Source organism: Lonchura striata, chromosome 1 (assembly GCF_046129695.1).
Source record: "Lonchura striata isolate bLonStr1 chromosome 1, bLonStr1.mat, whole genome shotgun sequence".
Lineage (NCBI taxonomy): Eukaryota > Metazoa > Chordata > Aves > Passeriformes > Estrildidae > Lonchura > Lonchura striata.
Genome location: NC_134603.1, coordinates 1294709 through 1348887, shown reverse-complemented (window position 1 = coordinate 1348887; position 54179 = coordinate 1294709). Strand labels below are relative to the sequence as shown.

The 54179-nt window shown below is 43.7% G+C and overlaps 2 protein-coding genes across 2 annotated transcripts; one reads left to right on the top strand and one right to left on the bottom strand.

The window, feature by feature from the left end:
* The first annotated feature begins 22262 nt into the window (after positions 1 to 22262).
* On the top strand, positions 22263 to 32512 carry TONSL (tonsoku like, DNA repair protein). The gene is made up of 5 exons (XM_077781512.1): positions 22263 to 22266; positions 23035 to 23279; positions 25439 to 25512; positions 28854 to 28960; positions 32311 to 32512. Exons 1-5 carry the CDS (start codon positions 22263 to 22265, stop codon positions 32379 to 32381), a joined length of 501 nt encoding a protein of 166 aa, XP_077637638.1. The 3' UTR covers positions 32382 to 32512.
* A 1827-nt stretch (positions 32513 to 34339) lies between these two features.
* Positions 34340 to 53812, bottom strand: VPS28 (VPS28 subunit of ESCRT-I). Its single transcript, XM_021550016.2, has 9 exons — positions 53638 to 53812; positions 51527 to 51555; positions 50346 to 50383; positions 48233 to 48322; positions 47974 to 48079; positions 42306 to 42407; positions 40489 to 40542; positions 38767 to 38858; positions 34340 to 34569 (listed from the first exon to the last, which is right to left on the bottom strand). The coding sequence occupies exons 1-9, from the start codon at positions 53672 to 53674 to the stop codon at positions 34452 to 34454; spliced, it is 666 nt and encodes a 221-aa protein (XP_021405691.1). The 5' UTR covers positions 53675 to 53812; the 3' UTR covers positions 34340 to 34451.
* Positions 53813 to 54179: the final 367 nt, after the last annotated feature.

Here is a 54179-nt window from a genome sequence, read left to right as displayed (position 1 = left end):
TTAGGCATTTTTCCCCCTTTTTTCAGGAATTTTTGTTTCTTTTTCCCTCATTTTTTCCTGGTTTATTCCACAATGGTTTTTTTAAAATTTTTTTGGATTATTTACACATTTTTTCCTGATTTTTTGGGGATTTTTTCCCCCCTTTTTTTCAGGCATTTCTTTTTCTTTTCCCCTCATTTTTCCCTGATTTTTTCCACTTTTTTTTTTTTTTTTGTAATTATTTCTGGATTTTTTCCTGGGTTTTTTAGGATTTTTATTAGTATTTTCTTTGGATTTTTTAGGCATTTTCCCCCCATTTTTTCAGGCTTTTTTTTGTCTTTTTCCCTCATTTTTTCCTGATTTTTTCCGTAAGTTTTTAGGATATTTTTTGGGATTATTTACGGATTTTTTCCTGATTTTTTTAGGATTTTTCCCCCCCTTTTTTTGGGATTTTTTAGGAATTTTTCCCCTTTTTTCAGGAATTTTTGTTTCTTTTTCCCTCATTTTTTCCTGGTTTATTCCACGATGGTTTTTTTTAAAATTTTTTCGGATTATTTACAGATTTTTTCCTGATTTTTTCCTGATTTTCTTTGGATTTTTTTAGGCATTTTTCCCCCTTTTTTTGCGCGATTTTTTTTGTTTTTCCCGTGATTTTCCCCTGATTTTTCCCGTGATGTTTTTGGCGATTTTTTGGGGATATTTCGGGATTTTTTGGGCTTTTCCGTGGCAGGGCCGGACGCCGCTGCAGACGCTGCAGGAGTGGCTGCGCAGCTTCGGGCCCGAGCTCGACGCCGAGACCCGCCAGGACGCCCGGGAAACGCTGCGGCTGCTCCGCGAAAAAGGTGCGAAAATAGCGGGAAAATAGCGGGAAAATATCGGGAATTTATTGGGAAAATAGCGGGAAAATATCGGGAATTTATTGGGAAAATACCGGGAAAATACCGGGAAAATATCGGGAAAATATCGGGACTTTATTGGGACAATATCGGGAATTTATTGGGATTTTATTGGGAAAATATTGGGAATTTATTGGGAAAATATTGGGCTTTTATTGGGATTTTATTGGGAAAATATCGGGAATTTATTGGGAAAATATTGGGAAAAGATCGGGAAAATATCGGGAATTTATTGGGATTTTATTGGGAATTTATTGGGATTTTATTGGGAATTTATTGGGAAAATATCGGGAATTTATTGGGATTTTATTGGGAATTTATAGGGAATTTATTGGGAAAATATTGGGAAAAGATCGGGAAAATATCGGGAATTTATTGGGAAAATATCGAGAATTTTTTGTGAATTTATTGGGAAAATATTGGGAAAAGATCGGGAAAATATCGGGAATTTATTGGGAAAATATCGGGAATTTATTGGGATTTTATCGGGAAAATATCGGGAATTTATTGGGAAAATACCGGGAAAATATCCGGAATTTATTGGGAAAATATTGGGAAAATATTGAGAATTTTTTGTGACTTTATTGGGAAAAGATCGGGAAAATATCGGGAATTTATTGGGAAAATATCGGGAATTTATTGGGATTTTATTGGGAAAATATCGGGAATTTATTGGGAAAATATCCGGAAAATACCGGGAAAATATCGGGAATTTATTGGGAAAATATTGGGAAAATATTGGGAAAATATTGGGAATTTATTGGGACAATACCGGGAAAATAGCGGGAATTTATTGGGAAAATATTGGGAATTTATTGGGATTTTATTGGGAAAATATCGGGAATTTATTGGGAAAATACCGGGAAAATATCCGGAAAATACCGGGAAAATATCGGGAATTTATTGGGAAAATACCGGGAAAATATCCAGAAATTACTGGGAAAATATTGGTAATTTATTAGGAAAATATCGGGAAAATATCGGGAATTTATTGGGAAAATACTGGAAAAATATTGGGAATTTATTGGGAAAATATCGGGAAAATATTTGGAATTTACTGGGAATTTATTGGGAATTTATAGGGAAAATATCAGGAAAATATCGGAAATTTATAGGGAAAATATCAGGAATTTATTGGGAAAATACTGGGAAAATATCGGGGAAAATATTTGGAATTTATTGGGAATTTATTGGGAATTTATTGGGAAAATACCGGGAAAATATTGGGAAAATACTGGAAAAATATCGGGAATTTATTGGAAAAATATCGGGAAAATATCGGGAAAACATTTGGAATTTATTGGGATTTTATTGGGAATTTATTGGGAATTTATTGGGAATTTATTGGGATTTTATTGGGAATTTATTGGGAAAATATGGGGAAGATATTGGGAAGATATTGGGAAAATAATGTGAATTTATTGGGAATTTAATGGGGATTTATTGGTGATTTATTGGGAAAATACTGGGATTTTGTTGGGAATTTATTGTAAAAATATGGGGGAAATATTGGGGAAAATATCGGGAAAATATCAGGAATTGATTGGGAATTTATTGGGGATTTATAGGGAAAATATTGGAAAATATCAGAAAATATTGGGAATTTTTTGGGAAAATACTGGGATTTTATTGGGGAATTTTAGGGGAATTTATTGGGAAAATACTGGGAAAATATTGGGAAAAAATCAGGAATTTATTGGGGAAATATCAGGAAAATGTTGGGAATTTATTGAGAATTGGGAAAATATTGGGAATTTATGGGGAGTTTTTGAGAAAATATTGGGATTTTTATTGGGATTTTTATTGGGAAAATATCGGGAAAATAATGTGAATTTATTGGGAAAGTATTGGGAAAAAATCGGGACCTTATTGGGGATTTATTGGGATTTTATTGGGAAAATGTTGGGATTTTATTGGGAAAATGTCGGGAAAAAATTGGGAAAATATTGGGAATTTTTTGGGAAAACATGGGGAAAATATTGGGAAAGAATAGGTCATCTATTGGGAAAATATCGGGAAAATATTGAAAAAAATCAGATATTGATTGGGAAAATATTGGGAATTTATTGGGAAAATATTGGGAAAATATTGAGAATTTTTTGTGAATTTATTGGGAAAATATAGGGCCAAAAATTCCAAATTTTCCACCCCAAAAATCCCAAATTTTTCCCGTTTTTTCCCTAAATTTTCCCCCCCAAAAATCCCAAATTTTTCCCGTTTTTTCCCCAAATTTTCCCCCCCAAAAATCCCAAATTTTTCCCCTTTTTTCCCCAAATTTCCCCCAAAAATCCCAAATTTTTCCCGTTTTTTTCCCAAATTTTCCCCCCCAAAAATCCCAAATTTTTCCTGTTTTTTCCCCAAATTTCCCCCAAAAATCCCAAATTTTTCCCCTTTTTTCCCAAATTTCCCCCCAAAAATCCCAAATTCTTCCCGTTTTTCCCCAAATTTCCCCCAAATCCCAAATTTTTCCCCTTTTTTCCCTAATTTTCCCCAAAAATCCCAAATTTTTCCCGTTTTTCCCCAAATTTCCCCCGAATCCCCATTTTTCTCTTTTCCAGCCGCTCCCGAGGATCCCCAAATCCCAAATTCCGCCTCCAGCCCCGCCCGGAAGCGCCAACGGATCCCGGAGGCCGAAAACGAGGGAAAAAACCCAAATTTGGGGAAACCCGCCGCCGAAAATCCCCAAATCCCGACGGAAAATCCCCAAATCCCGACGGAAAATCCCGACATTTTCCTGGAAAATCCCCAAATCCCGACGGAAAATCCCAAATTCCCACCAAAAAACCCCCAAATTCCACCAAAAAACCCCCCAGTTTTGGCGGGAAATCCCAATATTTTGGCGGGAAACCCCCAAATTTTGGCGGGAAACCCCCAAAATCCGTCGGGAATTCCCAAAATTCCCAAATTTTCGGGCGAGGGGGCGCGGCCGGCGCTGATCCCGCTGGAGGAATTCCTGGCGCAGGAGGATTGGCTGGAGGACGATTTGGCGCCGTCCCGGAAAAAAAGCCGCCGGAAATTCCGGGAATTCCGGGAATTCCGGGATGCCAAAATTCCCAAGGCCGGAAGTTCCCGGGATTTGGGGGATTTGGGGGATTTGGGGCATTCAGAGCCGCGGGAATTCCCTGATTTGGGCTCAGATTGTTCGGAAAATTCCGGGGGTTCGGGGGAAATGCCGGAATTTTCCGGGAATTTGGCGGAAATTCAGGAAAATTCCGGGAATTTGGCGGAAATTCCGCAATTTTCTGGGGATTCGGCAGAAATTCCAGAATTTTCCAGGGATTCGGGGGAAATTCCGGAATTTTCTGGAGATTCGGCGGAAATTCCGGAATTTTCTGGAGATTCGGCAGAAATTCCAGAATTTTCCGGGGATTCGGGAGAAATTCGGGAATTTTCCGGGAATTCCGCTCCGCTTGTGGCCCTGAGGATCCGGATCCGAATCCAGGACGAGCTTTTCCTCATCCCGGTGGCGCCCAGGTGAGAATTCCCCCAAAAAATTCCCAAAATTCCACAAAGTACCCCAAAAAAATCCCCCAAAAATTCCCAAAAATCCCAGAGAATTCCCCAAAAAAATCCACAAAATATTCCCCAAAAGTATCCAAAAAATAATCCCAAAAAATCCCAAGGAAATCCCAAAAAATTCCTCAAAAAGTCACCAAAAAATTCACCAAAAGATCCCAAAAAAAGTCCCAAAAATTCACCCAAAATTCCCTAAAAATCCCATTGAATCCCCAAAAAAATCACAAAATATTCCCCAAAAATCCACAAATAATCCCAAAAAAATCCCCAAAAAATCCCCAAAAATTCCATAAAATCCCCCTAAAAAATTCCCCCAAAATTCCAGAGAATCCCCCCTAAAATCCACAAAAAATTCCCCCAAAATTTTCAAAAGTTCAATAAAATCCCCCCAAAAAATCCCCCAAAAATCCCCCAAAAAATTCCTCAAAAATCGCCAAAAAAATTCCCAAAAAAATCCCCAAAAATTCCCAAAAAAATCAAAAGAAAAAAGGAAAAATTCCGAAAAAATGCTGAAAAAATTCCCTCAAAAATTCTTAAAAAAAACCCAAAAAATTCACCCAAATCATCCCAAAAAATTCCAAATATTCCCCAAAAATTCACCCAAAAATTCACCCAAAATCCCCAAAACTTGAGGAAAAAATCTGGAAAAAATCAGAAAAAAAACTTTAAAAATCGCCCCAAAAACTCTGAAGAAATTACCAAAAAATTCCCAAAAATTGACAAAAAAATCTTGGAAAATTCCCAAAAAAATTCCCAAAAAATGCCCTACAAATGGAGAAAAAACCTGAAAAAAATCAGAAAAAAAATCACAAAAATATTGCCAAAAAAATCACAAAAAAATTGCAAAAAATTCAGTAAAAAGTCAGAAAAAAATCGCAAAAAAAAACCCCAAAAAATTCCCAAAAATTGACAAAAAATTCTCAAAAGTTCACAAAAAATCCCTTAAAACTTCCCAAAAACATTCCCCAAAAATTGCAACAAAACCTGAAAAAATTCACCAAAAAAATCTGAAAAAAATTGCAAAAAATTCAGGAAAAATCAGCAAAAAATCACAAAAAATCCCTCCAAAAAAAATTCCAAAAATTAACAAAAAATGCACCAAAAAAATCACAAAAAAATCCCTAAAAATTTTTCAAAAATCTCCAAAAATTCCTCAAAAAAATCCCCAAAATTTCCTCAAAAAATCAGAAAAAAATCACAGAAAATCCCTCAAAAAATCACAAAAATTCACAAAAAATTCACAAAAGATGCCCCAAAAAAACCCAAAATTGCATAAAATTCCCCCAAAAATACCAAAAACTTCATCCAAAAATCCCAAAAAATCCTGAAAATTTTACCCAGAAATTCCCAAAAAATGGAGAAAAATGCTGAAAAAAAACCTGAAAAAATCACAAAAAAAATCACAAAAAAATCCTGGAAAATTCACCCAAAAAATCCCAAAAATCGACAAAAAAAATCCATAAAAATTCACCAAAAATTCACAAAAAAATTCCCTACAAATGGAGAAAATAGATGAAAAAAATCTGAAAGAAAATGCAAAAAATTCTGAAAAAATCTTAAAAATTTCAGAAAAAATCAGAAAAAAATCACCAAAAAAATCTCAAAAAATTGCAAAAAATTCAATTAAAAAAATCGCAAAAAATCCCCAAAAAATCGCCTAAAAATCAGAAAAAAATTCTAAAAAAATTCCCAAAAAATTCCCAAAAAATCCCCCAAAATTTCCCAAAAATTGACAAAAAAATCCCGAAAAATCACCAAAAAATCCCAAAAAAATCCCCTACAAATGGATGAAAAAAACCCAAAAAAATCCGATAAAATTCACCAAAAAAAATTGGAAAAAAAAAAGAAAAAATCGAAAAAAGTGCCCCAAAAATTCCCGAAAAATTCACCAAAAAATTCCCGAAAAAACCTGAAAAAAATCTGAAAAAAATTCACAAAAAATCCTTAAAAAATTTGCAAAAAATCAGAAAAAAACCCAAAAAAATCCCCAAAAAATCGGAAAAAATCCCCAAAAATTCCGGACTAAATTTCCCAATTTTTTCCCTAAAACCGGATTAATTTCCCTCCCCGGGGCCCTGCTGGAGTCCGGAACATTCCCAAAAAATCCCAATTTTGCCCCAAAAATTCACCCAAAAATTCACCCCAAATCCCCAAAAATTGGGGAAAAAAAATCCCCAAAAAATGGGGAAAAAATCTGGAAAAAAATCAGAAAAAATTCAGCAAAAATCAGAAAAAAAATCATAAAAAATTCCCGAAGAATTCTGAAAAAATTCCCAAAAATTGACCAAAAAATCCCGAAAAAGTCACAAAAAAATCCCAAAAAAATTTCCCAAAATTGACAAAAATATCCCAAAAAAATCCCAAAAAATTCCAAAAAAATCCCCTACAAATGGAGGATAAAACCCCAAAAAAATTCACTAAAAAGTTGGGAAAAATCGCAAAAATTCACCCCAAATCCCCAAAAATTGGGGGAAAAAATCCCCAAAAAATGGAGAAAAAAATCTGGAAAAAAATCAGAAAAAATTCATCAAAAATCAGAAAAAAAATCGCAAAAAAACACCAAAAAAATCCCAAAAAAATTCCCCAAAATTGACCAAAATTCCTGGAAAATTCACCAACAGGTTGGCGCTGCTGGAGCCCAACGGATCAATACCATCACGTGACACCAAATCAATATCCAAGTGGGATTATTGATGATTGATTTGGGATTATTGATTGGATTTTGGATGCTATTGATTATGGATTTTGGATGCTATTGATTATGGATTTGGGATGCTATTGATTTGGGATTATTGATTGGATTTTGGATGCTATTGATTATGGATTTTGGATGCCATTGATTATGGATTTTGGATTGGATTTTGGATGCTATTGATTTGGGATTTTGGATGCCATTGATTATTGATTTTGGATTGGATTTTGGATGCCATTGATTTTGGATTTTGGATGCCATTGATTATTGATTTTGGATTGGATTTTGAAGGCCATTGATGATTGATTTTGGATGCCATTGATTATGGATTTATGATTGGATTTTGGCTGCTATTGATGATGGATTTCTGATTGATTTCCAGCCAATCCCCGTCGGTGGCTATTGATTATGGATTTTGGATGCTATTGATTATGGATTTTGGATGCCATTGACTATTGATTTATGATTGGATTGTGGCTGCTATTGACGATCGATTTCTGATTGATTTCCCAGCCAATCCCCGTCGGTGGCTATTGATTTGGGATTTTGGATGCTATTGATGTGGGATTTTGGATGCCATTGACTATTGATTTATGATTGGATTTTGGGCGCTATTGACGATGGATTTCTGATTGATTTCCAGCCAGTCCCCGTCGGTGGCTATTGATTTGGGATTTTGATGCCATTGATTATGGATTTTGAATGCTATTGATGTGGTATTTCGGATGCCATTGATTATTGATTTATGATTGGATTTTGGCTGCTATTGACGATGGATTTCTGATTGATTTCCCAGCCAATCCCCGTCGGTGGCTATTGATTTGGGATTTTGAATGCCATTGATGATTGATTTTGGATTGGATTTTGGATGCTATTGATGTGGGATTTTGGATGCCATTGATTATTGATTTATGATTGGATTGTGGCTGCTATTGACGATCGATTTCTGATTGATTTCCAGCCAATCCCCGTCGGTGGCTATTGATTTGGGATTTTGGATGCCATTCATTATTGATTTTGGATTGGATTTTGGATGCTATTGATGTGGGATTTTGGATGCCATTGATTTGGGATTTATTATTGGATTTTGGCTGCTATTGACGATGGATTTCTGATTGATTTCCCAGCCAATCCCCGTCGGTGGCTATTGATGTGGGATTTTGGATGCCATTGATTATTGATTTATGATTGGATTTTGGGCGCTATTGACGATGGATTTCGGATTGATTTCCCAGCCAATCCCCGTCGGTGGCTATTGATTATGGATTTTGAATGCCATTGATGTGGGATTTTGGATTGGATTTTGGGCGCTATTGATGATGGATTTTTGATTGATTTCCAGCCAGTCCCCGTCGGTGGCTATTGATTTGGGATTTTGAATGCCATTGATTATGGATTTTGAATGCCATTGATTATGGATTTTGAATGCTATTGATGTGGGATTTTGGATGCCATTGATTATGGATTTATGATTGGATTTTGGGGACTATTGAGGATTGATTTTTCATTGATTTCCCAGCCGGTCCCCCATGGTGGCTATTGATGTGGGATTTTGGATGCTATTGATGTGGGATTTTGGATGCCATTGATTCTGGATTTATGATTGGATTTTCGGTGCTATTGACGATGGATTTTGGATTGATTTCCCAGCCAGTCCCCGTCAGTGGCTATTGATTTGGGATTTTGGATGCCATTGATTATGGATTTTGGATTGGATTGTGGGTGCTATTGATGATTGATTTTTGATTGATTTCCCAGCCAGTCCCCGTCGGTGGCTATTGATTTGGGATTTTGGATGCCATTGACTATTGATTTATGATTGGATTGTGGCTGCTATTGACGATCGATTTCTGATTGATTTCCCAGCCAGTCCCCGTCGGTGGCTATTGATTTGGGATTTTGGATGCCATTGATTATGGATTTTGGATGCCATTGACTATTGATTTATGATTGGATTGTGGCTGCTATTGACGATGGATTTCTGATTGATTTCCAGCCAATCCCCGTCGGTGGCTATTGATTTGGGATTTTGAATGCTATTGATTATGGATTTTGGATGCCACTGATTATTGATTTATGATTGGATTTTGGGTGCTATTGATTATCGATTTCTGATTGATTCCCAGCCAATCCCCATCGGTGGCGTGGCTGAGCGCGGCGGCGGCCGAGCGCTTCGCCGGCGGCGCCGGGCGCGTGCCGAGGCTGCGGCTGCGCCGCGCCGGGGCCCGGCTGGAGCCGCGCGACCGCCTGCGCCACGTCCTGGCCGACGGAGAGCAGGTGAGACCCATTCCAGGGAATTTCGGGAATTTCCGGAATTCTCCCGGCGATTTCGGGGAGTTTGGGGCATTTTTGGGGATTTTTTGGGGATTTTTGGGGATTTTTTGGGACTTTTTTGGGACTTTTTTGGCTTTTTCTTGGATTTTTTTGGGTTTTTTCCCGGGATTATTGGGGCCGATTGGGAATTTCGGGATTTTTGGGGATTTTTTGATCATTTTTTGGGATTTTTTTGGCTTTTTCTTGGATTTTTTTTGGTTTTTTTCCGGGATTATTGGGGCCAATTGGGAATTTTGGGATTTTTGGGGATTTTTTGATCATTTTTTGGGATTTTTTTGGCTTTTTCTTGGATTTTTTTTGGTTTTTTTCCGGGATTCTTGGGGCCGATTGGGAATTTTGGGATTTTTGGGGATTTTTTGATCATTTTTTGGGATTTTTTTGGCTTTTTCTTGGATTTTTTTTGGTTTTTTTCCGGGATTCTTGGGGCCGATTGGGAATTTCGGGATTTTTGGGGATTTTTTGATCATTTTTTGGGATTTTTTTGGCTTTTTCTAGCATTTTTTTGGGTTTTTTTCTGGGATTCTTGGGGCCGATTGGGAATTTCGGGAATTTTGGGAAATTTAGGGATTTTTGGGGATTTTTTGGGATTTTTTTGGGATTTTTTTTGATTTTTCGGATTTTTTCGGGTTTTTTTCTGAGATTATTGGGGCTGATTGGGGAATTTTGGGAAATTTGGGAAATTGTTTGGGAAATGTGGGAAATTGAGGGATTTTTGGGGATTTTTCGGGGATTTTTGGGGATTTTTCCGGGATTTTTGGGGATTTTTGGGGATTTTTTTGGCTTTTTCTTGGATTTTTTTTGGGTTTTTTTCCGGGATTATTGGGGCCAATTGGGAATTTTGGGATTTTTGGGGATTTTTTTGGGATTTTTTTTGGGATTTTTCGGGATTTTTTTGGCTTTTTCTTGGATTTTTTTGGGTTTTTTTCCGGGATTCTTGGGGCCAATTGGGGATTTCGGGAATTTTGGGAAATGTAGGGATTTTTGGGGATTTTTCGGGGATTTTTGGGGATTTTTTGGGGATTTTTTGAGCATTTTTTGGTATTTTTTTGGCTTTTTCTTGGATTTTTTTGGGCTTTTTTCCGGGATTATTGGGGTCGATTGGGGATTTCGGGAATTTTGGGAAATTTAGGGATTTTTGGGGATTTTTTTGGGATTTTTTTGGGATTTTTTTGGTTTTTTTTCTGGGATTTTTGGGGCTGATTGAGGAATTTTGGGAATTTTGGGAAATTTTTAGGGAAATTTGGGAAATTTAGGGATTTTTTGGGATTTTTTCCAGGATTTTTGGGGATTTTTTGGGCATTTTTGGGGATTTTTTGAGCATTTTTGGGGATTTTTTTGGCTTTTTCTTGGATTTTTTGGGGTTTTTTTCCGGGATTATTGGGGCCGATTGGGGATTTCGGGAATTTTGGGAAATTTAGGGATTTTTGGGGATTTTTTGGGGATTTTTTGGGGATTTTTTGGGGATTTTTTTGGTTTTTTTTCTGGGATTTTTGGGGCCGATTGGGGAATTTTGGGAATTTTGGGAAATTTTTAGGGAAATTTGGGAAATTTAGGGATTTTTTGGGGATTTTTCCGGGATTTTGGGGGATTTTTCGGGGATTTTTTGGGGATTTTTCCAGCATTTTGGGGGATTTTTTTGGCTTTTTCTTGGATTTTTTTGGTTTTTTTTCTGGGATTATTGGGGCCGATTGGGAATTTCGGGAATTTTGGGAAATTTAGGGATTTTTGGGGATTTTTTTGGGATTTTTTTGGGATTTTTTTTTTTTTTTTCTGGGATTATTGGGGCCGATTGAGGAATTTTGGGAATTTTGGGAAATTTTTAGGGAAATTTGGGAAATTTAGGGATTTTTTGGGGATTTTTCGGGGATTTTTGGGGATTTTTCGGGGATTTTTTGGGGATTTTTCCAGCATTTTGGGGGATTTTTTTGGCTTTTTCTTGGATTTTTTCGGTTTTTTTTTTGGGATTATTGGGGCCGATTGAGGAATTTTGGGAAATTTTTAGGGAAATTTGGGAAATTTAGGGATTTTTCGGGGATTTTTGGGGATTTTTTTGGGATTTTTTCGGGTGTTTTTCTGGGATTTTTGGGGCGGATTGGGGAATTTCGGGAATGTTGGGAAATTTTTAGGGAAATTTGGGAAATTTAGGGATTTTTTGGGGATTTTTGGGGATTTTTCGGGGATTTTTTGGGGATTTTTCCAGCATTTTGGGGGATTTTTTTGGCTTTTTCTTGGATTTTTTCGGGTTTTTTTCTGGGATTATTGGGGCTGATTGGGAATTTCGGGAATTTTGGGAAATTTTGGGATTTTTGGGGATTTTTTGGGGATTTTTTTGGGATTTTTTCGGGTTTTTTTCTGGGATTTTCAGGGACGATTGGGGAATTTTGGGAAATTTTTTGGGAGTTTTGGGGAAATTTAGGGATTTTTGGGGATTTTTCCGGGATTTTTGGGGATTTTTCCAGCATTTTGGGGGATTTTTTTGGTTTTTTCTTGGATTTTTTCGGGTTTTTTTCTGGGATTGTTTGGGCCGATTGAGGAATTTTGGGAAATTTTTAGGGAAATTTGGGAAATTTAGGGATTTTTCCGGGATTTTTGGGGATTTTTTTGGGATTTTTTTGGGTGTTTTTCTGGGATTTTTGGGGCCGATTGGGGAATTTCGGGAATTTTGGAAAATTTTAAGGGAAATTTGGGAAATTTAGGGATTTTTGGGGGATTTTTCGGGGATTTTTGGGGATTTTTCGGGGATTTTTGGATATTTTTCCAGCATTTTGGGGATTTTTTTGGGTTTTTCTTGGATTTTTTTTTGGTTTTTTTCTGGGATTATTGGGGCCGATTGGGAATTTCGGGAATTTTGGGAAATTTAGGGATTTTTGGGGATTTTTTGGGGATTTTTTGAGGATTTTTGGGTGTTTATTGTGGATATTTGGGGATTTTTCCGGGATTTTTGGGGATTTTTTGGCATTTTTGGGGATTTTTTGAGCATTTTTTGGTATTTTTTTGGCTTTTTCTTGGATTTTTTTTGGTTTTTTTTCTGGGATTATTGGGGCCGATTGGGAATTTCGGGAATTTTGGGAAATTTAGGGATTTTTCGGGGATTTTTTGGGGATTTATGGGGATTTTTTCGTTTTTTTTCTGGGATTATTGGGGCCGATTGGGAATTTCGGGAATTTTGGGAAATTTAAGGATTTTTAGGGATTTTTTGGGGATTTTTTGGGGATTTTTTTGGGTTTTTTTCGGGGATTTTCAGGGACGATTGAGGAATTTCGGGAATTTTGGGAAATTTTTAGGGAAATTTGGGAAATTTAGGGATTTTTTGGGGATTTTTCCAGGATTTTGGGGGATTTTTTGGGCATTTTTGGGGATTTCTTGAGCATTTTTGGGGATTTTTTTGGCTTTTTCTTGGATTTTTTTCTGGGATTTTCAGGGACGATTGAGGAATTTCGGGAATTTTGGGAAATTTTTAGGGAAATTTGGAAAATTTAGGGATTTTTTGGGATTTTTTTGGCATTTTTTGGGATTTTTTGAGCATTTTTTGGGATTTTTTTGGCTTTTTCTTGGATTTTTTTGGGTTTTTTTCTGGGATTATTGGGGCCGATTGGGAATTTCGGGAATTTTGGGAAATTTAGGGATTTTTGGGGATTTTTTTGGGATTTTTTCGGGTTTTTTTATGGGATTTTTGGGGCCGATTGGGGAATTTTGGGAATTTGGGGAAATTTTAAGGGAAATTTGGGAAATTTAGGGATTTTTGGGGATTTTTCGGGGATTTTTGGGGATTTTTTTGGGTTTTTTTATGGGATTTTAGGGGCCGATTGGGGAATTTTGGGAAATTTGGGAAATTGTTTGGGAAATGTGGGAAATTGAGGGATTTTTGGGGATTTTTCGGGGATTTATGGGGATTTTGTTGAGGATTTTTGGGTGTTTTTTGGGGATTTTTATCGGATTTTTGGGTGTTTATTGTGGATATTTGGGGATTTTTCCGGGATTTTTTTGGGATTTTTTTGGCTTTTTCTTGGATTTTTTTGGGTTTTTTTCCGGGATTATTGGGGCCAATTGGGAATTTTGGGAAATTTAGGGATTTTTAAGGATTTTTTGGGGATTTTTTTGGGTTTTTTTCGGGGATTATTGGGGCTGATTGAGGAATTTCGGGAATTTTGGGAAATTTTTAGGGAAATTTGGGAAATTTAGGGATTTTTGGGGATTTTTCGGGGATTTTTGGGGATTTATGGGGATTTTTTGAGGATTTTTGGGTGTTTTTTGGGAATTTTTCAGGAATTTTTGGGGATTTTTTGGGGATATTTGGGGATTTTTTTGAGGATTTTTGGTTGTTTTTTCGGGATATTTGGGTATTTTTTGTGGATTTTGGGGGATTTTTTGAGGTTTTTTGGGGATTTTTCAGGGATTTTTTGGAGGGATTTTTCAGGGATATTTTGTTTTTTTGATTTTTTGTTCCAGAGAATTCTTGGACGTTTTTCAGGATATTTTTTAGGGAATTCTCAGGGGTTCTGAGAAATTTTTTTTGGGAGATTTTTTTAGGGTTTTTTTTTTTTGGGAATTCGGGGGATTTCGGGGGGGTTCTTTGGGGTTTTATGGATTTTTTGGGGGTTTTTTGGGAATTTTTTAGGGATTTTTTGGCAATTATTTTGGGGGAGTATTTTGGCCAAGTTTGTGAAATATATTTCTGAATTTTTGGGTTTTTCTGGGGTTTTTCTTGGGAATTTGGGGGAGTTTTGAGGGATTTGGGGGGATTTTGGGGATTTTTGGGCTGATTTTTGGGGATTTTTGGGAACTTTTCCAGGTGGAGGCCGAGATCCTGGGCTGGGATTTGCCGCCGCTCCCAGAGCGCTACCGGAGAATCTGCGCCAGCCTGGGCCTGGGTGAGCCCCAAAATCCCCCAAAAACCCCCCAAAAATCCCCAAAATCCCCCCAAAAATCCCCTCCAAAAACTCCCCAAAATTCCCCAAAAATCCCCTCCAAAACCTGTCCAAAATTCCCCTCCAAAAACTCCCCGAAATCCCCCCGAAATTCCATTAAAATCTTCCCAAAATCCCCCAAAAATTCCCCAAAATCCCCCCAAAAATGCCCAAAAATCCCCTCCAAAAACTCCCCGAAATCCCCCCAAAATCCCCCAAAAAATCCCCTCCAAAAAATCCCTAAAATTCCCCAAAAATCCCCTCCAAAAACTCCCCAAAATTCCCCAAAATTCCCTTCCAAAAACTCCCCGAAATCCCCTCGAAATTCCATTAAAATCTTCCCAAAATCCCCCAAAAATTCCCCAAAATCCCCCCAAAAATCCCCCAAAAAATCCCCTCCAAAAACTCCCTGAAATTCACAAAAATCCCCCAAAAAATCCCCTCCAAAAACTCCCCAAAATTCCCAAAAATCCCCCAAAAAATCCCCTCCAAAAACTTCCCGAAATCCCCCCAAAATCCCCCCAAAAATCCCCTCCAAAAACTCCCCAAAATCCCCTCGAAATTCCATTAAAATCTTCCCAAAATCCCCCAAAAATTCCCCAAAATCCCCCCAAAAATGCCCCAAAAATCCCCTCCAAAAACTCCCCAAAATTCCCAAAAATGCCCCAAAAATCCCCCCAAAAACACCCCAAAATTCCTCAAAAATTCCATTAAAATCTTCCCAAAATTCCCCAAAAATCCCCCAAAATCCCCCCAAAACCCCATTTTTCCTCCCAAAACCCCATTTTTCCCCACAAAACCCCATTTTTTTCCCCAAAAATCGCAATTTTTCCTCCCAAAACTACATTTTTTCCCCCAGAACCCCAATTTTTCCTCCCAAAACCCCATTTTTCCTCCCCAAAATCCCATTTTTTTTCCACAAAAATCCCAATTTTTCCTCCCAAAACCCCATTTTTCTCCCAAAATCCCTTTTTTTCCCCCCAAAACCTCATTTTTCCCCCCAAAATCCCTTTTTTTCCCCCCAAAACCTCAATTTTTCCCCCAAAAATCCCAATTTTTCCTCCCAAACCCCCATTTTTTCCCCCCAAAACCCCAATTTTTCCTCCCAAACCCCACTTTTTCTCCCCAAAATCCCATTTTTTTCCCCCAAAATCCCATTTTTTCTACAAAAATCCCAATTTTTCCTCCCAAACCCCCAATTTTTCCTCCCAAACCCCCATTTCTTCCCCAAAATTCCATTTTTTCCCCCCAAAATCCCATTTTTTCCTCCCAAAATCCCATTTGTCTCCCCAAAATCCCATTTTTTTCCCCCAAAACCCCATTTTTCCCTCAAAACCCCAATTTTTCCTCCCAAAACCCCATTTTTTCTCCCCAAAATCCCATTTTTTCCTCCCAAAATCCCATTTTTTCTACAAGAATCCCAATTTTTCCTCCCAAACCCCCATTTTTTCCCCAAAACCCCATTTTTTCTTCCCAAAACCCCATTTTTCTCCCAAAATCCCATTTTTTTCCCCCAAAACCCCATTTTTTCCCCGAAAATCCCAATTTTTCCTCCCAAAACTACATTTTCTCCCCCAAAACCCCCATTTTTTCCTCCTAAAACTCCATTTTTTCCTCCCAAAACTCCATTTTTTCCCCCAAAACCCCATTTTCCCCGAAAAAATCCCAATTTTTCCTCCTAAAATCCCATTTTTCTCCCCAAAATTCCCATTTTCCCGTTTCCCCGCAGCGCCGTGCCCGCTCTGGCGCAGCTGCTGCGGCTGCAGGTGCCGGGCTGGGGGCTGGAAATTCCCAAATTTCCCTATAATTCCCCCAAAATTCCCATTTTTTCCCCTCTCCCGCAGCGCCGTGCCCGCGGCTGGCGCAGCTGCTGCGGCTGCAGGCGCCGGGCTGGGTGCTGGAAATTCCCAAATTTCCCCCAAAATCCCATTTTTCCCCAAAATTCCCATTTTTTCCCGTTTCCCCGCAGCGCCGTGCCCGCGGCTGGCGCAGCTGCTGCGGCTGCAGGCGGCGGGCGCGGCGCTGGAGGTGCCGGCGGCGCTGGCGCTGCGGCGGGCGCAGCTGCGGGCGCTGCTGCGGGCGCTGCGGGCGCAGGAGGAGCTGCGGGAGCTGCGGCTGCCCCAGCGCCGCCTCGGCGACGCCGCCGGCCCCGAGCTGGGCCGGGCGCTGCGCGCGCTGCCGCGCCTCGCCCGCCTGCGGCTGCACGGGAGCTGCATCGGCGCCGCCGGCGTCCGCGGCATGGCCGCCAACGCCGGGACCCTGCAGGTGAGCGGGCAGGAAATGACAAAAAATGGGAAAAATCGCCCCAAAAAATGGGAAAAATATCGCCAAAAAATGGCTCCAAAAATGGGAACAATACCCCAAAAAAATGGGAAAAATATCGCCAAAAATGGGGAAAATATCACCTAAAAAATGGCTCCAAAAAATGGGAAAAATACAGCCAAAAATGGGAAAAATATCGCCAAAGAATGGCTCCAAAAATGGGAAAAATATCATCCAAAAAATGGCTCCAAAAATGGGAACAATACCCCCAAAAAATGGGAAAAATATTGCCAAAAATGGGGAAAATATCACCTAAAACATGGCTCAAAAAATGGGAAAAATACCCACAAAAAATGGGAAAAATATTGCCAAAAATGGCTCAAAAAATGGGAAAAATATCACCCAAAAAATGGCTCCAAAAATGGGAAAATTACAGCCAAAAATGGGAAAAATAGCGCCAAAAAATGGGAAAAATATCACCAAAAAATGGGAAAAATACCCCCAAAAAATGGGAAAAATATTGCCAAAAAATGGGAAAAATACCCCCAAAAAATGGGAAAAATATCGCCAAAAAATGGCTCAAAAAATGGCAAAATAACGCCAAAAAATGGGAAAAATACCCCCAAAAATGGCTCAAAAAATGGGAACAATACCCCCAAAAAATGGGAAAATATCGCCAAAAAATGGGAAAAATACCGCCAGAAAATGGGGAAAATATCGCCAAAAAGTGGCTCCAAAAATGGGAAAAATATCGCCAGAAAATGGGAAAAATATCACCAAAAATGGTTCAAAAAATGGGAAAAATACCCCCAAAAATGGCTCAAAAAATGGGAACAATACCCCCAAAAAATGGGAAAAATATCGCCAAAAATGGCTCCAAAAATGGGAAAAATACCCCCCAAAAATGGGGAAAATATCGCCAAAAATGGCTCAAAAAATGGGAAAATATCGCCAAAAAATGAGGAAAATATCACCAAAAAATGGGAAAAATCCCCTCAAAAATGGGGAAAATATCGCCAATAAATGGCTCAAAAAATGGGAAAAATCCCACAAAAAATTGGAAAAATTCCCAAAAAAATGGGAAAAATTCCCCAAAAAATGGCTCAAAAAATGGGAAAAATGAAATGGTCACTCAGGGTCACTCAGGGTCACTCAGGGGTCACTCAGGGGTCACTCAGGGGTCACTGGTCACTCAGTGCTCAGTGGTCACTCAGTGGTCAGTGGTCACTCAGTGGTCACTGGTCACTCAGTGGTCACTCTGGTCACTCAGTGGTCACTCAGTGGTCACTCTGGTCACTCAGTGGTCACTCTGGTCACTCAGTGGTCAGTGGTCACTCAGTGGTCACTCTGGTCACACAGTGGTCACTCAGTGGTCACTGGTCACTCAGTGGTCACTCTGGTCACTCAGTGGTCACTCAGTGGTCACTCAGTGGTCACTCTGGTCACTCAGTGGTCACTGGTCACTCAGTGGTCACTCAGTGGTCACTGGTCACTCAGTGGTCACTCAGGGTGACTCAGTGGTCACTCAGGGTCACTCAGTGGTCACTCAGTGGTCACTCTGGTCACTCAGTGGTCACTCTGGTCACTCAGTGGTCAGTGGTCACTCAGTGGTCACTCTGGTCACACAGTGGTCACTCAGTGGTCACTCTGGTCACTCAGGCCCTGCAGGAGCTGGACCTCAGCCTGGCCCCTCTGTCCACTCCTGACCCCATTGGTCACTCAGTGCTCAGTGCTCAGTGGTCACTCACTGGTCACTCACTGGTCACTCTGGTCACTCAGTGGTCACTCACTGGTCACTCTGGTCACTCAGTGGTCACTCAGTGGTCAGTGGTCACTCAGTGGTCACTCTCTGGTCACTCAGGCCCTGCAGGAGCTGGACCTCAGCCTGGCCCCGCTGGGCGACGCCGGCGGCCGCGCCCTGGCCGAGCTGCTGGGCCAGTGTCCGGCACTGGTCACTCTGCGTGTCCGGAGCTGCGGCCTGAGCCGGCCCTTCCCCCTGCCAGGTGGGTCATGGTCACTCAGTGGTCACTCAGGGGTCACTCAGGGTCACTCAGGGTCACTCAGGGGTCACTCAGGGTCACTGGTCACTCACTGGTCACTCTGCGTGTCCGGAGCTGCGGCCTGAGCCGGCCCTTCCCCCTGCCAGGTGGGTCATGGGCACTCAGGGGTCACTCAGGGGTCACTCGGGGTCACTCAGGGTCACTCAGGGGTCACTCAGGGTCACTGGTCACTCACTGGTCACTCTGCGTGTTCGGAGCTGCGGCCTGAGCCGGCCCTTCCCCCTGCCAGGTGGGTCATGGTCACTCATTGGTCACTCAGGGTCACTCAGGGTCACTCAGGGTCACTGGTCACTCACTGGTCACTCTGCGTGTCCGGAGCTGCGGCCTGAGCCGGCCCTTCCCCCTGCCAGGTGGGTCATGGTCACTCATTGGTCACTCAGGGGTCACTCAGGGGTCACTCGGGGTCACTCACTGGTCACTCAGGGGTCACTCGGGTCACTCAGGGTCACTGATCACTCATTGGTCACTCAGGGGTCACTCATTGGTCACTCAGTGGTCACTCTGGGTCACTCAGGGGTCACTCAGGGTCACTGATCACTCATTGGTCACTCAGGGGTCACTCATTGGTCACTCAGTGGTCACTCTGGGTCACTCAGGGGTCACTCAGGGTCACTCATTGGTCACTCAGGGTCACTCAGGTCACCCATTGGTCACTCAGTGGTCACTCAGGGTCACTCATTGGTCACTCACTCAGGGTCACTCAGTGGTCACTCAGGGTCACTCATTGGTCACTCAGTGGTCACTCATTGGTCACTCAGGGTCACTCAGGGTCACTCATTGGTCACTCAGTGGTCACTCATTGGTCACTCAGGGTCACTCAGTGGTCACTCAGGGTCACTCATTGGTCACTCAGTGGTCACTCATTGGTCACTCAGGGTCACTCAGGGTCACTCATTGGTCACTCAGGGTCACTCATTGGTCACTCAGGGTCACTCAGTGGTCACTCAGGGTCACTCATTGGTCACTCAGTGGTCACTCATTGGTCACTCAGGGTCACTCAGTGGTCACTCAGGGTCACTCATTGGTCACTCAGGGTCACTCAGTGGTCACTCAGGGTCACTCATTGGTCACTCAGTGGTCACTCATTGGTCACTCAGTGGTCACTCATTGGTCACTCAGGGTCACTCAGGGTCACTCATTGGTCACTCAGGGTCACTCAGGGTCACTCACTGGTCACTCAGGGTCACTCATTGGTCACTCTGGTCACTCAGTGGTCACTCAGGGTCACTCAGGGTCACTCAATGGTCACTCTGGTCACTCATTGGTCACTCAGGGTCACTCAGGGTCACTCAGTGGTCACTCTGGTCACTCAGTGGTCACTCAGGGTCACTCGGGGTCACTCAGGGGTCACTCAGGGTCACTCAGGGTCACTCGGGGTCACTCAGGGTCACTCAGGGTCACTGGTCACTCACTGGTCACTCTGCGTGTCCGGAGCTGCGGCCTGAGCCGGCCCTTCCCCCTGCCAGGTGGGTCATGGGCACTCAGGGTCACTCATTGGTCACTCAGGGTCACTCAGGGGTCACTCAGGGTCACTGGTCACTCACTGGTCACTCAGGGTCACTGGTCACTCACTGGTCACTCTGCGTGTCCGGAGCTGCGGCCTGAGCCGGCCCTTCCCCCTGCCAGGTGGGTCATGGGCACTCAGGGTCACTCATTGGTCACTCACTGGTCACTCACTGGTCACTCATTGGTGACTCAGGGTCACTGAGGGTCACTCGGGGTCACTCACTGGTCACTCAGGGGTCACTCATTGGTCACTCATTGGTCACTCAGGGTCACTCAGGGGTCACTCAGGGTCACTCAGGGTCACTCAGGGTCACTCATTGGTCACTCAGGGGTCACTCAGGGTCACTCAGGGTCACTCATTGGTCACTCAGGGGTCACTCAGGGTCACTCAGGGGTCACTCATTGGTCACTCATTGGTCACTCAGGGGTCACTCATTGGTCACTCAGGGTCACTCAGGGTCACTCAGGGTCACTCATTGGTCACTCAGGGGTCACTCAGGGTCACTCAGGGTCACTGATCACTCAGTGGTCACTCAGGGTCATTGGTCACTCAGGGTCACTCAGGGTCACTCACTGGTCACTCAGGGTCACTCATTGGTCACTCAGGGGTCACTCAGGGTCACTCAGGGGTCACTCAGGGTCACTCAGGGTCACTGGTCACTCATTGGTCACTCAGGGGTCACTCAGGGTCATTGGTCACTCAGGGTCACTCAGGGTCACTCATGGGTCACTCAGGGTCACTCATTGGTCACTCAGGGTCACTTGAGACAACATTTTGGGGGAAAAATTGGAATTTTATGGGGAAAATTTGGGAATTTTGGTGGAAAAACAGAATTTTTGGGGAAAATTTTGGGGAAAATCGGAGTTTTGGGAAGAAGAAATCAGAATTTTTAGGGAAAAAATCTGGGAATTTCAGGAATAAAATATGGAAATGTTGGGGGGAAAAACATGGGAATTTTGGGGAAATTTGGGAATTTTTGGGAATATTGAATTTTTGGAAAAAATCAAAGTTTGGAGGGTAAAGTGCTGGAAATTTTAGGGAAAAAATGAGAATTTTATGGGAAAAACATGGGAATTTTGGGGGGAAAATGGGAATTTTGGGAAAAATTGAATTTTGGGGGAAAATACTAGTATTTTGGGGGGGAAAAAGTTTAAATTTTGGAGGAAAAAAATGTGACTTTTATGGGAAAACAACGGGAATTTTGGGGATAAAATGGGAATTTTGGGGGAAAATTTTGGAATTTTGGGGAAATCCTGGGTATGTTGGGAAAATTAAATTTTTGGGAAGAAAAATCAAAATTTTGAGGGGAAATGCTGGAAATTTTGGGGAAAAATGCAAATTTCATGGGAAAACTGTGGGATTTTTTGGGGGAAATTTGGGAATTTCGGGGAAATCCTGGGAATGTTGGGAAAATTGAATTTTTTGAGGAAAAAAATCAGAATTTTGGGGGGAAAATGAGAATTTTATGGGAAAAAATAAGAATTGTGGGGGTAAAATGGGATTTTTTTGGGGGGAAAATTTGGAATTTTGGAAATTTGGGAATTTTTGGGGAATTTTGGGAATAATTCCCAATTGGCACTGTCCTACAACACCTGGGGGGAAATGGGGAAAATTGGGGAAAAAGGAGAATTTTATGGGAAAAATATGGGATTTTTTGGGGGAAATTTGGGGAAATCCTGGGAATGTTGGGAAAATTGAATTTTTGGAGGAAAAAAATCAGAATTTTTGGGGGAAAAATGCTGGAAATTTTGGGGAAAAAATGTGAATTTCATGGGAAAAAATGGGAATTTTGGGGGTAAAATGGGATTTTTTTGGGGAATTATGGGGGGAAATTTGTGAATTTTGGAATTTTGGGGAATTTTGGGAATAATTCCCAAATTTCCCTGCAGAGACGACGGCGCTGCAGAGCCTGGCCCTGTCCTACAACACTTGGGGGGGGGGAATCGGGGAAAAATTGGGGAAAAATGGGAATTTTATGGGAAAAATATGGGATTTTTGGGGAAAATGTGGGAAATTTAGGGAAATTAAATATTTGGGAAGAAAAATCGAAATTTTGAGGGAAAATGCTGGAAATTTTGGGGGAAAAAATGAGAATTTTATGGGGGAAGAATGGGTATTTTATGGTTAAATGGGATTTTTTTGGGGGGGAATATTTGGAATCTTGGAAATTTGGGAATTTTTGTGGAATTTTGGGAATAATTCCCAAATTTTTTCGCAGAGGCGACGGCGCTGCAGAGCCTGGCCCTGTCCTACAACCGGCTGGGGGGGAATTGGGGAAATTGATGGGAAAAATAAGAATTTTATGGGAAAAATATGGGATTTTTTGGGGAAAATTTGGGAAATTTGGGGAAGTCCTGGGAATGTTGGGAAAATTGAATTTTTGGAGGAAAAAAATCAGAATTTTTTGGGGAAAAATGCTGGAAATTTTGGGGAAAAAATGGGAATTTCATGGGAAAAAATGGGAATTTTGGGGGGAAAATGGGGTTTTTTTGGGGGGAAAACTTGGAATCTTGGAAATTTGGGAATTTTTGGGGAATTTTGGGAAAAATTCCCAATTGGCACTGTCCTACAACACCTGGGGGGAAATGGGGAAAATTGGGGAAAAAGGAGAATTTTATGGGAAAAATATGGGATTTTTTGGGGGAAATTTGGGAAATTTGGGGAAGTCCTGGGAATGTTGGGAAAATTAAAATTTTTGGGAAGAAAAATCGAAATTTTGAGGGAAAATGCTAGAACTTTTGGGGGAAAAAATGAGAATTTTATGTGGAAAAAATGAGAATTTTGGGGGTAAAATGGGATTTTTTTGGGGGGAAAATTTGGAATATTGGAAATTTGGGAATTTTTGGGGAATTTCGGGAATAATTCCCAATTTTCCCCGCAGAGACGACGGCGCTGCAGAGCCTGGCCCTGTCCTACAACCGGCTGGGCCGGGCGGGGCTGCGGCAGCTCCTGAGGACGATCCCGGCCCGGAGCCTCCGGAGCCTCCGGAGCCTCGAGCTCGACTCCGTCCTCGGGGACACCCACGGGGACATTGGGGACACCCATGGGGACACCGGGGACATCGGAGGGGACATTGGGGACATCGGAGGGGACATCGGAGGGGAGCTGGCCCGGTACCTGCAGCAGGTCTGGGGACATTGGGGACATTGGGGACATTGGGGACATTGGGGACATTGGGGACATTGGGGACATTGGGGACATTGGGGGACATTGGGGACATTGGGGGGACATTGGGGGGACATTGGGGACATTGGGGGGACATTGGGGGGACATTGGGGACATTGGGGACATTGGGGACATTGGGGACATTGGGGGACATTGGGGACATTGGGGACATTGGGGACATTGGGGACATTGGGGGGACATTGGGGGGACATTGGGGACATTGGGGACATTGGGGACATTGGGGACATTGGGGGACATTGGGGACATTGGGGACATTGGGGACATTGGGGACATTGGGGGGACATTGGGGACATTGGGGGGACATTGGGGGGACATTGGGGACATTGGGGACATTGGGGACATTGGGGACATTGGGGACATTGGGGGACATTGGGGGACATTGGGGGGACATTGGGGACATTGGGGACATTGGGGGGACATTGGGGGGACATTGGGGACATTGGGGACATTGGGGACATTTGGGGGGACATTGGGGACATTGGGGGGACATTGGGGACATTGGGGACATTGGGGACATTGGGGGGACATTGGGGGACATTGGGGGACATTGGGGGACATTGGGGGACATTGGGGACATTGGGGACATTGGGGACATTGGGGGACATTGGGGGACATTGGGGACATTGGGGACATTGGGGGACATTGGGGGGACACTGGGGACATTGGGGACATTGGGGGACATTGGGGACATTGGGGACACTGGGGACATTGGGGACATTGGGGACATTGGGGACATTGGGGGGACATTGGGGACATTGGGGACATTGGGGACACTGGGGGACATTGGGGGGACATTGGGGACATTGGGGACATTGGGGGGACATTGGGGACATTGGGGGACATTGGGGACATTGGGGACATTGGGGGGACATTGGGGACATTGGGGACATTGGGGACATTGGGGGGACATTGGGGGACATTGGGGGACATTGGGGACATTGGGGACATTGGGGACATTGGGGGGACATTGGGGACATTGGGGACATTGGGGGGACATTGGGGACATTGGGGACATTGGGGGACATTGGGGACATTGGGGGGACATTGGGGGGACATTGGGGACATTGGGGGGACATTGGGGACATTGGGGACATTGGGGGGACATTGGGGGGACATTGGGGGGACATTGGGGACATTGGGGACATTGGGGACATTGGGGACATTGGGGGACATTGGGGGGACATTGGGGACATTGGGGACATTGGGGACATTGGGGGGACATTGGGGGGACATTGGGGACATTGGGGACATTGGGGACATTTGGGGGGACATTGGGGACATTGGGGGGACATTGGGGACATTGGGGACATTGGGGACATTGGGGACATTGGGGACATTGGGGGGACATTGGGGGACATTGGGGGACATTGGGGGACATTGGGGGACATTGGGGACATTGGGGGGACACTGGGGACATTGGGGACATTGGGGGGACATTGGGGGACATTGGGGACATTGGGGACACTGGGGACATTGGGGACATTGGGGACATTGGGGACATTGGGGGGACATTGGGGACATTGGGGACATTGGGGACACTGGGGGACATTGGGGGGACATTGGGGACATTGGGGACATTGGGGGGACATTGGGGACATTGGGGGACATTGGGGACATTGGGGACATTGGGGGGACATTGGGGACATTGGGGACATTGGGGACATTGGGGGGACATTGGGGGACATTGGGGGGACATTGGGGACATTGGGGACATTGGGGACATTGGGGGGACATTGGGGGGACATTGGGGACATTGGGGACATTGGGGACATTTGGGGGGACATTGGGGACATTGGGGGGACATTGGGGACATTGGGGACATTGGGGACATTGGGGACATTGGGGACATTGGGGACATTGGGGGGACATTGGGGGACATTGGGGACATTGAGGACATTGGGGACATTGGGGGGACATTGGGGATTTTTGAGGACATCGGGGACTTTTGGGAGTCTGGGGACCTTGGTGGCCTTGGGGACACTTTTGGTGATCTTGGTGGCCCTGGGGACACCTTTGGTGGCCTCGGTGACCTTGGGGACACGTTTGGTGGCCCTGGGGACACCTCTGGTGGCCTCGGTGACGTCCCCACTGTCCCCCAGGCCGGCTGTGCCCTCTGCCACCTCTCGCTGGCCGGGAACCACCTGAGGGACGGGGACATCGACGAGCTGGCACGGTCAGGGGACACCAGGGACATCTGGGGACATTGGGGACACCTTGGGGACACCTTGGGGACATCTGGGAACATCTGGGGACACCTTGGGACACCTTGGGACACCTTGGGACACCTTGGGGACACCTTGGGGACATCTGGGGACACCCTGGGGACACCTTGGGGACATTGGGGACACCTTGGGGACACCTGGGGACACCTTGGGGACATCTGGGAACATCTGGGAACATCTGGGGACATTGGGGACACCTTGGGGACATTTGGGGACACCTTGGGGACACCTTGGGGACACCTTGGGGACATCTGGGGACATTGGGGACACCTTGGGGACATTTGGGGACACCTTGGGACACCCTGGGGACACCTTGGGACAGCTTGGGACACCTTGGGACACCTTGGGGACACCCTGGGGACATTTGGGGGCACCTTGGGGACACTTTGGTGCCATTTCGGGACATCTGGGGACACCTTGGGGACACTTTGGTGCCATTTTGGGGCCATTTGGGGCCATTTGGTGCCATCTGGCCCTTTTTTTTGCCAATTTTCTGCCATTTTTATCCCATTTTTTACCCATTTTTTTGCCATTTTTGCCCCGGTTTTTTCCCATTTTTTTCCCATTTTTTGCCATTTTTGTCCCGTTTTTTTACCCTTTTTTTGCCATTTTTGTCCTATTTTTTGCCCCATTTTTTGCCATTTTTGTCCCATTTTTGTCCCTTTTTTTGCCAATTTTTTTGCCATTTTTGTCCCTTTTTTTGCCAATTTTTTTGCCATTTTGGCCCTGTTTTTGTTCCATTTTTTGCCCCATTTTTTGTCAATTTTTTTGCTTCTTTTGCCCTGTTTTTTGCCAATTTTTTTGCCTTTTTTGTCCCTTTTTTGCCAATTTTTTTGCCATTTTGGCCACATTTTGGTCTCATTTTTGCTCCATTTTTTGCCTTTTTTTTGCTATTTTTGTCCCGTTTTTTACCAATTTTTTGCCATTTTGGTCACATTTTGGTCCCACGTTTTGCCAATTTTTTGCCATTTTTTCCCTTTTTTTTTCCCTTTTTTTTTGCCATTTCTGCCCCATTTTTGTCCCATTTTTTGCTAATTTTATTGCCACTTTTGCCCCGTTTTTGCCCAATTTTTTGCCAATTTTTTTTGCCTCTTTTGCCCCATTTTTTCCAATTTTTTTTGCCATTTTTGTCCCATTTTTGCCAATTTTTTGCCATTTCTGCCCCATTTTTGTCCTATTTTTCCCATTTCTGCCCATTTCAGTGATTTTTACCCGATTTTGCCAATATTTTTGCTTTTTTGTCCCTTTTTTTGCCATTTTGTCCCATTTTTGCCAATTTTTTTCCCATTTTTGTGCCATTTTTGGCCAATTTTTTTGCCATTTTTACCCCATTTTTGCCCATTTTTTGCCTTTTTTGCCCTGCCCCCTTTTTTCTCATTTTTTTACTTTTTTTTACTTTTTTTTCGCCATTTTTGCCCCTTTTTTACCCATTTTTTAATCATTTTTTTCCTTTTTTTGCCCATTTTTTGCCAATATTTTTGCCAATTTTGCCCCATTTTTTGCCTTTTTTTGCCATTTCTGTGCCCTTTTTTTCCATTTCTGCCCCATTTTTGTCCCAATTCTTGTCCCTTTTTTGCCCGTTTTTTGCCATTTTTTCCTCCATTTTTTTGCCATTTTTGCCCTATTTTTTGCCCGTTTTTTGCCAATTTTGTTGCCATTTTTGTCCCGTTTTTTGCCATTTTTGCCCTGTTCTTCCCCCGTTTTTTGTCCCTTTTTTTTGCCCATTTTTTTACCATTTTTCCCTCATTTTTTCCCTCATTTTTTTCCCATTTTTTGCCAATTTTTTTGCCATTTTTGCCAATTTTTTTGCTCTATTTTTTTGCCACATTTGCCCTGATTTTTTCCCTTTTTTTTCCCATTTTTTGCCGTTTCTGTCCCATTTTCCCCCCATTTTTTGCCATTTTTGCCCTGTTCTTCCCCCGTTTTTTGTCCCTTTTTTTTTGCCCATTTTTTTACCATTTTTCCCTCATTTTTTTCCCATTTTTTGCCCATGTTTTGCCAATTTTTTTGCCATTTTTGTCTTTTTTTGCTCTATTTTTTTGCCATATTTGCCCTGATTTTTTCCCATTTTTTTCCCATTTTTTGCCGTTCCTGTCCCATTTTTTTCCTATTTTTTGCCATTTTTGCCCTGTTTTTCCCCCATTTTTTGTCCCTTTTTTTTGCCCATTTTTTTACCATTTTACCCTCATTTTTTTCCCATTTTTTGCCCATGTTTTGCCAATTTTTTTGCCATTTTTGTCTTTTTTTTGCTCTCTTTTTTTACCACATTTGCCCTGATTTTTTCCCTTTTTTTTTCCATTTTTTGCTGTTTCTGTCCCATTTTTTTCCTATTTTTTGCCATTTTTGCCCTGTTCTTCCCCCATTTTTTGTCCATTTTTTTTGCCCATTTTTTGTCCTTTTTCCCCATTTTTTTCCCATTTTTCCCATTTTTTGCCATTTCTGTCCCATTTTTTCCCTATTTTTTGCCATTTTTGCCCTGTTCCTCCCCCGTTTTTTGTCCCTTTTTTTTTGCCCATTTTTCCCACATTTTCCCCCATTTTTTTCCCATTTTTTGCCCATTTTTTCCCTCATTTTCCCCCATTTTTTACCCATTTTTTTCCCATTTTTCCCCATTTTTTTCCCATTTTTTGCCCATTTTTTCCCTCATTTTCCCCCATTTTTTTCCCATTTTTTACCCATTTTTTTACCATTTTCCCCCATTTTTTTCCCATTTTTTGCCCATTTTTCCCTCATTTTCCCCCATTTTTTTCCCATTTTTTACCCATTTTTTCCCTCATTTTCCCCCATTTTTTTCCCATTTTTTACCCATTTTTTTACCATTTTCCCCCATTTTTTTCCCATTTTTTGCCCATTTTTCCCTCATTTTCCCCCATTTTTTTCCCATTTTTTACCCATTTTTTTACCATTTTCCCCCATTTTTTTCCCATTTTTTGCCCATTTTTTCCCTCATTTTCCCCCATTTTTTTCCCATTTTTTGCCCATTTTTTTACCATTTTCCCCCATTTTTTTCCCATTTTTTGCCCATTTTTCCCTCATTTTCCCCCATTTTTTTCCCATTTTTTGCCCATTTTTCCCTCATTTTCCCCCATTTTTTACCCATTTTTTTACCATTTTCCCCCATTTTTTTCCCATTTTTTGCCCATTTTTTCCCTCATTTTCCCCCATTTTTTGCCCATTTTTTGCCCATTTTTTCCCTCATTTTCCCCCATTTTTCCCCCATTTTTTCCCCATTTTTGCCCACTTCCCCCCGTTTTTCCCGATTTCCCGGTTTTTCACCCCGATTTCCCCGCAGGTGCCTCCCGGGCTCCCTTCGCTCCCTGGAGCTCTCGGCCAATCCCGGCCTCGGGCCCGGAACCTTCCGGAAGCTGCGGCCGGGCCTGGGCAGCCTCCGCATGCACGGTGCGGCTTTGGGGCAAAAAACGGCGATTTTGGGCAAAATGGGGAAATTCGGGACCGAACGAGAGAAAAATACAGGAATTTCGGGGGAAATTTGGGGGGGAAATTAGGAATTTTTAGGGGAAAACATTGGGAATTTTGGGGGGAAACTGGGGGGAAAATGGGAATTTTGGGGGAAAAAGGGAATTTTGGGGCAAAAAACGGCGATTTCGGGCAAAATGGGGAAATTCGGGACTGAACGAGAGAAAAATTCAGGAATTTCGGGGGGAAATTTGAGGGGGAATTGGGAATTTTTGGGGGAAACATCGGGAATTTTGGGGGGAAACTGGGGGAAAAAGGGAATTTTGGGGCAAAAAACGGCGATTTTGGGCAAAATGGGGAAATTCGGGACTGAACGAGAGAAAAATACAGGAATTTCGGGGGGAAATTTGGGGGGAAATTGGGAATTTTTAGGGGAAAACATTGGGAATTTTGGGGGGAAACTGGGGGGGAAAGGGAATTTTGGGGCAAAAAACGGCGATTTCGGGCAAAACGGGGAAATTCGGGACTGAACGAGAGAAAAATTCAGGAATTTCACGGGGAAATTTGGGGGGAAATTGTGAATTTTTAAGGGAAAACATTGGGAATTTTTTGGGGAAACTGGGGGGGAAAAGGGAATTTTGGGGCAAAAAACGGCGATTTTGGGCAAAACGGGGAAATTCGGGACTGAACGAGAGAAAAATACAGGAATTTCGGGGGGAAATTTGGGGGGAAATTGGGAATTTTTAGGGGAAAACATCGGGAATTTTGGGGGGAAACTGGGGGAAAAAGGGAATTTTGGGGCAAAAAACGGCGATTTTGGGCAAAACGGGGAAATTCGGGACTGAACGAGAGAAAAATTCAGGAATTTCGGGGGGAAATTTGGGGGGAAATTGGGAATTTTTAGGGGAAAACATCGGGAATTTTGGGGGGAAACTGGGGGAAAAAGGGAATTTTGGGGGAAAAAGGGAATTTTGGGGCAAAAAACAGCAATTTCGGGCAAAATGGGGAAATTCGGGACTGAACGAGAGAAAAATACAGGAATTTCGCGGGGAAATTTGAGGGGGAAATTGGGAATTTTTAGGGGAAAATTTGGGGGGAAACATCGGGAATTTTGGGGGGGAAAATTGGGGGGAAAATTGGGAATTTTGGGGCAAAAAATTGTGATTTTGGGACAAAATAAGTGAAAAATTCAGGAATTTCGGGGGAAAAAAATGGGAAAAATTTGGGGGGAAGAATGGGAATTTTTAGGGAAAAATTGGGGGAAACATTGGGAATTTTGGGGGAAAATTGGGAATTTTGGAGAAAATTGGGTTTAAAAAGGGAATTTTGGGGAAAAATCGGAAATTTCGAGAAAAATTGGGAAATTTGGGACAAAACGAGAAAAATTCAGGAATTTCGGGGAAAATTTTGGGGGGAAAATTGGGGGAAAACATTGGGAATTTTGGCGGGAAATTGGGGGGAAAAAAGGGAATTTTGGGGAAAAATCGGGGGGAAATGGGGATTTTGGGGAAAAAATGGGAATTTTGGAAAAATTGGGGAAAAATTGGGGAATTGAGGGGAAAAAGGGATTTTGGAGAAAACTGGGGGGGAAATTGGGGAAAAAAATGGGAATTTGGGGGAAAAAAGGGAATTTTGGAAGGAAAATTGGGGGGAATGAGAATTATAGAAAAAATGGGAATTTTGCACAAAATTGGGAATTTTGGGAAAAAATTGGGAATTTTGGAGAAAAATTGCGGGGAAAATCGGGAATTTTGGGGGGAAATTGGGGATTTTTGGAAAAAATGGGAATTTGGGGAGAAAAGCCAGGATTTGGGAGGAAAATCGGGAAAAAAAAGGAATTTGGGGGAAAATTGGGGGTTTTGGGGGAGAATTTTGGGGTTTGGGAAAAATTGGGGATTTGGGGGGAAAATCAGGAATTTTGGGAAAAAAATGGGGGGAAAATGGGAATTTGATGGAAAATTGGGGAAAAAAATTCAGAATTGGGGGGGAAAGGGAATTTCGGTGGAAAATTGGGGGAAAAATGGGAGTTTTGGAAAAAAAATGAATTCTGAAAAAAATTGGGAATTTTGGGAAAAATGGGGATTTGGGGGGAAAAAATGGGAATGTGGGTGGAAAATTTGGAGATTTTGGGGGGAAATTGGGGAGTTTGGGGAAAAAATGGGAATTTTGGGGATAAGAATTGGAAATTTAGGGGAAAATCAGGGAAAAAATGGGAATTTTGGGAAATATCGGGGAAAATGGGGAAAAAAGGAATTTTGGGGAAAACTGGGGGGAAATGGGACATTGGGGAAAAAATGGGAATTTTGGGGGGAAATTGGGAATTTTTATGGAAATTGGGAATTCTGGGGGGAAATGGGGGAAAAAATGGGGATTTTGGGGCAAAAATTGGGGATTTGGAGAAAATTGGGGGTTTTGGGTGAAAAATGGGGGAAAATTGGGAATTTTGGGGGAAAGTTTGGGGATTTTTGGGAAAACTAGGATTTTGAAGAAAAATTTTGGAAAAAACCGCAGGATTTTGGGAAAAAACTTGGGAATTTTTGGGGAGAATTTGGAATTTGGGGGGAATTCCAGGGAATTTGGAAAGAAAAATTGAAAATCAGGTGGAAAAAATCTGGAATTACAGGGGGGAAAAAAATCAGAATTTTGGGGGAAATGTGAGAAAATCTGGGGGGGGAAATTGGGGAAAAAAAATGGCAATTTTGGGAAAGAAATGGGAATTTGGGGGGTAAATTGGAGATTTTGGGGGAAAATTGGGAATTCTGGGAGTAAAATTGGGGGAAAATTGGGAATTAAAAAAATGGGAATTATGGGGGAAAATTGGAGATTTTGGGGATAAATTGGGGAGTTTGGGGGGAAATTGAGAATTTTGGGGAAAATTTGGAAGTTTGAGGGGATATTGGGGAAAAAACAGGAATTTTGGGCGAAAATTGGGGATTTGGAGGGGAAATTTGGGAATTTTTAGGGAAAAATGGGAATTTTGGGGAGAAATCGAGAAAAAATTTGGGAATTTTAGAGGAAAAATGGGAATTTTGGGGGGGAAAATCAGGAATTTGGGAGGAAATCGGGGAAAAATTGGGAATTTTAGGGAAAAATGAGAATTTTGGGGGGAAAAAATGGGAATTTTTGGGACAATGGGAATTTTGGGGGGGGGAATGGGAATTTTTGGGACAATGGGAATTTTGGGGGCGGGAAATGGGAATTTTGGGGGAAATGTTGGGAATTTGGGGAATAACGCCCCCAAATTTTGGGGAATGACGTCATCAATGTCCCCTCTCCCACCCTGTGGGTTCCCGACCTTCCCAAAATTCCCGAAATTCCCAAATTTTTGTCAGGATGCGGCGTCGGGGACCTGGACGGAACCACCCGGAGCCGGAGCCGGGAGAAAATTCAGGAATTGCCCTGAGCCAAACTGGTCTGGACTGGTTTGGACTGGTTTGGACTGCTTTGGACTGGTTTTTACCGGTTTGGACTGGTTTAAACTGGTCTGGACTGGGAGGTTCCCAGTTGGATCCAATAAATCCCAGTTTGATCCCGGATTTTGCTGATTTTTGGGATTTGGGGACTGGTTTGGACTGGTTTTTACTGGTCTGGACTGGTTTAGACTGGTCTGGACTGGTTTGGACTGGTTTAGACTGGTTTAGACTGGTCTGGACTGGTTTGGACTGGTTTTTACTGGTCTGGACTGGTTTAGACTGGTCTGGACTGGTTTAGACTGGTCTGGACTGGTTTAGACTGGTCTGAACTGGTTTTTACTGATCTGGACTGGGAATGGCTCCCATTAACAAGAGAAAAAAAATGGAATTTTTCCCAGATTCTGGGGATTTTTGGGATTTTGGTCCCGTTTATTATCCCAAACTCCTGGTGGATCCAGTTTGGACTGGTTTGAACTGGTTTGAACTGGTCTGGACCGGTCTGAACTGGTTTTTCCTGGGACAGGCTCCCAGTTTGTTGCACAAATGAGGAGAAAAAAACAGAATTTTTCCCGGATTTTGGGATTTTTCTTCTCCTGTTTATTATCCCAAACTCCTGGGGGCTCCAGTTTGGACCGGTCTGAACCGGTTTGGACTGGTCCGAACTGGTTTTTACTGGTCTGGACTGGGAACGGCTCCCATTAACAAGAGAAAAAAACGGAATTTTTCCCGGATTTTGGGATTTTTCTCCTCCCCTTTATTATCCCAAACTCCTGGTTGGACCGGTTCGGGCCGGTTTGGACCGGTTTGGACTGGTCTGAACTGGTTTGGACTGGTCTGAACTGGTTTTTCCTGGGACAGGCTCCCAGTTTGATGCACAAATGACGAGAAAAGAGCGGAATTCCTCCCGGATTTTGGGGATTTTGGGATTTGGCTCCTCCCGTTTATTATCCCAAACTCCTGGTTGGACCGGTCCGGGCCGGTTTGAACCGGTCTGGACCGGTCTGAACTGGTTTTTACTGGGACAGGCTCCCAGTTTGATGCACAAATTATGAGAAAAAACCGGAATTTTTCCCGGATTTTGGGATTTTTCTTCTCCCGTTTATTATCCCAAACTCCTGGTTGGACCGGTTCGAACCGGTTTGGACTGGTCTGGACTGGTCTGAACTGGTTTGGACTGGATTTTCCTGGGACAGGCTCCCAGTTTGATGCACAAATGAGGAGAAAAAAAAGGAATTTTTCCCGGATTTTGGGGATTTTTGGGATTTTCCTCCTCCCGTTTATTATCCCAAACTCCTGACTGGACCGGTTCGGACCGGTTTGAACTGGTCTGGACCGGTCTGAACTGGTTTTTACTGGGACAGGCTCCCAGTTTGATGCACAAATTATGAGAAAAAACCGGAATTTTTCCCGGATTTTGGGATTTTTCTTCTCCCGTTTATTATCCCAAACTCCTGGTTGGACCGGTTCGGGCCGGTTTGAACTGGTTTGGACCGGTCTGAACTGGTCTGGACTGGTCTGAACTGGTTTTTCCTGGGACAGGCTCCCAGTTTGATGCACAAATGAGGAGAAAAAAACGGAATTTTTCCCAGATTTTGGGATTTTTGGGATTTGGCTCCTCCCGTTTATTATCCCAAACTCCTGGTTGGACCGGTTCGGGCCGGTTTGGACCGGTCTGAACTGGTTTGGACTGGTCTGAACTGGTTTTTCCTGGGACAGGCTCCCAGTTTGATGCACAAATGACGAGAAAAGAACGGAATTCCTCCCGGATTTTGGGGATTTTTGGGATTTTCTTCCTCCCGTTTATTATCCCAAACTCCTGGTTGGACCGGTTCGGGCCGGTTTGAACCGGTTTGGACCGGTCTGAACTGGTTTGAACTGGTTTGGACTGGTTTTTCCTGGGACAGGCTCCCAGTTTGATGCACAAATGAGGAGAAAAAAATGGAATTCCTCCCGGATTTTGGGGATTTTTCTCCTCCCGTTTATTATCCCAAACTCCTGGTCGGGCCGGTTGGGGCCGGTCTGGGCCGGTCCGGACTGGTCTGGGCCGGTTTGGGCCGGTCTCAGGCGTGCAGGAAGCGGTTGAAGGCGTTGTAGGCGGACTCGAGGTCGAAGAGCATCTGCCGGACCTGGGCATCGTCCAGCTCGTCCGCGGCCGACATCGCGCTCAGCGTCTGCAGCCTGGAGCCAAAAATATTCCCAAAATATTCCCAAAATGTTCCCGAAATTCCCAAAAAAATCCCCAAAAAAATCCCCAAAAAAATCCCCGAGAAATTCCCAAAATTCTGCTCCCGAATCCCCCAATTCCAAAATCCCAAACTGCTCCTAGGCTGACATCGCGCTCAGCGTCTGCAGCCTGGAGCCAAAAATATTCCCAAAATATTCCCAAAATGTTCCCGAAATTCCCAAAAAAATCCCCAAAAAAATCCCCCCAAAAAATCCCCAAGAAATTCCCAAAATTCCGCTCCCAAATCTCCCAATTCCAGAATCCCAAACTCGTCCGCGGCCGACGTCACGCTCAGCGTCTGCAGCCTGGGGCAACAAAAATATTCCCAAAATATTCCCAAAATGTTCCCGAAATTCCCAAAAAAATCCCCCAAAAAATCCCCGAGAAATTCCCAAAATTCCGCTCCCAAATCCCCCAATCCCGGAATCCCAAACTCGTCCGCGGCCGACGTCGCGCTCGGCATCTACAGCCTAAGGGATTCCCCAAAAATTCCCAAAATATCCCAAAATGTTCCCAAAATATTCTCGAAATATTCCCAAAAAAAATCCCCCAAAAAATCCCTGAGAAATTCCCAAAATTCTGCTCCCAAATCCTCCAATTCCAAAATCCCAAACTGCTCCGAGGCCGACGTCGCGCTCAGCGTCTGCAGCCTGGGGCAACAAAAATATTCCCAAAATATTCCCAAAATGTTCCCGAAATTCCCAAAAAAATCCCCCAAAAAATCCCCGAGAAATTCCCAAAATTCCGCTCCCAAATCCCCCAATTCCAGAATCCCAAACTCGTCTGAGGCCAACGTCACGCTGGGCATCTACAGCCTAAGGGATTCCCCAAAAAAATTCCCAAAATGTTCCCAAAATGTTCCCAAAATATTCCCCAAAAATCCCCAAAATATTCCCAAAAAAAACCCCAAAAAAATCCCCGAGAAATTCCCAAAATTCCGCTCCCAAATCCCCCAATTCCAGAATCCCAAACTGCTCCGAGGCCGACATCGCGCTCAGCGTCTGCAGCCTAAGGGATTCCCCAAAAATTCCCAAAATGTTCCCAAAATATTCCTGAAAATTTCCCGAAATATTCCCGAAATATTCCTAAAAAAAATCCCCCAAAAAATCCCTGAGAAATTCCCAAAATTCTGCTCCCAAATCCCCCAATCCCAAAATTCCAAACTGCTCCTAGGCCGACATCGCGCTCAGCGTCTGCAGCCTAAGGGATTCCCCAAAAATTCCCAAAATGTTCCCAAAATATTCCTGAAAATTTCCCGAAATATTCCCAAAAAAAATCCCCCAAAAAATCCCCGAGAAATTCCCAAAATTCCGCTCCCAAATCCCCCAATCCCAAAATCCCAAACTGCTCCGAGGCCGACATCGCGCTCAGCGTCTGCAGCCTGGGGCGCCAAAAATTCCCAAAAAAATCCCAAAATATTCCTGAAATTCCCAAAAAAATCCCCGAGAAATTCCCAAAATTCCGCTCCCGTATCTCCCAATTCCAGAATCCCAAACTCATCTGAGGCCAACGTCACACTCGGCATCTACAGCCTAAGGGATTCCCAAAAAATTCCCAAAATATCCCAAAATGTTCCTGAAAAATTCCCGAAATTCCCAAAAAAAATCCCCAAAAAAATCCCCGAGAAATTCCCAAAATTCTGCTCCCAAATCCTCCAATTCCAAAATCCCAAACTGCTCCGAGGCCGACGTCGCGCTCAGCGTCTGCAGCCTGGGGCCACAGAAATATTCCCAAAATGGTCCCGAAAAATTCCCAAAATATTCCTGAAATTCCCAAAAAAATTCCCCCAAAAAATCCCCGAGAAATTCCCAAAATTCCGCTCCCAAATCTCCCAATTCCAGAATCCCAAACTGCTCCAAGGCCGACGTCGCGCTCAGCGTCTGCAGCCTGGGGCGCCAAAAATTCCCAAAATATTCCCAAAATAGTCCCAAAATGGTCCCAAAATATTCCTGAAATTCCCCAAAAAAATCCCCCAAAAAATCCCCATAAAATCCCAAAAAATCCCCCAAAAATCTCAAAACTCCCCCAAAAATCCCTCAAAATTCCTCATCACAAAAATCCCGGAAAAATCCTCCAAATAACCCAAATTTCCCCAAAAAATCTTCAAAATTCCTAAAAAATCCTCCAAAGATCCCCAAAATTTCCAAAAACCCCCCAAAAATTCCCAAAAAATCCCCCCAAAATTCAAAAAAATCCCCAAAAAATCCCCCAAAAACCCAAATAAATCCCTGAAATTCCCCAAAAATCCCCGAAATTCCCAAAAAAATCCCCAAAAATCCCCAAAATCCAAAAAGAATCCCCACAAATCCCCAAATCCCCCCCAAAAATCCCCAAAATATCCCCAAATTCTCCCCAAATTTTCCCAAATTCTCCCCAAGTGTTCCCAAACTCCCAAATTCTCCCAAAATTCTCCAAATTCCCCCAAAAGCCCCAAATAAATCCCTGAAATTCCAAAAAAAAATCCCCCAAAATTCCAAAAAAATCCTCAAAGAAACCCCCAAAAATTCCCAAAAATCCCCCAAAAAATTCTCCAATTCCCTCCAAAGCCCCCTCAAAAATCCCCAAAAATCCCCAAAATTCCCAAAAAATCCCCAAAAAATCCCAGAGAAATTCCCAAAATTCCGCTCCCAAATCCCCGAATCCCAAAATCCCAAACTCGTCCTGCTCAGCCTCTGCAGCCTGGGGGATTCCCAAAATATTCCCAAAATGTTCCCAAAATTCCAAAATATTTCCCAAAAATATTCTCAAAATATTCCCGAAATTCCCCAAAAAAATCCCCCAAAAAATCCCCCAAATCCCAAAAAAATCGCAAAAAAATCCCCAAAAATCCCCCAAATCCCCACAAAATTCCTAAAAAATCCCCAAAATTCCCCAAAAAACTTCCAAAATTCCCCAAAAATCTCCAAAATCCCCCAAAATTCCCAAAACCACAAAAATCCCAAAAAGATCCCAAAAAAATCCCCAAAAAATAAAAAAATCCCCATAAAATCCACAAAAAATCCAAAAAAAAACCCCAAAAATCCCCAAAATTCCCCCAAAATCCCCAAAACCAGAAAAATCCCAAAAAATCCTCAAAAAATCTCAAAAAATCCCCATAAAATCCAGAAAAAATAAAAAAAAACCCAAAAATCCCAAAAAAAACCCCAAAAAATTTCCAAAATCCCCAAAACCACAAAAATCACAAAAAGATCCCAAAAAACCCCAAAAAATCAAAAAATCCCCATAAGATCCACAAAAAATAAAAAAAAAACCCCAAAAAATCCCCAAAATTCCCCCAAAATCCCCAAAACCACAAAAATCCCCAAAAATCCCAAAAAAATCCTCAAAAAATCCTCAAAAAATCCCCATAAAATCCACAAAAAATCCAAAAAAAACCCCAAAAAATCCCCAAAAATCCCCAAAAAACCCCAAAATCCCCAAAACCACAAAAATCCCAAAAAGATCCCAAAAAAAATCCCCAAAAAATCCTAAAAAATCCCCATAAAATCCAGAAAAAATCCAAAAAAACCCCAAAAATCCCAAAAAAAAACCCAAAAAAACCCCAAAATCCCAAAAAAATCCCCAAAAAAAATCAAAAAATCCCCATAAAATCCACAAAAAAAAAACCCAAAAAATCCCCAAAAATCCCAAAAAAACCCCAAAATCCCCAAAACCACAAAAATCCCAAAAAGATCCCAAGAAAATCCCCAAAAAATCCTAAAAAATCTCCATAAAATCCACAAAAAATAAAAAAAACCCAAAAATCCCAAAAAAATCCCAAAAAAACCCCCAAAATCCCCAAAACCACAAAAATCCCAAAAAATCCCCATAAAATCCCAAAAAATCCCCATAAAATCCAGAAAAAAACCCAAAAAACCCCCAAAATCCCAAAAATATCCCAAAAAAAACCCCCAAAAAAATCAAAAAATCCCCATAAAATCCACAAAAAAACCCCCAAAAAATCCCCAAAAATCCCAAAAAAACCCCAAAATCCCCAAAACCACAAAAATCCCAAAAAAAATCCCCAAAAAATCCCCATAAAATCCAGAAAAAATCCAAAAAACCCCCCAAAAATCCAAAAAAAAACCCCAAAAATCCCCCAAATTCTCCCCAAATTCTCCCCAAATGTTCCCGAAATTCCCGAACTTCCCGAAATTCCGGAGCTGGCTCACCATTGGTTGACTTTGAGGCGCCCCTCGAAGTCGGGGGGCAGGGAGCTCATCCGGGTCATCGTCTCCAGCAGCTCCCGCAGGTCCGGCTGGATCTGGGAATTTCGGGAATTTCGGGAATTTCGGGAATTTCGGGAATTTTGGGGGGATTTTGGAGGGGTTTTGGGGGGGTTTAGGCCAATTTTTGGGGGTTGTAAAGCAAATTTTTGGGGATTTTTAGAAGGTTTTTTTGAATTTTTGGGGATTTTTTGGGGAATTTTTTGGGAATTTTTTGGGGGATTTTGGGGAATTTTTGGGATTTTTTTTCTGGAGATTTTTGAGGAATTTTTGAGGAATTTTGGGGGAGTCTTGGGAAGTTTTCCTGGAGAATTTTTGGGGGATTTTTTGGGAATTTTTGGGGGAATTTTTTGGGAATTTTTTGGTGAATTTTTTGGAATTTTTAAGGACTGGAATTGGGGGGTTTTGGGAGTGGAATTTTGGGAATTTTCGGATGCTTTTCTAGAGATTTTTGGGGAAATTTTGGGGATTTTTTGGGAATTTTGGGGGAGGTTTGGGAAGTTTTTCTGAAGAATTTTTGGGGGAAATTTTGGGAATTTTTGGGGGAATTTGGGGAATTTTGGGGGGAATTTTTGGGAATTTTTAAGGACTGGAATTGGGAGGTTTTGGGAGTGGAATTTTGGGGGAAATTTTGGGAATTTTGGGGCAGGGAGCTCATCCGGGTCATCGTCTCCAGCAGCTCCCGCAGGTCCGGCTGGATCTGGGAATTCGGGAATTTCGGGAATTTCGGGAATTTGGGGGAATTTTGGAGGGGTTTTGGGGGGGTTTAGGCCAATTTTTGGGGGTTATAAAGCAAATTTTTGGGAATTTTTTTTGGAATTTGGGGAATTTTGGGGAATTTTTGGGGATTTTTGTGAATTTTTGGGGAGTTTTGGGATTTTTTTTCTGGAGATTTTTGGGGAATTTTTGGGAATTTTGGGGGAGGTTTGAGATGTTTTTCTGGAGAATTTTTGGGGGATTTTCAGGAATTTTGGGGGGAAATTTTGGCAATTTTGGGGGGAAATTTTGGGGGAATTTGGGGAACTTTTGGGGGAAATTTTGGGGGAGTTTTTGGGGTAAATTTTGGGAATTTTTGGAGGGATTTTTGGGAATGGAAATGGGGTTTTTTTGGGGGATTTTTTGGGATTTTTGGGACAGGAATTGGGGGAATTTTGGCGGATTTTTGGGACCGGATTTCAGGGATTTTTTGGGGATTTTTGGGGCCAGAATTGTGGAAATTTTTGGGAATTCTTTTTAATTTTTGGAGCTGGAATTGGGGGATTTTTGGGAATGGAAATGGGGGATTTTTGGGAATTTTTGGGACCGGATTTTGGGGATTTTTGGGGAATTTTTGGGGATTTTTGGGACAGGAATTGGGGGAATTTTGGGGGATTTTTGGGAATGGAAATGGGGGATTTTTGGGAATTTTTTGGGAAATTTTGGGACTGGATTTCGGGGATTTTTGGGACCGGATTTTGGGGATTTTTCGGCAATTTTTAGGGATTTTTGGGACAGGAATTGGGGGAGTTTTGGGGAATTTTGGGGAATGGAAATGGGGGATTTTTGGGACAGATTTTGGGGGATTTTTTGGGAATGGAAATGGGGTTTTTTTGGGACCGGATTTTGGGGATTTTTGGGACCGGATTTTGGGGATTTTTGGGGGAATTTGGGGATTTTTGGGATCCCCACCTCGTCCATGGCGCGGATCTCCAGGCGCAGTTTGTCCATCACGGTGATGAAAAGCTGCCAAAATTCCAACGGAAATTCGGGATCAGCCCCAGCCCCAGACCTCCCAAAATCCCCCCAAAAATTCCCGAAAAAATAACAAAATACCCCCAAAAAATCCCTTAAAAAATAACAAAATACCCCCAAAAGAATTCCTTAAAAAATAATAAAATACCCCCAAAAAATCCCTCACAAAAATAACAAAATATCCCCAAAAAATCTTTTAAAAAATAACAAAATACCCCCAAAAGAATTCCTTAAAAAATAATAAAATACCCCCCAAAAATCCCTTAAAAAAATAACAAAATATCCCCAAAAAATCCATTAAAAAATAACAAAATACCCCCAAAAGAATTCCTTAAAAAATAATAAAATACCCCCCAAAAATCCCTTAAAAAAATAACAAAATATCCCCAAAAAAATCCCTTAAAAAATAACAAAATACCCCCAAAAGAATTCCTTAAAAAATAATAAAATACCCCCAAAAAATCCCTTAAAAAAATAACAAAATATCCCCAAAAAATCCCTTAAAAATAACAAAATATCCCCAAAAATTACCTTAAAAAATAACAAAATACCCGAAAAAAATTCCCTTAGAAATTAACAAAACACCCCAAAAATCCCCCCAAAAAATCCCCCCAAAATCCCTTAAAAATAACGAAATACCCCCAAAAAATTAAAAAAAAAAATCCCTTAAAAATAACAAAATACCTCCCAAAAAATTCACAAAAAATCCCTTAAAAAATAATGAAATCCCCCCAAAAATCCCTTAAAAAGCAACAAAATAGCCCCAAAAATTTCCACAAAAAAATCACAAAAAAATTCCCCAAAAAATACCCAAAAAAATCTCAAAAAATTATAAAACTCACCAAAAAAATCCCATAAAAACACCCAAAAATCACAAAAAGAAATCACCAAAAATGCACCAAAAATTCCCATAAAAATACTCAAAAAAGTACAAAAATTTTTTTTAAATCCACAAAAAAATGCAAAAATACAAATCCCATCAAAATATCCCAAAAAATCACCAAAAAAAATTTAAAAATCACGAAAAAATCCCATAAAAACACCCAAAAAAATCACCAAAAAAATCACAAAAAAGTCAGAAAAAAATGCCCAAAAATTCCCCCAAAAATCCCAAAATAATCACAAAAATTGAAAAAAAGTTTCACAAAAAAATGGAAAAAAAATCACAAAAAATCACAGAAGTGTTTTTAAATATTCACCAAAAATAATTTTAAAATGCAAACAAATCATCCAAAATCACAGAAAAAATTCCAAAAAAATCAAAACAATTCCCATAAAATAACAAATAATTACCAAAAAAAATGTCCAAAAAGTCCAAAAAAAGTCACATAAAATCATGCCAAAAATTACCCAAAAAATCACCAAAATTCCCATTAAAATACCCAAAAAAATTTTTTAAAAAATCACAAAAAGTCACCAATAAATCCTAAAATTTCCCATTAAAATAACTAAAAAAAAATCACAAAAAAATTTAAAAAACCACCAAAAAAATCACCAAAAAAACCCCCAAAATTCCCAAAAAATCCTCAAAAAAAAAAACCTGAAATATTAAAAAAAAAAAAAAAATAATCCCCAAAAAACGGCCGAAAAAATGCCCCAAAAATCGCAAAAAATTCGAAAAAATTAATTTAAAAAATCCCCGAAAAATCCGAGAAAAATCCCGAAAAATTCCCCGACCTCCCACGCGTTCCCGACCCCCCGGAATTCCCGAAAATTCCCGGAATTTTTTGGGAATGTGGGAGATTTTGGCGTACGGAGACGATGTCGGCGATGCAGCGGTTCAGGTTCCCTTTGTCGTCCTTGATGGTGATTGGTCGATCCTCGCGGATGCGCTCCATGGCCAGGGGGCAGTCCAGCTGGCAATTCCCAAAATTCCCGAAATTCCCAAATTTCCCAACCCGCTCCCCAATTCCCAAGCCAAAATTCCCAGAAATTCCTGAAAAAATCCCCCCCAAAAAGCCCAAAATTCCAAATTTTAGCCCCAGATTTCCCACAAAATTCCCAATTTTACACCTAAATTCCCGAAATTCCCAAATTTCCCAACCCACTCCCAAATTCCCGAGCCAAAATTCCCAGAAATTCCTGAAAAAATCCCCAAAAAACCCCCAAAAAAGCCCAAAATTCCCACTTTTAGCCCCAAATTTCCCACAAAATTCCACAAAATTCCCAATTTTACACCCAAATTCCCAAAATTCCCAAATTTCCCAACCCGCTCCCAAATTCCCGAGCCAAAATTCCCAGAAATTCCTGAAAAAATCCAAAAAAAAACCCCCCAAAAAGCCCAAAATTCCCAATTTTTAGCCCCAAATTCCCTCCAAAATTCCACAAAATTCCCAATTTTACCCCCAAATTCCCAAAATTCCCAAATTTCCCAACCCGCTCCCAAATTCCCGAGCCAAAATTCCCAGAAATTCCTGAAAAAATCCCCCCCAAAAAGCCCAAAATTCCCATTTTTATCCCCAAATTTCCCACAAAATTCTCAATTTTACCCCCAAATTCCCAAAATTCCCGAATTTTCCAACCCGCTCCCCAATTTCCCGAGCCAAAATTCCCAGAAATTCCAGAAAAAATCCCCAAAAAAACCAAAAATTCCCACTTTTAGCCCCAAATTTCCCACAAAATTCCACAAAATTCCCAATTTTACCCCCAAATTCCCAAAATTCCCGAATTTCCCAACCCGCTCCCAAATTCCCGAGCCAAAATTCCCAGAAATTCCTGAAAAATCCCCCCAAAAAAGCCCAAAATTCCCACTTTTAGCCCCAAATTTCCCACAAAATTCCACAAAATTCCCAATTTTACACCCAAATTCCCAAAATTCCCGAATTTCCCAACCCGCTCCCCAATTCCCGAGCCAAAATTCCCAGAAATTCCTGAAAAAATCCCCAAAAAAACCCCCCTAAAAGCCCAAAATTCCCAATTTTAGCCCCAATTCCATCCATGGCCAGGGGGCAGTCCAGCTGGCAATTCCCAAAATTCCCAAAATTCCCAAATTTCCCAACCCGCTCCCCAATTTCCCGAGCCAAAATTCCCAGAAATTCCTGAAAAAATCCCCAAAATCCCCCCAAAAAAGCCCAAAATTCCCAATTTTAGCCCCAAATTTCCCACAAAATTCCACAAAATTCCCAATTTTACACCCAAATTCCCAAAATTCCCGAATTTCCCAACCCGCTCCCCAATTCCCGAGCCAAAATTCCCAGAAATTCCTGAAAAAATCCCCAAAAAAACCCCCCAAAAAGCCCAAAAATCCCATTTTTAGCCCCAATTCCATCCATGGCCAGGGGGCAGTCCAGCTGGCAATTCCCAAAATTCCCAAAATTCCCAAAATTCCCAACCCGCTCCCCAATTCCCGAGCCAAAATTCCCCGAAATTCCTGAAAAAATCCCCAAAAAAAAACCCCAAAAAAACCCAAAATTCCCAATTTTACCCCCAAATTCCCAAAATTCCCAAATTTCCCAACCCGCTCCCAAATTCCCGAGCCAAAATTCCCCGAAATTCCTGAAAAAATCCCCAAAAAAAAACCCCAAAAAAACCCAAAATTCCCAATTTTACCCCCAAATTCCCAAAATTCCCAAATTTCCCAACCCGCTCCCCAATTCCCGAGCCAAAATTCCCAGAAATTCCTGAAAAAATCCCCAAAAAACCCCCAAAAAAGCCCAAAATTCCCAATTTTAGCCCCAAATTTCCCACAAAATTCCACAAAATTCCCAATTTTACACCCAAATTCCCAAAATTCCCGAATTTCCCAACCCGCTCCCCAATTCCCGAGCCAAAATTCCCAGAAATTCCTGAAAAAATCCCCCCAAAAAAGCCCAAAATTACCAATTTTAGCCCCAAATTTCCCACAAAATTCCACAAAATTCCCAATTTTACCCCCAAATTCCCAAAATTCCCAAATTTCCCAACCCGCTCCCCAATTCCCAAGCCAAAATTCCCAGAAATTCCTGAAAAAATCCCCAAAAAACCCCAAAAAAGCCCAAAATTCCCAATTTTTAGCCCCAAATTCCTCCCAAATTCCACAAAATTCCCAATTTTACACCCAAATTCCCAAAATTCCCAAATTTCCCAACCCGCTCCCCAATTCCCAAGCCAAAATTCCCAGAAATTCCTGAAAAAATCCCCAAAAAACCCCCAAAAAAGCCCAAAATTCCCAATTTTAGCCCCAAATTTCCCACAAAATTCCACAAAATTCCCAATTTTACACCCAAATTCCCAAAATTCCCGAAATTCCCAAAATTCCCAACCCGCTCCCCAATTCCCAAGCCAAAATTCCCAGAAATTCCTGAAAAAATCCCCAAAAAAACCCCAAAAAAGCCCAAAATTCCCAATTTTTAGCCCCAAATTCCTCCCAAATTCCACAAAATTCCCAATTTTACACCCAAATTCCCAAAATTCCCAAATTTCCCAACCCGCTCCCCAATTCCCAAGCCAAAATTCCCAGAAATTCCTGAAAAAATCCCCAAAAAACCCCCAAAAAAGCCCAAAATTCCCAATTTTAGCCCCAAATTTCCCACAAAATTCCACAAAATTCCCAATTTTACACCCAAATTCCCAAAATTCCCAAAATTCCCAAAATTCCCAACCCGCTCCCCAATTCCCAAGCCAAAATTCCCAGAAATTCCTGAAAAAATCCCCAAAAAACCCCCAAAAAAGCCCAAAATTCCCACTTTTAGCCCCAAATTTCCCACAAAATTCCACAAAATTCCCAATTTTACACCCAAATTCCCAAAATTCCCGAAATTCCCAAAATTCCCAACCCGCTCCCCAATTCCCAAGCCAAAATTCCCCGAAATTCCTGAAAAAATCCCAAAAAAAAAACCCCCAAAAAACCCCAAAATTCCCAATTTTTAGCCCCAAATTTCCCACAAAATTCCACAAAATTCCCAATTTTACACCCAAATTCCCAAAATTCCCGAATTTCCCAACCCGCTCCCCAATTCCCGAGCCAAAATTCCCAGAAATTCCTGAAAAAATCCCCAAAAAAACCCCCCAAAAAGCCCAAAAATCCCATTTTTAGCCCCAATTCCATCCATGGCCAGGGGGCAGTCCAGCTGGCAATTCCCAAAATTCCCAAAATTCCCAAAATTCCCAACCCGCTCCCCAATTCCCGAGCCAAAATTCCCCGAAATTCCTGAAAAAATCCCCCCAAAAAAGCCCAAAATTCCCACTTTTAGCCCCAAATTTCCCACAAAATTCCCAATTTTACACCCAAATTCCCAAAATTCCCGAATTTCCCAACCCGCTCCCAAATTCCCGAGCCAAAATTCCCAGAAATTCCTGAAAAAATCCCAAAAAAAACCCCCCAAAAAGGCCAAAATTCCCAATTTTAGCCCCAATTCCATCCATGGCCAGGGGGCAGTCCAGCTGGCAATTCCCAAAATTCCCGAAATTCCCAAATTTCCCAACCCGCTCCCCAATTCCCAAGCCAAAATTCCCAGAAATTCCTGAAAAAATCCCCAAAAAAAAACCCCAAAAAACCCCAAAATTCCCAATTTTAGCCCCAAATTTCCCACAAAATTCCACAAAATTCCCAATTTTACACCCAAATTCCCAAAATTCCCGAATTTCCCAACCCGCTCCCCAATTCCCGAGCCAAAATTCCCCAAAATTCCTGAAAAAATCCCAAAAAAAAAAACCCCAAAAATCCCAAAATTTCCATTTTTAGCCCCAAATTCCCTCCAAAATTCCCAATTTTACACCCAAATTCCGTCCATGGCCAGGGGGCAATCCAGCTGGGAATTCCCAAAATTCCCAAAAATTCCCAAATTTCTCAAATTCCAGCCCAAAAATTCCCCAAATTCTCCAATTTTTTCCCTTCCACGTCTCTATTTCAGTCAAAATTCAGCACAAAAAACCCACCCAAAAAAAAATCCCAAAAAATCCCAAATTTTCACCCAAATTCCCAAAATTCCCAATCCCAGAATCCCAAATTCCCAAATTCTGGCCCAAAAATTCCCAAAATTCCCCAATTCCATTCCCAAATTTTCCTCCTCCGCTTCTCAATTTCAGTCAAAAATTAATACAAAAACCTCAAAAAAAACCCCAAAATTCTCAAAAAATTCCCAAATTTTCACCCCAAAACCGCAAAATTCCCAATCCCGGAATCCCAAATTCCCAAATTCCGGCCCAAAAATTCCCAAAATTCCCCAATTCCATTCCCAAATTTTCCTCCACTTCTCAATTTCGGTCAAAAATTAATACAAAAACCTCAAAAAAAACCCCAAAATTCTCCAAAAATTCCCAAATTTTCACCCAAATTCCCAAAATTCCCAATCCCAGAATCCCAAATTCCCAAATTCCGGCCCAAAAATTCCCAAAATTCCCCAATTCCATTCCCAAATTTTTACTGCTGCATTTCAGTCAAAAATTAACGCAAAAACCCCAAAAAATCACCAAAAAAACCCCAAAAATCGTCGGAATTTCACCCAAATTTCGCCCCAAATCCCCAAAGTTCCCAATCCTGGAATCCCAAATTCCAGCCCAAAAATTCCCAAAATTCCCCAATTTCATTTCCAAATTTTTCTCTTCCGTTGCTGCATTTCAGTCAAAAATCAGCGCAGAACTTCCCAAAAAAAACCCCAAAATCATCAAATTTCACCCAAATTTTGCCTAAAATCCCTCCAATTTCACCAAAAATTCCCAATCCCGGAATCCCAAATTCCCAAATTCTGGCCCAAAAATTCCCAAAATTCTCCAATTCCATTCCCAAATTTTCCTCCTCCACTTCCCAATTTCGGTCAAAAATTAATGCAAAAACCTCAAAAAAAACCCGCAAAAAATTCAAATTTCACCCAAATTTCGCCCAAATTTCACCCAAATTTCGCCCCAAATCCCTGAAATTTCACCCGAGCTTCCCGAAATTCCCGAAATTCCCGAAATTCCGGGATCCTCACCCGGAATTTGCGGCAGAAGTCGTCGATGGTGCCGACCTCGCCGCCCTGCACCTGCTTCCCTCCAACTCCAAAATTCCCCAGAATTCCCCCAAAAAATCCCAAATTTTCACCCCAAATCCCCAAAATTCCCAATCCCGGAATCCCAAATTCCAGCCCAAAAATTCCAAAAATTCCCCAATTCCATTCCCAAATTTTCCTCCACTTCTCAATTTCGGTCAAAAATTAATGCAAAAACCTTGAAAAAAATCCCAAAATTCTCAAAAAATTCCCAAATTTTCACCCAAATTCCCAAAATTCCCAATCCCCGAATCCCAAATTGCGGACCAAAAATTCCCAAAATTCCCCAATTTCATTCCCAAACTTTCCTTCTGCGCTTCTCAATTTCAGTCAAAAATTAACGCAAAAACCCCAAAAAATCACCAAAAAAACCCCAAATTTTGCCCAAATTTCCCCCAAATTTCGCCCCAAATCCCTGAAATTTCACCCGAGCTTCCCGAAATTCCCGAAATTCCCGAAATTCCGGGATCCGCACCCGGAATTTGCGGCAGAAGTCGTCGATGGTGCCGACCTCGCCGCCCTGCACCTGCTTCAGCGCCGCCTTGAACTGCACCAGGAGGCGCGAGCACGCCGCCGTGTACCTGCAAATTCACGGAATTCTCCCGGAATTCTCCCGGAATTCTCCCGGTTTTCCGGGTTTTTCCGGTCCGGGATCCCCGGCTCCGGGGGCTGCCGGGGATTTTGGGGGATTTTGGGGGGATTTTTGGGGGGATTTTGGGGGTTTTTGGGCTCACTCGTTGGGCGTGACGCAGTCCTTGATGTACGCCTTCTCCAGCGCCTGCAGCGTCTTCACCACCGCAAAGAGCTCGGCCATGTTGTCGTACCTGGGACCGACTGGTTTGGACTGGGACGGACTGGGAGGGACTGGGAGGGACTGGGATATACTGGGATATACTGGGAATGGACTGGGAGGGACTGGGATATACTGGGAATGGACTGGGAATGGACTGGGAGGGACTGGGATATACTGGGATGGACTGGGAATGGACTGGGAGGGACTGGGACAGACTGGGATATACTGGGAATGGATTGGGAATGGACTGGGAGGGACTGGGATATACTGGGATATACTGGGAATGGATTGGGAGGGACTGGGATGAACAGGAACAGCTCGGCCATGTTGTCGTACCTGGGACGGACTGGTTTGGACTGGGACGGACTGGGAGGGACTGGGATATACTGGGATATACTGGGAATGGACTGGGAATGGACTGGGATATACTGGGAATGGACTGGGAATGGATTGGGAATGGACTGGGATATACTGGGATATACTGGGAATGGACTGGGAATGGACTGGGAGGGACTGGGATATACTGGGATGGACTGGGATATACTGGGAATGGACTGGGAATGGACTGGGATATACTGGAATGGACTGGGAATGGACTGGGAGGGACTGGGACAGACTGGGATATACTGGGAATGGACTGGGAATGGTCTGGGAATGGACTGGGAGGGACTGGGATATACTGGGATGGACTGGGATATACTGGGAATGGATTGGGAGGGACTGGGATGAACAGGAACAGCTCGGCCATGTTGTCGTACCTGGGATGGACTGGTTTGGACTGGTTTATACTGGGAGGGACTGGGACGGACTGGGAGGGACTGGGAATGGACTGGGATATACTGGGAATGGACTGGGAATGGACTGGGAGGGACTGGGAATGGATTGGGAGGGACTGGGACGGACTGGGAGGGACTGGGATATACTGGGAGAGACTGGGGGGGACTGGGAGGGACTGGTTTATACTGGGAGGGACTGGGATATACTGGGATATACTGGGAATGGACTGGGATATACTGGGAATGGACTGGGATGAACAGGAACAGCTCAGCCATGTTGTCGTACCTGGGATGGACTGGTTTGGACTGGTTTGGACTGGGAGGGACTGGGAATGGACTGGGATATACTGGGAATGGACTGGGAGGGACTGGGATATACTGGGATATACTGGGAATGGACTGGGAGGGACTGGGATATACTGGGATATACTGGGAATGGACTGCGATGAACAGGAACAGCTCGGCCATGTTGTCGTACCTGGGACGGACTGGTTTGGACTGGGACGGACTGGTTTGTACTGGGAGGGACTGGGATATACTGGGAATGGACTGGGAATGGATTGGGAGGGACTGGGATATACTGGGAATGGATTGGGAATGGATTGGGAATGGACTGGGATGAACAGGAACAGCTCGGCCATGTTGTCATACCTGGGACCGACTGGTTTGGACTGGGACGGACTGGGACGGACTGGGATATACTGGGAATGGACTGGGAGGGACTGGGACGGACTGGGATATACTGGGATATACTGGGAATGGACTGGGAGGGACTGGGAATGGACTGGGATATACTGGGAATGGACTGGGATGAACAGGAACAGCTCGGCCATGTTGTCGTACCTGGGACGGACTGGTTTGGACTGGGACGGACTGGGAGGGACTGGGAGGGACTGGGATATACTGGGAATGGACTGGGAATGGACTGGGAGGGACTGGGAATGGATTGGGAGGGACTGGGATATACTGGGAATGGACTGGGATGAACAGGAACAGCTCGGCCATGTTGTCGTACCTGGGACGGACTGGTTTGTACTGGGAGGGACTGGGACGGACTGGGAGGGACTGGGATATACTGGGATATACTGGGAATGGACTGGGACGGACTGGTTTATACTGGGAGGGACTGGGATATACTGGGATATACTGGGAATGGACTGGGAGGGACTGGGAATAATCCAAACCCCAACCTCCTCCATCCCTATCCAAAACTTCCCCAAAATTCCCCAAAAATCCGCCCCAAAATTGCCCAAATTCGCCCCAAATCGCCGCACTCACTTCTCCCTTTCCCGGGCGTTCTTGTAGAGCTTCACCTCCTGCGGGGAGAGGAGGCGGAAAATTCCCAAAAATTCCCGAAATTCCCAACAATTCCTGAAATTCCCAAAATCCCCCAAATTCCCAAAATTGCCAACAATTCCCAAAATTCCCCAAAAATTCCCGAAATTCCTCAAAATTTCCCAAAATTCCCAAAATTCCTGAAATCCCCAAAATTCCCCAAAATCCAAAAAAAAAAATCCCCAAAAATTCCCAGAATTCCACAAAATCCGCCAAAATTCCTCAAAATTCCCGAAATTCCCCAAAATTCAAAAAAAATCCCAAAATTCGCCAAAATTCCACAAAATTCCTCAAAATTCTCAGCAATTCCCAAAATTCCCCAAAATTCACGAAATTTCCTGAAAATTCCCAAAATTTCCTGAAAATTCCCAAAATTCCCCCAAATTCCCAAAAATTCCCCAAAATTTTCCAAAATTCACAGAAATTCCCAAAAATTCCCCAAATTCTACAAAATTCCACACATTTCCCAAAAATTCCTCAAAATTCCCAAAATTCCCGAAATTTCCTGAAAATTCCCAAAAATTCCCAAAATTCCCAACAATTCCCAAAATTTCCTGAAAATTCCCAAAAAATTCCCGAAATTCCCAACATTTCCCAAAATTCCCCCCAAAATTCTGAAATTCCCCAAATTCCCAAAAATTCCAAAAAATTTGCAAAAATTCCCCAAAATTCCCCAAATTTCCCAAAAAAATCCCCAAAATTCCTGAAAATTCCCAAAATTACAGAAATTCCCCAAAATTCCCCAAATTCCCAACAATTCCCGAAATCCCCCAAATTCCCCAAAATTCAAAAAAATTCCCAAAATTTCAAGGCTCAATCCCGGCCATTTCCGGCCACCCTCGTTCATTTCCGGCCACCCTCGTTCATTTCCGGCCACCCTCGTTCATTTCCGGCCACTCTCGTTCATTTCCGGCCACCCTCGTTCATTTCCGGCCACCCTCGGCTATTTCCGGCCACCCTCGTTCATTTCCGGCCACCCTCGTTCATTTCCGGCCACCCTCGGCCATTTCCGGCCACCCTCGTTCATTTCCGGCCACCCTCGGCCATTTCCGGCCCCTCTCGGCCATTTCCGGCCACCCTCGGCCATTTCCGGCCTCTCCCGCCCGTTCCCGCCCCGCGCTCACCTCGTAGAGCTCCGGTTTAGTCCCGGGCGCTGCCGTGCGAGGAAGGGAAGGGTTAAAAGGGGAAGAGACACCGGGAATTCCATCCCGGGAATTCCGGGACCATCCCGGGAATAGCGGGACCATCCCGGGAATTCCATCCCGGGAATAGCGGGATCATCCCGGGAATAGCGGGATCATCCCGGGAATAGCGGGATCATCCCGGGAATTCCATCCCGGGAATTCCGGGACCATCCCGGGAATAGTGGGACCATCCCGGGAATAGCGGGATCATCCCGGGAATTCCGGGAATAGCGGGACCATCCCGGGAATTCCATCCCGGGAATAGCGGGATCATCCCGGGAATTCCGGGAATAGCGGGACCATCCCGGGAATTCCATCCCGGGAATATCGGGATCATCCCGGGAATAGCGGGATCATCCCGGGAATTCCATCCCGGGAATAGCGGGATCATCCCGGGAATAGCGGGATCATCCCGGGAATAGCGGGATCATCCCGGGAATTCCATCCCGGGAATTCCGGGACCATCCCGGGAATAGTGGGACCATCCCGGGAATAGCGGGACCATCCCGGGAATTCCGGGAATAGCGGGAATAGCGGGATCATCCCGGGAATTCCATCCCGGGAATAGCGGGACCATCCCGGGAATAGCGGGATCATCCCGGGAATTCCATCCCGGGAATTCCGGGACCATCCCGGGAATTCCAGGAATAGCGGGATCATCCCGGGAATTCCGGGAATAGCGGGACCATCCCGGGAATTCCATCCCGGGAATAGCGGGATCATCCCGGGAATTCCGGGAATAGCGGGACCATCCCGGGAATTCCATCCCGGGAATATCGGGATCATCCCGGGAATAGCGGGATCATCCCGGGAATTCCATCCCGGGAATAGCGGGATCATCCCGGGAATTCCGGGAATAGCGGGAATAGCGGGATCATCCCGGGAATAGCGGGATCATCCCGGGAATCCCGGGAATAGCGGGATCATCCCGGGAATTCCGGGAATAGCGGGATCATCCCGGGAATTCCATCCCGGGAATAGCGGGACCATCCCGGGAATTCCATCCCGGGAATAGCGGGATCATCCCGGGAATTCCGGGAATAGCGGGACCATCCCGGGAATTCCAACCCGGGAATAGCGGGACCATCCCGGGAATAGCGGGATCATCCCGGGAATTCCATCCCGGGAATTCCGGGACCATCCCGGGAATTCCGGGAATAGCGGGATCATCCCGGGAATTCCGGGAATAGCGGGACCATCCCGGGAATTCCATCCCGGGAATAGCGGGACCATCCCGGGAATAGCGGGATCATCCCGGGAATTCCATCCCGGGAATAGCGGGACCATCCCGGGAATTCCGGGAATAGCGGGAATAGCGGGACCATCCCGGGAATAGCGGGACCATCCCGGGAATTCCATCCCGGGAATAGCGGGATCATCCCGGGAATAGCGGGACCATCCCGGGAATAGCGGGACCATCCCGGGAATAGCGGGACCATCCCGGTCGTCCCATCCCGGGAATCCCGGGATCATCCCGACACCATCCCGGGATCATCCCGCCCATCCCATCCCGGGAATACCGGGATCATCCCGGGACATCCCGCCCATCCCATCCCGGCAATCCCGGGATCATCCCGCCCATCCCATTCCGGGAATCCCGGCACCATCCCGGCCATCCCATCCCGGGACATCCCGCCCATCCCATCCCGGGATCATCCCGGGCCCATCCCATCCCGGGAATACCGGGACATCCCGCCCATCCCATCCCGGGAATCCCGGCACCATCCCGCCCATCCCATCCCGGGACATCCCGCCCATCCCATCCCGGGATCATCCCGGGCCCATCCCATCCCGGGACATCCCGCCCATCCCATCCCGGGAATACCGGGACATCCCGCCCATCCCATCCCGGGACATCCCGCCCATCCCATCCCGGCAATCCCGGCACCATCCCGCCCATCCCATCCCGGCACCATCGCGCCTATCCCATCCCGGGACCATCCCGCCTATCCCGGCAATCCCGGGCCCATCCCGCCCATCCCATCCCGGCAATCCCGGGACATCCCGCCCATCCCATCCCGGGATCATCCCGGGCCCATCCCGGCTCTCACCGCCCATCCCGGCCGGGCCCGCGATGCCGTGGAACATCCCCGGCTGAGCCTGGAGGGCTCCGGGCCCCCTCCTCGATCCCGACAATCGCGATGATCCCGGTCCCGCTGATCCCGGGGCGCTCCCGGTGCCTCCGCGGCGCTTCCGCCTCTTTCCGTGCACACTCCCAAACGTCCCTCCCCTTCCGGCAAAACTCGGCGTTTCATTGGCTCTGCCGCTCCGCCGCTCTTGTTTTCTCCCCGCTGATTGGCTCTTGCGGCCGTCAATCAAAGCCGTTGCCGAGCGATGCCTCCATCTGTGTCCCCGCTACGGCCCAGTCTGAGGGGCCGCACTACGCTACCCACAATGCCTTTCTCCGCTGTTCCCGCCTCCTTTCAACACCGATTGGCTGAGCCTCTCAGACTCTCGTCGCCGATTGGTCTTTTCAACTGCCCGTTATCGCGGTTGCCAGGCAACGCCGCCATGCTGTTACCGCCTATGGCGGCTCAGAAGGAGGCGGTGCCGCGGGAGTTGACGGCGCTCCTGTCCCCGGTGGCGAGCGAGG

What these genes read in the sequence shown, in the direction of transcription:
- TONSL (XM_077781512.1), top strand. An exon ending in TGGCCCGGTACCTGCAGCAG is followed by an intron (nt 23,280 to 25,438) that starts GTCTGGGGACAT and finishes ACTGTCCCCCAG; the next exon opens with GCCGGCTGTGCCCTCTGCCA. An exon ending in GACATCGACGAGCTGGCACG is followed by an intron (nt 25,513 to 28,853) that starts GTCAGGGGACAC and finishes ATTTCCCCGCAG; the next exon opens with GTGCCTCCCGGGCTCCCTTC.
- VPS28 (XM_021550016.2), bottom strand. Translation starts at nt 53,674, where the DNA reads ATGTTCCACGGCATCGCGGGCCCGGCCGGGATGGGCG. An exon ending in GGGCCCGGCCGGGATGGGCG is followed by an intron (nt 51,556 to 53,637) that starts GTGAGAGCCGGG and finishes CTCGCACGGCAG; the next exon opens with CGCCCGGGACTAAACCGGAG. An exon ending in GACTGCGTCACGCCCAACGA is followed by an intron (nt 48,080 to 48,232) that starts GTGAGCCCAAAA and finishes GTGAATTTGCAG; the next exon opens with GTACACGGCGGCGTGCTCGC.